Raw genomic sequence first — 72,089 nt, 5'->3', positions numbered from 1 at the left:
TAGAGATGTGGTGGGAGATGGAATAGAATTTTGTGGGAAGTGGATACAAATATTATATTACCGCCCTCTTGCAGACTCAGTCACTTGGCCATACCCCTTATTACATGGATAGGTGGGAACATGACCTTGGGTTAGACATCACTCCCTCAGAAATGAAACAGATATTTGCCAACATTACTAAGACTTCCATCTGCTGTAGAATGCTTGAGATGAATATTAAATGAATGCATAGCTGGTATCTCACTCCGGCCAGATGCCATAAACTATTTAGCAAAGTCAGCAACCAATGCTGGAGGTGCCATTCCCAGGTGGGAACAATGTTACACATATGGTGGCAATGCCCTGCCATTACCCCTTTCTGCACAAAAGTAATAAAAGAAACAGCTACTATTTTAGGCCCCAAAATTACTGAGAACCCCCTTTTGTGGCTATTTAACCTTACCACCTGTCAAACTATTTTTATCAACAGTGCAAAAACACTGATAGTAAGAAACTGGAAATCGCCTACAACTCCCTCCCTATTGCAGTGGTTGGACCAATGTCAAACTGTTTAGAGGAGTATCACTACATGAAAACTAAACATAAAGATGTGTTTATAGAAATCAAAATCTTATCACTAGTAGATATAAGGATAAAAATGAAAAATACATTACTACTTATGGATTATGCTACAAATTTGTCTCTCATTACAGAGCAAGGGGACAATATTTATACAAATTTGGTGTAAAGTTTTGCCCCAAACTTGTTACACTAATAGATATAGAGATAGAAATTAAATAAATACACAACATAATATAGATAACTTCCTTTTTACTTTTTGGAAAAATATATGTGCACCATGTTTAAGCCATGTAATACAAGTCCCAATCTCCACTTCGCGCCATATTTGACTCAACACTTTTCGCACCAATTATGACGCAAACTCCTAAACAACCCACACACTAGTGAATTTTTCCACCATTTTTGATTGGAATATGCATAATCACATGATTTATGACATCTGCCAATTGGATTCAAATATACATTATAAACTATCACTAACTAATCAAATTGCTCGATACTTGTGTCATTGATCACTCATCAGAACTTGTAAGTGCCATTTGTTACATTGTGTATTATACTTTGAAAGTATGTATAAGTGAAATTAGTATTAAAGATAAACATTGATGCTGACATTAGGACACACAGTGTAATATTTTAGAGAAGGATTTTAAAATTTGAATTGATGTTTGATTCAATATAATCTGATAGATAGCTCAAAGGGATAGCCCACCTAACTTTAAACTGTCATGATTCAGATACAGCAGAAATTAAAATCACCTCTTTACTGGCATGCTATTTTCAGTGTATTTCTTCCTTCTTTTGAATTTCTTTTTCAGTAAGAAATGTCATCTTATAAGCCAGCCCATTTTATAACACCTGTGTAGGGGTGGTTTAAAAATAGATTGCAATCAGGAGGGGTTACACAGGGGCAGAGAGAAAACTGGCCCAGCTCTTAAAGGACAGGAAACCCCAAAATATTCTTTCATGATTTGGATACAATTTTAAACAACTTTCAAATTTACATCTATAATCAAATTTGCTTCATTCTCTTGGTATCCTTTGTTGAAGGAACATCATTGTACTACTGGCAGCTAGCTGAACACATCTATTTAGTCAATCACAAGAGACAAATGTGTGCAGGCACCAATTAGCAGCAGCTCCCACTAGTCTAGGATATATGCGTATTCTTTTCCAACAAGGGATACCAAGAGGACAAAGCAAATTTGAAAATAGAAGTGAATTTTAAAGTGTTTTAAAATTACATGCTCTATCTGAATCATGCAACTTAAATTTTTACTTTCCTATCCCTTTAAAATATCCATTGATTGCAAATAAATACATATGATACTCTGATTACATGTTATATTTGCAATTATTCCTGCTCAGAATAATAATTTATTTACAATATATACATATAGTGGTATAAATAAACACAGAGATATGACAGACAGCATTGTTTAGAACAAAAAAGGAACTTAGGGACATGTAAATATGTTTGCAAAAGATTTCTGACATACCACACACACACACACATACACACACATATATATATATATATATATATATATATATATATATATATATATATATATATACACATACACAAGTATGGATATATGTACAAATTCTAGCATTAAAAATAATTTAAAAAAATAAATACAAAATTACTTCTAGAAATACAAATACACATTAATTTATGTGAAAATCAATATAAAAATAACTTTCTATAAGATATTGCTTGTTGAGGTATAAATCAATCTATTTCTTGGACATTAACAGTTGAAAAATAAAAGGTTAGCTTTAGAGATGTGCTTGTTCATGGACAGTAATAAAATGGTATAAATAAAGTTGAGAAAACCCCCCAAAAAATGCGACATCAATGACTGTTAGTTAACACCAGTCTGATGCTCTTCGCATAGTACTTGATGCGTATGTCTTTGATGTTTTTTTTTATAAATGAGATCGTATTTAGGTCCGCGGCAGCAATGTTTGGCGAGCATATTGACGCCGACGAATGCAACATAGTTGACACTTTAAAAAATAGGCCCCATAGCGTTTTCCTCGATGGCCAAAAAGCTAAATTTTAGTCTCATCTCACCTTCTTCCATATGTTTGGGGAGTCTCCCACATGCCTTTTGGCAAACAGGAAACATGGTTGCTTATTTTCTTCTTCTTTAAGTAATGGCTTTTTTTCTGGCCACTCTTAAAGTGGTCCTATGGACATATACTTCAATCTCCGCTGTGGAGCTTTGCAGCTCCTTCAGGGTTATCTTTGGTCTCTTTGTTGCCTTTCTGATTAATGCCCTCCTTGCCTGGTCTGTGAGTTTTGGTTGGCGGCAGCCCTCTCTTGGCAGGTTTGTTGTGGTGCCACATTCTTTCCATTTATTTATAATTAATTTAATGGTGCTCCGTGGGATGTTCAAAGTTTCGGATATTTTTTTTGTAACCCAACCCTGATCTGTATGTCTCCATAACTCTGTCCCTGACCTGTTTGGAGAGCTCATTGGCCTTCATGGTGCCGCTTGGTGGTGTCCCTTGCTCAGTGGTGTTGCAGACACTGGGGCCTTTCAGAACATGTGTATATATACTGAGATCATGTGACAGATCATGTGAAACTTAGATTGCACACAGATGGACTTTATTTAACTAATTATGTGACTTCTTAAGGTAATTGGTTGCACCAGATCTTATTTAGGGGCTTCATACCAAAGGGGGGTGAAAACATATGCACATACCACTTTTCAGTTTATTATTTTTTAGAATTTTTTAAAACAAGTTATTTTCTTCATTTCACTTCACCAATTTGTACTATTTTGTGAATGTCCATTACATGAAATCCAAATGAAAATCCAAGGGAGTAAATAATTTTGCCAGGCATTGTATAGCTGATTATATATATATATATATATATATATATATGAATATCTATTTATAAGTACAGAGAACATATTGTGCTATGTATTTATTTAGTTAACTGCAAAGGGCTCCAATGCACTTATATATATGTCTATATATTTATTCATATGTATGTATGTGTTTATATGTGTATATACAGGGAGTGCAGAATTATTAGGCAAATGAGTATTTTGACCACATCATCCTCTTTATGCATGTTGTCTTACTCCAAGCTGTATAGGCTAGAAAGCCTACTACCAATTAAGCATATTAGGTGATGTGCATCTCTGTAATGAGAAGGGGTGTGGTCTAATGACATCAACACCCTATATCAGGTGTGCATAATTATTAGGCAACTTCCTTTCCTTTGGCAAAATGGGTCAAAAGAAGGACTTGACAGGCTCAGAAAAGTCAAAAATAGTGAGATATCTTGCAGAGGAATGCAGCACTCTTAAAATTGCAAAGCTTCTGAAGTGTGATCATCGAACAATCAAGCGTTTCATTCAAAATAGTCAACAGGGTCGCAAGAAGCATGTGGAAAAACCAAGGCGCAAAATAACTGCCCATGAACTGAGAAAAGTCAAGCGTGCAGCTGCCAAGATGCCACTTGCCACCAGTTTGGCCATATTTCAGAGCTGCAACATCACTGGAGTCCCCAAAAGCACAAGGTGTGCAATACTCAGAGACACGGCCAAGGTAAGAAAGGCTGAAAGACGACCACCACTGAACAAGACACACAAGCTGAAACGTCAAGACTGGGCCAAGAAATATCTCAAGACTGATTTTTCTAAGGTTTTATGGACTGATGAAATGAGAGTGAGTCTTGATGGGCCAGATGGATGGGCCCGTGGCTGGATTGGTAAAGGGCAGAGAGCTCCAGTCCGACTCAGATGCCAGCAAGGTGGAGGTGGAGTACTGGTTTGGGCTGGTATCATCAAAGATGAGCTTGTGGGGCCTTTTCGGGTTGAGGATGGAGTCAAGCTCAACTCCCAGTCCTACTGCCAGTTTCTGGAAGACACCTTCTTCAAGCAGTGGTACAGGAAGAAGTCTGCATCCTTCAAGAAAAACATGATTTTCATGCAGGACAATGCTCCATCACACGCGTCCAAGTACTCCACAGCGTGGCTGGCAAGAAAGGGTATAAAAGAAGAAAATCTAATGACATGGCCTCCTTGTTCACCTGATCTGAACCCCATTGAGAACCTGTGGTCCATCATCAAATGTGAGATTTACAAGGAGGGAAAACAGTACACCTCTCTGAACAGTGTCTGGGAGGCTGTGGTTGCTGCTGCACGCAATGTTGATGGTGAACAGATCAAAACACTGACAGAATCCATGGATGGCAGGCTTTTGAGTGTCCTTGCAAAGAAAGGTGGCTATATTGGTCACTGATTTGTTTTTGTTTTGTTTTTGAATGTCAGAAATGTATATTTGTGAATGTTGAGATGTTATATTGGTTTCACTGGTAAAAATAAATAATTGAAATGGGTATATATTTGTTTTTTGTTAAGTTGCCTAATAATTATGCACAGTAATAGTCACCTGCACACACAGATATCCCCCTAAAATAGCTAAAACTAAAAACAAACTAAAAACTACTTCCAAAACTATTCAGCTTTGATATTAATGAGTTTTTTGGGTTCATTGAGAACATGGTTGTTGTTCAATAATAAAATTAATCCTCAAAAATACAACTTGCCTAATAATTCTGCACTCCCTGTATGTCTGTATATACCTTGAATGCCGCCTGTGTCTTTGTGACTGCAGTGGTCATGCTGCTGTAAGTCTTCATGAGGAGACAGAGGACAACAGCAGTCTGTGTCTGACAGGGAATGACTCAGTTACCAACCCTCCTGGTTCCGTTGGACTAAATTGGTCCCATGGTTAAGCCGGCCCGGCAGCATTCATTTGTTTAGTTAGAAAGGATTTCTGTACTTTTTGTTTTTTAAAGGGCTATTTAAATGCCATAAATAAACACAACACAGTCTCTTTGGGATTTACACTCTCACTAAAAAGTAATGATCAGCAGCCAGGGTGCTATGATATATAACTCTGCGACGTACCCTGTACGTCGCTTGTCATTATGGGTTTTGTTTTTTAATAATAGTGCTGGTTCCCACCGCAAGCAGCCAAACAGCACTATTAGACCCTTCTTTCTCCCTTCTGGTCACCACTATTAAAAACACAATCCCCATAGAAAGACCCTGTACGTCGCTGGTCCTTAAGGGGTTAATATACAATAAATAGTACACCAGGGAGTGTGTGTGCCAAAGAGACTGTGTTGTGTTTATTTATGGCTATTGATGAAGCTATAAAGATATATTTCTTTATGAGAGGCACCCCTAGGATGCCAGTTAAAAACAACAGCATTTCCTGTTGAATATTTTCCTTAATGGGTAGAAAAAAGCATTTGTCTAATACTTTCAGGTTGCTTCCATATACTCCTCAATCGCTTTCTGGTTGAATCAATAGGTTACAGTGAAGCAGCGTGTCCAAGAAAGCTTATCAGTTCTAGAGGGAGCATCAGATTCCACTTTCATAGGCAATAAAGCAAAGCTGATTAAATTATAGAGCACAATTGGTACACAACAGGGAGAAAGAATTATATTTTCACACTGCTGAACTGATAAAGTGTTTGGATGGCGGAAAAAAATAGCTCAGTAAAGAGGCAGCAGGTTGTACGGTTGTTATCTAGTTTTCTTTTATTTAAAGGGATATTTCAACGAAATCCTTATATACTCTGGTCCATTAGACTAGAGTATGTAATTTTTCCAATACTGTTACTAGCTAATGTACTTAACCTCAAAAAAGAGGGAGATTTATCAAGCTGCATATGCAGCTTTTGTTGTGTTGCAAGTCTGCAACCACAAATTTAAGAAGCAACAATTGCTTCTTATATTCTCGGCCAGCTCAGACGTGGGGAGATAAATCACCTTTCACTCACTGATTCTGGGTGATTGGCGTGCCCTGTACTTGTGTAATTGGTTGTGCACAAGCAGGGGGTGGGATTGCACAAGAGAGTTCTTGGGCAATGTTAAATTTTGCCATGCAATGCTTGATACATTTCCCCAAAGGGGATAAACACATAAGTAAAGTCATGTTTAGAAGTAGCAAGTATTGCAGCTACTGAACAGAAAATTGCAGATGATTGGCACGCAACCGGCCTTCCTGATTTGCTCAGCAGCCAGTGAGTCTTTACCTATGTTTTTAACCCTCTGTGGAGTGGTCTTCTCTGGAAATCCCTGGAATAGTCTGAGGTTAGTTGTAGTTTTATCTAATGAGAGAAAGGAATATGTCAAAAATTATGCATTGAAGTAAAAAACGATGGGTTATATTACACGTGGAGCGCAAAATATCGCTTTCGCAAAAGCGATATTTGCGCTCCATTGATTAATGCCAGCGCACGAAAATGTGTGCTGGTATTACAAGTTAGCCACAATGCGAACGCAAGCTCATGTTCTCATTGCTGGGAAGCATTGCGCTCACAAGAACGCGCTTCCATAGGCTCCAATGGGAGCCTCGTTAACATGCTGTGAGACACGGCATGAGAACTAGTGCAGTGAAGGGGGTAAGTCAAGCAGCAATGGCAGAAAATTGTAAATATATATGTATATGAATATACACATATATATAAATTGATGTGTTTATATGTGTAAATACTCACATTAACACATAAATATATATGTCTATAAGCATATACATATATATTTACAGGGAATACACAGTTCCCTTAGACTGCAATGTAAAGGCACTATTCAGTGCAGTTTTTTTCTAACACCCTACATCCGCCAAATTTAGCCCCACAAACTGCTAAAGGCAGCTATTTTATAAAAACAAATAAAGAAGCTACTATCTTTATTTTTAATTAAGTATATTACACTGTATTTTGGGGGCATTTGGTGGACATTTATAAAATTAACTAGAGATCTGATCTCCGGTAAATTTTATAAGCGCTTATTGCTACCACATGCTCGTAGCAATATATATCTCCATCTCTATTTATATCTATATCTATCTATCTAGATATATATCTAGATATTATTATATATAATAATAGCTATAATTTTTAAGTGACCAATTAGTACAGCTGGTACATATCAACCAATCACAATTTCAAATTTAAATTTCAGGAAAAGCAGGCACAATAAATAATAAAAGTGTATTTTAATTAATTTTCACTATACATGATTAAAGGGACACTGAACCCAAAATGTTTCTTTTGTAATTCAGAAAGAGCATGCAATTTTAAGCAACTTTCTAATTTACTCCTATTATCAATTTGTCTTCGTTCTCTTGCTATCTTTATTTGAAAAAGAAGGCATCTAAGCTTTTTTGGGGTTCAGTACTCTGGACAGCACTTTTTTAATTGGTGGATGAATTTATCCACCAATCAGCAAGGACAACCCAGTTTGTTCACCAAAAATGGGCCGGCATCTAAACTTACATTCTTGCATTTCAAATAAAGATACCAAGAGAATGGAGAAAATGTTATAATAGGAGTAAATTAGAAAGTTGCTTAAAATTTCATGCTCAATCTGAATCACGAAAGAAGATTTTTGGTTACAGTGTCCCTTTAAACACTTTTGAGGAATTACATTTTGAGTCAAATTTCCCTTTAAATATAATGGGAAAACTCTAACTGTAGTTGTAAACCAATAATAAAGCTCTCTAGGGCCCCTGTTATCATGAACTGGCTCAGCAGTAAGTGAACACCTTAATAAATATGTTTGACATGACATAGCTACAATTTCAATAATCCTCTTAGTACATATACCCATTTTTATATATATGAAATATCTATGAAGTTGAAAAAGAAATATATTAGAAGCAGCTATCACAGAATTATTTTAAACTCTGATCTATAATGTGGAAGCGGAAACCATCCCTTTTAAAGAAAGTTAAATGAATTCAGTTCAGCACAATTATATGTTAGCTTTAGACACTTGCTGTGATACAGTTCTGAAATGCTAAAAGGAGCAAAGTAAATGTTAGGAGCTTGGCACATAGTGGGTGTAAATGCTATCAGCAGGACGTTCATAACCAAGTGTAAGAATAACCAGTCATCACAACATTAAAGGAACACGAACAATTGCTGCTTTTATAAACTGTGAGTGCACATTGTTCCAATCTATATAAAGACACACACTTATCTGACTCACAAGAGCACAATATACACTAAAGTTCACGTATACAAAGAGAAGCAGCTTGTAGTTTCAATGTGACTTTTTTTTAAATTTACCTTTATAATTAAAGGACCACTAAACACAAATTGCAAACGACATGATTTTAAACCTTAATATCTAATAATAATTTTGCAATGAAAACTGCAGCTTTATTTTGTCAAATGAGTTTATTTTTTATGTTTGTTCATTTCACTGATTTCCCTGTCCCCCAGAACAAAAGAATCCTTGCTAACCAATCACAAACTAATATTCAGACATAGCAAAAACTCTGTTTGCACATGTGCAGTTGAGAGAAACTGGGGAAGCCTGCCCTTATCTCTTCCCTTAAAGGGTCACTGAACCCAAAATTTTTCTTTCATTATTCAGATAGAGCATGCAATTTTAAGCAACTTTCTAATTTACTCCTATTAACAATTTTTCTTCATTCTCTTGATGTCTTCATTTGAAAAGCAAGAACGTAAGTTTAGAAGCCGGCCCATTTTTGGTTCATAACCTGGGTTGTCCTTGCTGATTGGACAGCACCAATAAACAAGTAATATCCAGGGTTCTGATCTAAAAATTGTCTGGCTCCTTAGCTTAGATGCCTTCTTTTTCAAATAAAGAAAGCAAGAGAATGAGGAAAAAATGAAAATAGGAGTAAATTAGAAAGTTGCTTAAAATTGCATGCTCTATCTTTTTCTGCATCAAATACAATATTAATACCTAAACAGGGGAAAGATCTCAGCATGAAAGAGTCCTATAGACCCATAGCTCTGCTGAACATAGATTATAAGATTCTAACCTCCATTTTAGCAAACAGATTACAATCTATTCTACCTACTATTATACATACGGATCAAGCAGTTCCTCCACAAACGGAATTCATCAGCAAAGATAAGAGAGGTCTTGCTGATTGTAGATTATTTTAAAACACGGGAGAGTACAGGGTGGGGGGAGGGGCAGGACATCCCTGACCAGGCAGTCATTTCAATAGATGCGGAAAAAGCATTTGACTCATTATGATCATATAACTGAGACCCTATCTAAATTTGGTTTTGAAGGTAAATTATGTCAATTTATAAGGAATATTTACAATAAACCCCACACGAGACTGCTAGTTAATAGTACCCTTTCTCCAGAGATCATTCTGGAGAGGGGAACACAACAGGGATGTCCTCTCTCTCCCTTGCTTTTTGATATTTCAATAGAACCCCTAGCAATCATGGTGAGGCACCAGTTAGAAGGTATAAGACTTCGAAAGAAGGAGCTCAAAATTGCATTATATGCAGATGATATTCTTTTTTATATATCAAACATTAAAGATAATTTGCCAAAGTTATTATCAATCATTAACCAATTTGGATCTTTTTCAGATTACAAAGTCAATACTTCAAAATCAGAACTTCTTTGGTTAAGGAAAAATAAAGATCCACCATCAAATATACCTTTTAAGATAGTTTGTGATACATTCAAATATTTGGGTGTCCTAGTACCATCTAACATAGAGAAGTTATATGATCTAAATATTCCCCCAATACTCTTGGATATCAAACAGAGATTAATACAGGGAGTGCAGAATTATTAGGCAAATGAGTATTTTGACCACATCATCCTCTTTATGCATGTTGTCTTACTCCAAGCTGTATAGGCTCGAAAGCCTACTACCAATTAAGCATATTAGGTGATGTGCATCTCTGTAATGAGAAGGGGTGTGGTCTAATTACATCAACACCCTATATCAGGTGTGCATAATTATTAGGCAGCTTTCTTTCCTTTGGCAAAATGGGTCAAAAGAAGGACTTGACAGGCTCAGAAAAGTCAAAAATAGTGAGATATCTTGCAGAGGGATGCAGCACTCTTAAAATTGCAAAGCTTCTGAAGCGTGATCATCGAACAATCAAGCGTTTCATTCAAAATAGTCAACAGGGTCGCAAGAAGCGTGTGGAAAAACCAAGGCGCAAAATAACTGCCCATGAACTGAGAAAAGTCAAGCGTGCAGCTACCAAGATGCCACTTGCCACCAGTTTGGCCATATTTCAGAGCTGCAACATCACTGGAGTGCCAAAAAGCACAAGGTGTGCAATACTCAGAGATATGGCCAAGGTAAGAAAGGCTGAAAGACGACCACCACTGAACAAGACACACAAGCTGAAACGTCAAGACTGGGCCAAGAAATATCTCAAGACTGATTTTTCTAAGGTTTTATGGACTGATGAAATGAGAGTGAGTCTTGATGGGCCAGATGGATGGGCCCGTGGCTGGATTGGTAAAGGGCAGGGAGCTCCAGTCCGACTCAGACGCGGATGGAGTCAAGCTCAACTCCCAGTCCTACTGCCAGTTTCTGGAAGACACCTTCTTCAAGCAGTGGTACAGGAAGAAGTCTGCATCCTTCAAGAAAAACATGATTTTCATGCAGGACAATGCTCCATCACACGCGTCCAAGTACTCCACAGCGTGGCTGGCAAGAAAGGGTATAAAAGAAGAAAATCTAATGACATGGCCTCCTTGTTCACCTGATCTGAACCCCATTGAGAACCTGTGGTCCATCATCAAATGTGAGATTTACAAGGAGGGAAAACAGTACACCTCTCTGAACAGTGTCTGGGAGGCTGTGGTTGCTGCTGCACGCAATGTTGATGGTGAACAGATCAAAACACTGACAGAATCCATGGATGGCAGGCTTTTGAGTGTCCTTGCAAAGAAAGGTGGCTATATTGGTCACTGATTTGTTTTTGTTTTGTTTTTGAATGTCAGAAATGTATATTTGTGAATGTTGAGATGTTATATTGGTTTCACTGGTAAAAATAAATAATTGAAATGGGTATATATTTGTTTTTTGTTAAGTTGCCTAATAATTATGCACAGTAATAGTCACCTGCACACACAGATATCCCCCTAAAATAGCTATAACTAAAAACAAACTAAAAACTACTTCCAAAAATATTCAGCTTTGATATTAATGAGTTTTTTGGGTTCATTGAGAACATGGTTGTTGTTCAATAATAAAATTAATCCTCAAAAATACAACTTGCCTAATAATTCTGCACTGCCTGTAAACTGGCAAAGTCTTCCATTATCCATATCAGGTAGGATTTTGCGTTACCAGATGTGCGTTTTTACAACTGTACTTTGCTAGCACGTATAGTGGCAGATTGGATCTTCTCTAAAGACTACGTTACAAACAATGAATTAGAGAATAATATATGTTACCCATTTCTGCCGGTAGCCATAACACATTGCAAACCTAAATTAATACCTCAGGAGTTGATAACATTTAAAACAATATATAATCCTATTCAGAGCTGGTGGAAAATGGGTAAGTTCTTGTCTCTGGATTGTAATGCATCAAAGTTTGTTCAATTTTTAGGCAATCACAAATTTTTGGCTGGTTTAGAGTCAGCAACGTTTCAAAGATGGCATAGTGTAGGACTGGACAGGGCTATTCAGTTTATTGATAGAGAGAATCAATCTGTAAAAACTTATGAATCACTCAGGCAAGAATTTGATCTCTCCAACAAGGAATTTTTTGCTTACCTGCAGGCCAGACATTTTGTAGTGGAACTATTGAGGGAGGCGAACAGTTCGTGGTCCTGGGGGAGATTGGAGGGGTGGTTAACTATGGTGGAAAATGGACGGATGTCTATCTCTCCATGTTGCCAGCTTCTAGTTTCCCTCAAGGGCATATCGAATCTTGAGAAACTCTCGGCAGAATGGAATAATTTGATACCAGAAAGTAATATTGATGTACAGTTGGTGCAGGGCTCCATCACAAGAATAGCTCAGACTACACTATCTTCTACTTGGAGGGAATCATTGGTTAAACTTTTATATAGGGTGTACTTTACCCCGGAAAAAGGTCTCAGATGCGGGAATATAGATTTTAATAAATGTCCAAAATGTTCAAAACCTGCTGCTGACCTTGTCCATATGATATGGAGCTATCCTAGAATAGGTCAATTCTGTATGAAAGTGGAACATTGGCTAAAGAATACTGTTAAGATTCTCCCTTTGGATCTATCCCTGAGCTATATTGTATTTTTGAGGAAAGGGAAGGAAAAACCATACCCTCAACATAAATTAATTAATATGACAGTGATCGCAGCAAGATACTTAATATTTAAAAAATGGAAAACGACTGCAATTCCAAAGGTTATGGAGGTTAAAAACTGTTAAAAAAAACAATGTATATTAGAGCAGATAGATACTAATATGAACGATGAAGGGGATATTAGAAAGTTTTTTACAAAGTGGTCATTATTTATTAAGATTTTTTCTGCAGTTGAAATAGATTATATGATCTGGGGGTATGGTAGTTTTTTTTGTTTTGTTTTGTTTTTTCCTTTCTTTCTTCTTTTTTTCTTTTCCCTTTTCTCTTCTAGAAGGGGGTGGAGGGTGGAGGGGGGGAAGCTTGTCAAAAGCTAACTGATAAAATGACATGCCCCATATTTGGTCCTGTGATGTTGAAGCGATTATAATTAGAGGGGTAGTATAGGAAATAAAATGATTCAGCAGTGTAAAACAGATAACCAAGTCCATATCTGATAACTATTTAACTTGGCTGAGCTATGGGTTAGATCATGCTAATATTATTACTGTGTTATCAATAGTTAATGGCTAGATTTAGAGTTCTGCGGCCAAAGGGGTGCGTTAGCTACGCATGCTTTTTTTCTCCCGCACCTTTTAAATACCGCTGGTATTTAGAGTTCACAGAAGGGCTGCGTTAGGCTCCAAAAAGGGAGCGTAGAGCATATTTACCGCCACTGCAACTCTCAATACCAGCGGTGCTTACGGATGCGGCCAGCTTCAAAAACGTGCTCGTGCATGATTCCCCCATAGAAAACAATGGGGCAGTTTGAGCTGAAAAAAAACCCCCAACAACTGCAAAAAAGCAGCGTTCAGCTCTTAACGCAGCACCATTGTTTCCTAAGGGGAAACACTTCCTAAGTCTGCACCTAACACCCTAACATGTACCCTGAGTCTAAACACCCCTAATCTTACACTTATTAACCCCTAATCTGCCGCCCCCGCTATTGCTGACACCTGCATATTTTTTTAACCCCTAATCTGCCGCTCCGTACACCGCCGCAACCTACGTTATCCCTATGTACCCCTAATCTGCTGCCCCTAACACCGCCGACCCCTATATTTATTAAGCCCTAATCTGCCGCCCCCAACGTCGCCGCCAGCTACCTACAATTATTAACCCCTAATCTGCCAACCGGACCTCACCGCTACTATAATAAATGTATTAACCCCTAATCCGCCTCACTCCCGCCTCAATAACCCTATAATAAATAGTATTAACCCCAATCTGCCCTCCCTAACATCGCCGACACCTAACTTCAAGTATTAACCCCTAATATGCCGACCGGACCTCACCGCTACTCTAATAAATGTATTAACCCCTAAAGCTAAGTCTAACCTTAACACTAACTTACCCCTAAGTTAAATATAATTTAAATCTAACAAAATAAATTAACTCTTATTAAATAAATTATTCCTATTTAAAGCTAAATACTTACCTGTAAAATAAACCCTAATATAGCTACAATATATTATAAATAATAATTATATTGTAGCTATTTTAGGATTAATATTTATTTTACAGGCAACTTTGTATTTATTTTAATCAGGTACAATAGCTATTAAATAGTTATTTACTATTTAATAGCTACCTAGTTAAAATACTGTAATTACAAAATTACCTGTAAAATAAATCCTGACCTAAGTTACAATTAAACCTAACACTACACTATCAATAAATTAATTAAATAAAACACCTACAATTATCTACAATTAAATCTAACACTACACTATCAATAAATTAATTAAATACAATACCTACAAATAAATACAATTAAATAAACTAACTAAAGTACAAAAAATAAAAAAGGACTAAGTTATAAAAAATAAAAAAATATTTACAAACATTAGAAAAATATTACAACAATTTTAAACTAATTACATATATGCCTGAGGAAACGGTCCTTTACGGACTGAGAAACGCGTAGCAAATAAATACTTGTTTTTATACAGACCCGGTTTCTGTGCTTTTCAATATACTGCTGCATGCAGTGTTTTTATTCAGTTAGATTTCAAACAGTTTATTCCTTACACTGACATTGTCAGCTTGAACTTCTCCCGTGGCGATCTAGCTCACTGCACGATACACAGCTGATTTCATCCACCCACCCACAGGTCTCCCGGGTGAGACCCCCAGCGTACTGACTGCTGGTCTTGAATGTCAGCCTGCCTGCACGCACCTAGTTGATTCTAGGTGCCACTCCACTTGTGAGTAGTTTTCTTGCAACTTATTGTTTGATATTTGTCCTAAACCGATTCACACTATGTTGGCGCCCCTTGTTTTTTCATCCTCTTAGATTCCCTGATCCATCACACTGTGGACACAAGTGGAGCAAGCCTTAAGTTTTCTAACTTTTTGTTCTCACTATATCCTTTACTTTGAAGTGGACTTTTTACCTTTGAACATTATATCACATATTTTTTCAGGATTTGGACTTTTTTATTACATATATATATATGACTCAACTTTTTATATATCTTTGCTTATGTTTTATTCTTTTTATGTAACAATCTATTTGTTTATGTTCTTATTGTACTACATTCGTTTTAACCGCCACTGATTGCAACAAGGTTACATACTTGTTCTTTTATAACAAATCCTACTCACTTTCCAATCATATACACCTTTGCCCTGATACACTTTTTCACAGACAATACATCATATTATACACTACAGGGATTTTCATTACACACCACTTTTTCTTAACAGCGCGTCCTCTTAGTTTTTCCTTCTAGGAATTACTTGAACCCCTAATAAAATAACAAAGCCCCCCAAAATAAAAAAATGCCCTACCCTATTCTAAATTAAAAAAGTTCAAAGCTCTTTTACCTTAACAGCCCTTAAAAGGGCCTTTTGCGGGGCATGCCCCAAAGAAAACTGCTCTTTTGCCTGTAAAAGAAAAATACAACCCCCCCCAACATTAAAACCCACCACCCACATACCCCTAATCTAACCCAAACCCCCCTTAAAAAAAACTAACACTACCCCCCTGAAGATCATCCTACCTTGAGTCGTCTTCACTCAGCCGAGCCACCGATGGAACTGAAGAGGAGATCCGGAGCGGCAGAAGTGATCCTCCAAGCGGCGCTGAAGAAGTCTTCCATCCGGGCGATGTCATCTTCCAAGCTGGGTCTTCAATCTTCTTTCTTCAGGATCCATCTTCATTCCGCCGACGCGGAACATCCTTCTTCCCCGACGGACTACCGACGAATGAAGGCTCCTTTAAGGGACGTCATCCAAGATGATGTCACTCGAATTCCGATTGGCTGATAGGATTCTATCAGCCAATCGGAATTAAGGTAGGAAAATTCTGATTGGCTGATGGAATCAGCCAATCAGATTCAAGTTCAATCCGATTGGCTGATCCAATCAGCCAATCAGATTGAGCTCACATTCTATTGGCTGTTCCGATCAGCCAATAGAATGCAAGCTCAATCTGATTGGCTGATTGGATCAGCCAATCGGATTGAACTTGAATCTGATTGGCTGATTCAATCAGCCAATCAGAATTTTCCTACCTTAATTCAGATTGGCTGATAGAATCCTATCAGCCAATCTGAGTTCGAGGGACGCCATCTTGGATGACGTCCCTTAAAGGAGCCTTCATTCATCGGTAGTCCATCGGGGAAGAAGGATGTTCCGCGTCGGCGGAATGAAGATGGATCCTGAAGAAAGAAGATTGAAGACCCCGCTTGGAAGATGACATCGCCCGGATGGAAGACTTCTTCAGCGCCGCTTGGCGGATCACTTCATCGGATGGAAGACTTCTTCAGCGCCCCTTGGAGGATCCCTTCTGCCGCTCCGGATCTCCTCTTCAGTTCCATCGGTGTCTCGGCTGAGTGAAGACGACTCAAGGTAGGATGATCTTCAGGGGGGTAGTGTTAGGTTTTTTTAAGGGGGGTTTGGGTTAGATTAGGGGTATGTGGGTGGTGGGTTTTAATGTTGGGGGGGTTGTATTTTTCTTTTACAGGCAAAAGAGCAGTTTTCTTTGGGGCATGCCCCGCAAAAGGCCCTTTTAAGGGCTGGTAAGGTAAAAGAGCTTTGAACTTTTTTAATTTAGAATAGGGTAGAGCATTTTTTTATTTTGGGGGGCTTTGTTATTTTATTAGGGGGGTTAGAGTAGTTGTAATTAGTTTAAAATTGTTGTAATATTTTTCTAATGTTTGTAAATATTTTTTTATTTTTTGTAACTTAGTTCTTTTTTATTTTTTGTACTTTAGTTAGTTTATTTAATTGTATTTATTTGTAGGTATTGTATTTAATTAATTTATTGATAGTGTAGTGTTAGGTTTAATTGTAACTTAGGTTAGGATTTATTTTACAGGTAATTTTGTAATTATTTTAACTAGGTAGCTATTAAATAGTAAATAACTATTTAATAGCTATTGTACCTGATTAAAATAAATACAAAGTTGTCTGTAAAATAAATATTAATACTAAAATAGCTACAATATAATTATTATTTATATTGTAGCTATATTAGGGTTTATTTTACAGGTAAGTATTTAGCTTTAAATAGGAATAATTTATTTAATAAGAGTTAATTTATTTCGTTAGATTTAAATTATATTTAACTTAGGGGTAAGTTAGTGTTAAGGTTAGACTTAGCTTTAGGGGTTAATAAATTTATTAGAGTAGCGGTGAGGTCCGGTCGGCATATTAGGGGTTAATACTTGAAGTTAGGTGTCGGCGATGTTAGGGAGGGCAGATTAGGGGTTAATACTATTTATTATAGGGTTATTGAGGCGGGAGTGAGGCGGATTAGGGGTTAATACATTTATTATAGTAGCGGTGAGGTCCGGTCGGCAGATTAGGGGTTAATAATTGTAGGTAGCTGGCGGCGACGTTGGGGGCGGCAGATTAGGGGTTAATAAATATAATATAGGGGTCGGCGGTGTTAGGGGCAGCAGATTAGGGGTTGATAGGGATAACGTAGGTTGCGGCGGTGTGCGGTCGGCAGATTAGGGGTTAAAAAATTATAATAGAGTGGCGGCGATGTGGGGGGACCTCGGTTTAGGGGTACATAGGTAGTTTATGGGTGTTAGTGTACTTTAGAGCACAGTAGTTAAGAGCTTTATGAACCGGCGTTAGCCCAGAAAGCTCTTAACTCCTGGCTTTTTTCTGCGGCTGGAGTTTTGTTGTTAGATTTCTAACGATCACTTCAGCCAAGACTCTAAATACCGGCGTTAGAAAGATCCCAATGAAAAGATAGGATACGCAATTGGCGTAGGGGGATCTGCGGTATGGAAAAGTCGCGGCTGGAAAGTGAGCGTTAGACCCTTACCTACAAAACTCTAAATACCAGCGGTAGCCCAAAACCAGTTAGGAGCCTCTAACGCTGGTTTTGACGGCTAACGCCAAACTCTAAATCTAGGCGTTAGTTATTGTTAATTTAGTCTGTATCAACAAGACAGTCAAGTTTTGATTTAAATTATGTTGATGTTTAATATGGGCCTTGCATGGCGTAAACAATTTGTTGGAATTTATTATGCTGAACAATAAAAATCAAAATTGTAAAAAAAAATAAAAAAATAAATAAAAATTGCATGCTCTATCTGAATCATGAAAGAAAAAAATTGGGTTCAGTGTCCCTTTAAGGTGGTCTAGCACTGATTCAACTTAGTTACTATTGCAAAGAATGCTTCTCCTATCATAATTGTTGATACAACACTGATAAAACACCCTTTAAAAACATGTGGTGCACATTTATTTTACAGCAAAATAAATATAGCAATAATGTTGCACTTGCAATAATGAAATATTTTATACATTGTTGAAATGTCAAGTTTAATGGTTCTTTAAGTTGGCTTCATTCTCTTGGTATACTTTGTTGGGAAGAATACCTAGAAGGGCTCAGGAGCAAGCTGTTTATTGGTGGCTATGGACATAAGTCTCTTGTCATTGGCTCAACATATGTCTTCAGCTAGCTACCAGTAATTTGCTGACCTTAGCAATGTGCTTTAACTTCTTTGCAGGTATAAAAAGCATATTTATCCAATTATCAAGCTGTGACTGCTGATTTGGAACCCTTGAGATGCAGGATCACAAGAGCAAGCCTGAAACAGGTGCCTGTGAGCAGTGTTCCTTCTAAGGCCTGTTTTGTGAGTGGCCCAGCAGTGAAACAGTTAATTTGGGAACCGCATCCTGCAATTAGCAAACACTGCAAACTGCAAGGTATGGTTCTTTTATTAAAGGGATCAAAACGTTCATGATTCAGATAGAGCATGCCATTTTAAGCAACTGTCTAATTTACTCCTATTATCAATTTTTCTTCATTCTTTTGATAGTTTTATTTGAATGTAAGCTTAGAAGCAGGCCCATTTTTTGTTCAGCACCTGGGTGGCACTTGCTGATTGGTGGCTACATTGGAGCCCTTTGCAGTCAAGTAGATGAAAACATGTAAAAACATATTTACGCAATAGTAATATAATATATAATATATATATATATATATATATATAATATATATATATATATAATATATATATATATATATAGGTACAAATATATATTTGTGCAAAAAACATCATATATATATATATATATATTTATATAGAAATATGTATTTATGAATAAAAATAATATATTCTGCTATGTGCAGAACATTGGAATGTGAAATATTCATATTTTCATGTCAGGCTAGCAAACTTGAGAATATGCGATCGAATTTGCACGCGAGTTTGGTGTTAGGTTTCTTGCACTTTTCATGCTCTATTGACTTCCATGGGGGAATAGGTTATCGCACGCATGATATTCTAAGTTCGGCTTTTTACGTACGTCGGGGTTAGCGCCGAAAGAAAACAGTTTACTTTAATACAAGCAAAAACACAATGCGTGCAAAAAGCTTATTTCTAGCGCAGTTAACACTCGAGCGGGAGTGTTAAATGGCGCTCCATTTGTAATCTAGCCCACAATTTGCCTAAAACAGTTAACTGTAATTGAGCCAAGTAAATTGATTTACCACAAATGAGCTCTCTAACTTAATGGTCATTCATGACTCCAATTCCCTTCTGATTTTATTAACAAAATGTTGATAATTTTGCATCTGTCTAGATACAAATGTTATCAAATTGTGATAATTTACTCTGCCTAGTTCTATTCCGCTAGTTTATAATCTCTGTAAGCAACAGTTGCTGTTGGCATGAGAATAATCATTTTCTGCATTGTGGAAACTGCGCTCCTTTTCTCTTTATTATGAATATTTTGGGTTTTGGAATGTATCCACAAAGCAAGCTCCAGTATTATATGTTAAACAAGCAAATAAGGTAACAATTGTGATACAGTAATGTACAACTTATACATGTGCTTACATTTAGCCACCAATCAGCAGGCGCTACCCAGGTGCTGAACCAAAAATGGGCCGGCTTCTAAGCTTTACTTTCCTGCTTTTAAAATAAAGATACCAAGAGAACAAAGAAAATTTGATAATAGGAGTAAATTAGAAAGTTGCTTCAAATTGCATGCTCTGTCTGAATCATGAATTTGGGGTTAATATCACGTTAAAGAAAGCCCACCAGGGCTGAAAATAAGATACAAGAAAAAAAAATGTGCAAATATGACAAAAACAGTCACCTAGATTACAAGTTTTGTGTTGGTGTTTTAACGCTGAACAAAAATTGCCATTTCAGTGTTAAAACATCAACACAGCTATGACGAGTCTTGTCGCTATCACTTTACCGCTAGCCTTTTAGCCTGTAACGCAACATCAGTCCCGCACTAAAAAAAATGACTTTTTTTTTATGGGATTCCCATAGCGCTGCCATTGCGAGTTTTGTGGTGAGGCTAAAAAGCTTGCGTTACACCCTATAATGACAAGTTCCATACCGCCATCTGAGAGCAGTAGTTATGAGTTTTACGCAACAAAACTGTTACACAAAACTCATAACTAAACTGTTACAAAGTACACTAACACCCATAAACTACCTATTAACCCCTAAACCGAGGCCCTCCCGCATTGCAAAAACTATATTAAAGTTATTAACCCCTAATTTGCCGCTCCCAACATCGCTGCCACTAATACAAAATTATTAACCCCTATTCCGCCACTCCCCGACATTGTCGCCAGTATACTAAAATTATTAACCCCTATTCCCCCGCGCCCAAACATTGCCCACACTATAATAAAGTTATTATCCCCTAAACCTCTGGCCTCCCACATCACTACCACTAAATAAACCTATTAACCAGTAAACCGCCAGCCCCCCACATCGCCAAAAAACATAATTTATGTAAGAACTTACCTTATAAATTAATTTCTTTCATATTTGCAAAAGTCCATGAGCTAGTGACGTAATCCTACCAGGAGGGGTAAAGTTTCCCAAACCTCAAAATGTCTATAAATACACCCCTCAAAACACCCACAATTCAGTTTAACGAATAGCCAAGTAGTGGGGTGATAAAGAAAGGAGTAAAAAGCATCAACAAAGGAATTTGGAAATAATTGTGCTTTATACAAAAAAATCATAATCACCATAAAAAAGAGGGTGGGCCTCATGGACTCTTGCCAATATGAAAGAAGTTAATTTATCAGGTAAGTTCTTACATAAATTATGTTTTCTTTCATGTAATTGGCAAGAGTCCATGAGCTAGTGACGTATAGGATAGCAATACCCAAGATGTGGAACTCCACGTAAGAGTCACTAGAGAGGGAGGGATAATAAAAATAAAAACAGCCATTTTCCGCTGAAAAAAATATAATAAAAAAAATAATCCACAACCCAAAATATTAGTTAATTCTCATAAACGTGAGGAAAAAAATTAAATCAAAAGCAGAAAAATCTAAGTGAAACAGCTGCCTGAAGAACTTCCGAAGAAGCAAATACATCAAAATGGTAGAATTTAGTAAATGTATGCAAAGAAGACCAAGTAGCAGCTTTGCAAATCTGATCAACTGAAGCTTCATTCTTAAAAGCCCAGGAAGTGGAAACTGATCTAGTAGAATGAGCTGTAATTCTCTGAGGAGGGGCTTGACCCAACTCCAAATAGGCTTGATGAATCAAAAGTTTTAACCACGAGGCCAAGGAAACGGCAGAAGCCTTCTGACCTTTCCTGGAACCAGAAAAGATAACAAATAGACTAGAAGTCTTCCTGAAATCTTTAGTAGCTTCAACATAATATTTCAAAGCTCTCACCACATCCAAAGAATGTAAAGATCTTTCCAAAGAATTCTTAGGATTAGGACACAAAGAAGGGACAACAATTTCTCTATTAATGTTGTTAGAATTTACAACCTTAGGTAGGAATTTAAATGAAGTCCGCAAAACTGCCTTATCCTGATGAAAAATCAGAAAAGGATATTCACAAGAGAGAGCGGATAATTCAGAAACTCTTCTAGCAGAAGAGATGGCCAAAAGAAACAACACTTTCCAAGAAAGTAGTTTAATGTCCAAAGAATACATAGGCTCAAACGGAGGAGCATGTAAAGCCTTCAAAACCAAATTAAGACTCCAAGGAGGAGAGACTGATTTAATGACAGGCTTGATATGAACCAAAGCCGGTACAAAACAATGAATATCAGGAAGTTTAGCAATCCTCCAAACTCAATAATAAATCTTTCTAGAAACAGATTTACGAGCCTGCAACATAGTATTAATCACTGAGTCAGAGAAACCTCTATGACTAAGCACTAAGCGTTCAATTGCCATACCTTCAAATTTAATGATTTGAGATCCTGATGGAAAAACGGACCTTGATATAGAAGGTCTGGCCTTAATGGAAGTGGCCAAGGTTGGCAACTGGACATCCAAACAAGATCCGCATACCAAAACCTGTGAGGCCATGCTGGAGCCACCAGCAGCACAAACAATTGCTCCATGATGATTTTGGAGATCACTCTTGGAAGAAGAACTAGAGGCGGGAAAATATAAGCAGGTTGATAACACCAAGGAAGTGTCAATGCATCCACTGCTTCCGCCTGAGGATCCCTGGACAGGTATCTGGGAAGTTTTTTGTTTAGATGAGATGCCATCAGATCTATTTCTGGAAGCTACCACATCTGAACAATTTGAGAAAACACATCTGGGTGGAGAGACCATTCTCCTGGATGTAAAGTCTGACGACTGAGGTAATCCGCTTCCGAATTGTCTATACCTGGGATAAGAACCACAGAAATTGGACAGGAGCTGGATTCCGCCCAAATAAGTATCCAAGATACTTTTTCATAGCTTGAGGACTGTGAGTCCCACCCTGATGATTGACATATGCCACAGTTGTGATATTGTCTGTCTGAAAACAAATGAACGGTTCTCTCTTCAACAGAGGCCAAAACTGAAGAGCCCTGAGAATCGCACGGAGTTCCAAAATATTGATTGGTAATCTCGCCTCTTGAGATTCCCAAACCCCTTGTGCTGTCAGAGATCCCCAAAGAGCTCCCCAACCTGAAAGACTCGCATCTGTCTGTTGTGATCACAGTCCAGGTTGGATGAATGAAAGAGACCCCTAAAATTATACAATGGTGATCTAACCACCAAGTCAGAGAAAGTCGAACATTGGGATTTAAGGATATTAGCTGTGATATCCTTATATAATCCCTGCACCATTGGTTCAGCATACAAAGCTGGAGAGGTCTCATATGAAAATGAGCAAAGGGGATCGCGTCTGATGCTGCAGACATGAGACCTAAAACTTCCATGCACATAGCTACTGAAGGGAATGACTGAGACTGAAGGTTCCGACAGGCTGCAACCAATTTCAAACGTCTCTTTTCTGTTAGAGACAAAGTCATGGACACTGAATCTATCTGGAAACCTAAAAAGGTTACCTTTGTCTGAGGAATCAAATAACTTTTTGGTAAATTGATCCTCCAACCATGTCTTCGAAGAAACAACACTAGTTGATTCATGTGAGATTTTGCAGAACGTAAAGACTGAGCAAGTACAAAGATATCGTCCAAATAAGGAAATACTGCAATACCCCACTCTCTGATTACAAAGAGTAGGGCACCTAGAACCTTTGAAAAGATTCTTGGAGCTGTCGCTAGGCCAAAAGGAAGAGCAACAAATTGGTAATGCTTGTCTAGAAAAGAGAATCTCAGTAACTGAAAGTGATCTGGATGAATCGGAATATGAAGATATGCATCCTGTAAGTCTATTGTGGACATATAATGCCCTTGCAGAACAAAAGGCAGAATAGTTCTTATAGTCACCATTTTGAAAGTTGGTACTCTTACAAATCGATTCAAAATCTTTATATCTTTTCTTTCTTTGGAACAATGAATTGATTTTAATAAAACCCCAGACCCTGTACCTGAAACGGAACTGGCATGATTACCCCTGATAACTCCAGGTCTGAAACACACTTCAGGAAAGCCTGAGCCTTTACTGGTTTGCTGGAATGCGTGAGAGAAAAAATCTTCTCACAGGCGGTCTTACTCTGAATCCTATTCTGTACCCCTGAGAGACAATACTCTGAATCCAATGATTTTGGACCAAATTGATCCAAACATTTTTTAAAAATTTTAATCTGCCCCCTACCAGCTGAGCTGGAATGAGGACCGCACCTTCATGCGGACTTGGGGGCTGGTTTTGATCTCTTAAATGGCTTGGATTTATTCCAATTAGAAGAAGGCTTCCAATTGGAAGCAGATTCCTTGGGGGAAGGATTAAGTTTCTGTTCCTTATTTTGTCGAAAGGAACGAAAACGTTGAAATTATTGAATCCAACTGAGAACCAAATAATTTATTACCTTGGAAAGAAAGAGATAGCAATCTGGACTTAGAAGTCATATCAGCATTCCAAGATTTGAGTCACAAAGCTCTTCTAGCTAAAATAGCTAAAGACATAGATTTAACATCCATTTTGATAATATAAAAAATGGCATCACAAATGACATTATTAGCATGTTGAATCAACTTAACAATGCTAGACAAATTAGGATCCGCTACTTCTTGCGCTAAAGTTTCCAACCAAAAAGTTGAAGCAGCTGCAACACCAGCCAAAGAAATTGCAGGCCTAAGAAGATGACCTGAATATAAATAAGCTTTTCTTAGATAAGATTCAAGTTTCCTATCTAAAGGATCTTTAAAAGAAGTACTATCTTCCGTAGGAATAGTAGTACATTTAGCAAGAGTAGAGAAAGCCCCATCAACTTTGGGGATCTTTTCCCAAAACTCCAATCTAACTTCTGGCAAAAGATACAATTGTTTAAACCTTGAAGAAGGAATAAAAGAAGTACCAGGCCTATTCCATTCTTTAGAAATTATATCAGAAATAGCATCAGGAACTGGAAAAAGCTCTGGAATAACCACAGGAGGTTTATAAACAGAATTTAAACGCTTACTAGTTTTAATATCAAGAGGACTAGTTTCCTCCATATCTAATGTAATCAACACTTCTTTTAACAGAACGAATATACTCCATTTTAAATAAATAAGAGCATTTATCAGTGTCAATATCTGAGGCAGGATTTTCTGAATCAGATAGATCCTCGTCAGAGAAGGATAATTCAGTATGTTGCTGGTCATTTGAAATTTCATCAACCTTTTGAGAAGTTTTAAAAGGCCTTTTACGTTTATTAGAAGGCGGAATGGCAGACAAAGCATTCTGAATAGAATCAAAAATAAATTATTTTACATTTACAGGTATATTTTGTGCATTAGATGTTGAGGGAACAGCAAAAGGTAATGAACTACTACTGATGGATACATTCTCTGCATGTAAAAGTTTATCATGACAACCATTACAAACCACAGCTGGAGGTATAACCTCCACAAGTTTACAACAAATGCACTTAGCTTTGGTAGAACTGTTATCAGGCCGCAGGGTTCCAACAGTGATTTATGAGACAGGATCAGATCGAGACATCTTGCAAATGTAAGAGAAAAAAACAACATATAAAGCAAAATTATCAATTTCCTTATATGGCAGTTTCAAGAATGGGAAAAAATGCAAACAGCATAGCCCTCTGACATAGAAAAAAAGCAGGAGGCAAATAGAACTGGGGTCTTAAATAATGAAAATATTTGGCGCCAAGTTTGACGCACAACAAACAGAAAAATATTTGTTGGCGCCAAAAACGTCCGGAAACGACACACTCGCGTCACAGAAGACGCAACCTTGTGAAAGGATTCGGCAATGACTAAGATGGCGGAAACGACAAATTTGCGTCAACGAACGTAACTTTGTGCCAAAAAAATCTTCCGCCAAGAATGACGCAATAAACTATGGCATTTTGCGCCCTCACAAGCCTAATTCTGCCTGCGAATTTAAAAGACAGTCAATTAGAAAAAGAGACTATACCCCAGGTAATAAATACATTTTTCATAAAAAAGCATTTCCCAGATATGAAGCTGACAGTCTGCAAAAGGAAATATACTGAAAACCTGAATCATGGCAAATATAAGTACAATACATATATTTAGAACTTTATATAAATACATAAAGTGCCAAACCATAGCTGAGAGTGTCTTAAGTAATGAAAACATACTTACCAGAAGACACCCATCCACATATAGCAGATAGCCAAACCAGTACTGAAACAGTTATTAGTAGAGGTAATGGAATATGAGAGTATATCGTCGATCTGAAAAGGGAGGCAGGAGATGAATCTCTACGACCAATAACAGAGAACCTATGAAATAGATCCCCCGTGAGGAAAACCATTGCATTCAATAGGTGATACTCCCTTCACATCCCTCTGACATTCACTGTACTCTAAGAGGAAACGGGCTTCAAAATGCTGAGAAGCGCATATCAACGTAGAAATCTTAGCACAAACTTACTTCACCACCTCCATAGGAGGCAAAGTTTGTAAAACTGAATTGTGGGTGTGGTGAGGGGTGTATTTATAGGCATTTTGAGGTTTGGGAAACTTTGCCCCTCCTGGTAGGATTGTATATCCCATACGTCACTAGCTCATGGATTCTTGCCAATTACATGAAAGAAACTAAATTAAACTATTAACCCCTAAACCTAACAACCCCCTTAACTTTAAGTTAAAATGACAAGATTCCTATATTAAAATAAATAAAAACTTACCTGGAAATTAAAAAAAACAACTAAGTTTAAATTATAAATTAAACTAACATTACTATTATACTAAAATTTAAATAACTACAAATTAAATTAATAAAATTACACATTAAAAAAAACTAACACTACTAAAAAATTAAATCTACAATTAAAAAAAATTAAAAATACTAATTTACAAAAAATAAAAAAATACTAAATTACAAAAAATAACAAATGAAATTATCCAAAATAAAAACAATTACACCTAATCTAATAACCCTATTAAAATAAAAAAAGCCCCCCCAAAATAAAAAAAAACCCAGCCTACAATAAACTACCAATAGCCCTTAAAAGGGCCTTTTGTAGGGCATTGCCCTAAATAAATCAACTTTTTTCCCTGTAAACCTAACTCTAACACTAACACTAACACTCTAACACTAACCCCTCTTTAGATACAGTTGCTGACACTGAAAACAACACAATTTGGTTTGTAAGTGCTTCTTAAAAAATGTTGCTATCAGATTCTGCATTCTAGTGAGAGTCATTAGTTAATGTGGAGGCAGGTTTGCTTCCAGGGAACTCCTGGTTCAGTGCATTTTTCTTAGATAATTCCGTGAGGCATATTTAACAAATGTCTGTCGGACCTGATCCCACAGTGCGGATCAGGTCCGGCAGACATCGCTGAGCTGCTGGTGCAACGACGCCCCCTGCAGACTCACGGCCAATGGGTCGCCAGCAGGGGGTGTCAATCAACCCGATCATACTCGATCGGGTTGATTTCCGGTGATTCCTGTCCGCCTCATCAGAGCAGGCGGACAGGGTTATGGAGCAGCGGTCTTTAGACCGCTGCTTCATAACTGGTGTTTCTGGCGAGCTTGCAGGCTCGCCAGAAACACGGGGCCTCAAGCTCCGTACGGAGCTTGATAGATAGGCCCCCATGGGTCTTCTCATCATGCTAATTTAAGATTTTTGAGCACTAAGAAAGAAATTGGGTCCTCTCAATTATCTTTGTGAATTGTTACTGATGGTCATATGAGCTGCATATTCTAGAACTGACATATAAGCAGCAGCATTTTAGGTGAATGTATGATTACAAAGAAAGCATCACAAGTTACCCACATAATTAGAAATGTGTATGGAATGGGATATTTGACTAACTATAAACATCAAAAACAGAATGGTACAATGAAAAATATAACCATTAAAGGGACACTAAACCCACATTTTTTCTTTTATGATTCAGATAGAGCAGCAATTTTAAGCAACTTTCTAATTTACTCCTATTATCAATTTTTTTCGCTCTCTTGCTATCTTTATTTAAAAAGCAGGAATGTGATGCATAGGTGCCGGCCCATTTTTGGTTGAGAACCTGGGTTATGCTTGCTTATTGGTGGGTAAATGTAAGACTCCAATAAGCAAGCGCTATCCATGGTGCTGAATCTAAAATGGGCTGGCTGCTAAGATTTACATTCCTGCTTTTAAAATAAACGGCTAGATTGCGAGTTTTGCGTTATGAGGGAAAAAGCCTAATAATGCTGCTTTTTCACTACTGCTGTATTACTAGTCTTGCAGGTACAGCTGTACCGCACACCTTTTTGGCCGTAACGCAATGTAACTACCGCACCTTTCAAAAATCCTTTTTCAATGGGACTTCCATAGCGCCGGTATTATGAGTTTTGCCTGGGAGGCCAAAAAGTGAGCGGTACATCCTATACCGTCAAGATTCGTACCGCCATCTAAAGTCAGTAGTTATGGGTTTGCGATTCAAAGCATAAAACTCATAACTAAAGTGTTACAAAGTACACTAACAACCATAGACTACCTATTAACCCCTAAACCGAGGCCCTCCTGCATTGCAAACACTAAACTAAAATTAATAACCCCTAATCTGCCGCTCCGGACATCGCCGCCACTATAATAAACATATTAACACCTAAACCGCTGCATTCCCGCATCGCAAACACTAGTTAAATATTATTAACACCTAATCTGCCACCCCAACGTCACCGCCGCCACTATACTAAAGTTATTAACCCCTAAACCTAACCCTAACACCCACTAACTTTAATAAATCTAAATAAAAATTACTATCATTAACTAAATAATTCCTATTTAAAACTAAATACTTACCTGTAAAATAAACCCTGAGCTAGCTACAATATAACTAATAGTTACATTGTAGCTTAGGTTTTATTTTTATTTCACAGGCAAGTTTGTATTTATTTTAACTAGGTAGACTAGTTAGTAAATAGTTATTAACTATTTACTACCAATAGCCCTTAAAAGGGCCTTTTGCGGGGCATTGTCCCAAAGAAATCAGCTCTTTTACCTGTAAAAAAAAATACAAACAATCCCCAACAGTAAAACCCACCACCCACACAACCAAACCCCCAAATAAAATCCTATCTAAAAAACCTAAGCTCCCCATTGCACTGAAAAGGGCATTTGGATGGGCATTTTGCCTTAAAAGGGCATATACTAAATATATATTGATATAAATATAACATTCAGATTACTATCATTAAGAATATGAGTGAGTAAAGATGCATTATTATATAAAGCACATCATTGCATTACAAACAGATGATACTGCGTGTTAGAGCTGAAACAAGGTTGTAGTAATATAGGGACATTATTGTTGCAGTCTCAAATTTATTCATTTAAATAAATCGTTTTTATCAAATTTGGAGTCTGGATTGCTGCTCCTCACATCAGTGGTGTATTAGCTGAGGTGAAAGCTAAACCCAGGGCCAAATAATCGAAAGCTCTATGCTTAGGTAAGATGATCTAAGACGTCTCATCAGTACAGAGAGGTCTCTCAAAAAGTTTAAGAAACTCAAATTTTACCTTGAGAGCTGTTTGTCTCACAATGCAGGGTTTTTGTATATAAAGGAGAGACAACTACATTACAATATAAGGTCTAAAAATATCCCAAAGATTTTGTGTGATTTCTCTCCATGGGCCGGATCCGATATGTAGCGTCGCCTGCAAAAGCCGGCGACGCCGAAATTTGCGCTGGTTTGGTATCACATATACGGCGTAATCTAGAAGTTACGCCCGTATATTTCTGCCTTCGCCCGTAGTTTTTTGGGCCATATGCAGGTATACCAAACCAGCGCAGTTTGGTATCCAATATACAGCATAAAGACTTACGTGGCGAAAATGGAGAAATCTTACTCCATTTTCACCTCGCCACAAAATGCAGCCGTAGTAAGCCTTACGCTGTCTATTGGAGCCCCGTAACTCCCTAAACTACCTTCTAAATAAAACCTAACACCTAACGCATGCGCAATGTCTATCTACCTGTCAACCGCGATCCCCCGCCGCAATCCCTAATAAAGTATTTAACCTCTAAATCGCCGCTCCCGGACCCCGCCGCCACCTACATTAAAAGTATAACCCCCTAATGTGATCCCCCTACACCGTCGCCAGCTATATTACATACCCCCTAAAGTGAGCCCCTACCCCGCCGCCATATACCTTACCTACCCCCTAAAGTGAGCTCCTACCCCGCCGCCATCTACCTTACCTACCCCCTAAAGTGAGCCCCTTACACCGCCGCCATCTACCTTACCTACCCTCTAAAGTGAGTCCCTTACACCGCCGCCATCTACCTTACCTACCCCCTAAAGTGAGCCCCTTACACCGCCGCCATCTACCTTACCTACCCCCTAAAGTGAGCCCCTTACACCGCCGCCATCTATTTTATAAATATTAACCCCTAATTTAATCCCCCTACACCGCCGCCAGCTATATTAACTATATTAATCCTAATTATATTAGGGTTAATATAGTTATTATATTATATATATTAACTATATTAACCCTAATTATATTAGGGTTAATATAGTTAATATCGTTCTTATATTTTATATATATATATTAAGTATAATAACCCTATCTAATTCTAACATCCCTAACTAAATTCTTATTAAAATAGATCTAATTAATATTAATATTATTAATTAAAATATTCCTATTTAAATCTAAATACTTACGTATAAATTCATTATATATTAATTAATAATAATTAATAATTACATTGTAGCTATTTTAGGGTTTATATTTATTTTACAGGTAACTTGGTATTTATTTTAACTAGGTACAATAGCTATTAAATAGTTAATAACTATTTAATAGCTACCTAGTTAAAATAATTACCAATTTACCTGTAAAATAAATCCTAACCTAAGTTACAAATACACCTACACTATCAATAAATTAAATAAACTACAAATAACTAAACTAAAATACAATAAACTAAACTAAACTAAATTACAAAAAACAAAAAAAATATTACAAGATTTTTAAGCTAATTACACATATTCTAAGCCCCCTAATAAAATAATAAAGCCCCCCAAAATAAAAAAATTTCCCTAACCTATTCTAAATTAAAAAAGTTCACAGCTCTTTTACCTTACCAGCCCTTAAAATGGGCCTTTTGCGGGGCATGCACCAAAGAAAACAGCTCTTTTGCCTGTAAAACCCCCCCACAATACCACCCCCCAACATTACAACCCACCACCCACATACCCCTATTCTAAACCCACCCAAACCCCCCTTAAAAAAACCTAACACTACCCCCCTGAAGATCTCCCTACCTTGTCTTCACCCAGCCGGGCAGAACTCTTCATCCAATCCGGGCGATGTCCAATCAAGCGGAAGAGAAGTCTTCTTCCATCCGGGCGATATCTTCAATCAAGCGGCAGTGAAGTCTTCTTCAATCCGGCGATGTCTTCAAGCAAAGCGGCATCTTCAATCTTCTTTCTTCGCTCCTCCGCGAGCATCCATCCGGCACGAAGACTGAACGAGGAATGAGGTACCTTTAAATGACGTCATCCAAGATGGCTTCCGTCGAATTCCGATTGGCTGATAGGATTCTATCAGCCAATCGGAATTAAGGTAGAAAAATCTGATTGGCTGATTGAATCAGCCAATCAGATTCAAGTTCAATCCGATTGGCTGCCAATCGGATTGAATCCTAGTTCAGTCTTCGTGCCGGATGGATGCTCCGTGGCGGAGGAGCGAAGAAAGAAGATTGAAGATGCCGCTTTGCTTGAAGACATCGCCGGATGGAAGAAGACTTCACTGCCGCTTGATTGGACATCGCCCGGATCGGATGAAGAGTTCTGCCCGGCTGGGTCAAGACAAGGTAGGGAGATCTTCAGGGGGTAGTGTAAGGTTTTTTTAAGGGGGGTTTGGGTGGGTTTAGAATAGGGGTATGTGGGTGGTGGGTTGTAATGTTGGGGGTGATATTGTGTTTTTTTTTACAGGCAAAAGAGCTGTTTTGTAATATTTTTTTTATTTTTTGTAATTTAGTGTTTTTTTGGAATTTAGTTTAGTTTATTTTATTGTATTTTAGTTTAGATATTTGTAGTTTATTTAATTTATTGATAGTGTAGGTGTATTTGTAACTTAGGTTAGGATTTATTTTACAGGTAAATTGGTAATTATTTTAACTAGGTAGTTATTAAATAGTTATTAACTATTTAATAGCTATTGTACCTAGTTAAAATAAATACCAAGTTACCTGTAAAATAAATATAAACCCTAAAATAGCTACAATGTGATTATTAATTACATAGTAGTTATCTTAGGGTTTATTTTATAGGTAAGAATTTAGATTTAAATAGGAATATTTTAATTAATAATATTAATATTAATTAGATCTATTTTAATAAGAATTTAGTTAGGGATGTTAGAGTTAGATAGGGTTATTATACTTAATATATATGTAATATAATAACGATATTAACTATATTAACCCTAATATAATTAGGGTTAATATAGTTAATATATATAATAACTATATTAACTATATTAACCCTAATATAATTAGGGTTAATATAGTTATATAGCTGGCGGCGGTGTAGGGGGATTAAATTAGGGGTTAATATTTATAAAATAGATGGTGGTGGTGTAAGGGGCTCATTTTAGGGGGTAGGTAAGGTAGATGGCGGCAGGGTAGGGGCTCACTTTAGGGGGTAGGTAAGGTAGATGGCGGCGGGGTAGGGGCTCACTTTAGGAAGTAGGTAAGGTAGATGGCGGCGGGGTAGGGGCTCACTTTAGGGGGTAGGTAAGGTAGATGGCGGCGGGGTAGGGGCTCACTTTAGGGGGTAGGTAAGGTAGATGGCGGCAGGGTAGGTGCTCACTTTAGGGGGTAGGTAAGGTAGATGGCGGCGGTGTAAGGGGCTCACTTTAGGGGGTAGGTAAGGTAGATGGCGGCGGGGTAGGGGCTCACATTAGGGGGTTATAGATTTAATATACCTGGCGGCGGGGTCCGGGAGCGGCAGTTTAGGGGTTAATAACTTTATTAGGTGGCGGCGGGGTCCGGGAGCGGCGGTTTAGGGGTTAATACATTTTTTATTGTTAGGATAGTGAGGGGGGATAGCGGTTAGAGGGTAAGACATGTCGGGCTATGTTTGGGAGGCGTGTTAGACAGTACGGGAAATTTTATAACTTAGTCAGGTTTTGTAGGCGCCGGCAGTTTCTAAAGTGCCCTAAGTCACTGGCGACTCCAGAAATTTGTACTTACGCAGATTTCTGGACATCGCTGGTTTGTCAGACTTACAGCACTTTAGCCTCTGACGGCGCCGTATATAGGATAGCTCGAGTTGCGAGCTGAAACTACGGGCAGCGGGGGTTCCCTCGCTTGCGCCGCAAACTACGATCTTTATTGGATCGCGCCCCAGGCCGGCAAGTTTTTTCATCATTGGGCCCTAGTGTGATCTGCTTCTGGTTGCTCAGTGAGCTGGGCCACTGTATAAGCTCAGTCTACTGCAATCAGCGCACAGAAGTACTGAAATCTTGTGAGTGAGCATTTCTAGTGCAAATCTATATTCTTTTTTTCCACCCTTGTGGTCAACACAATGCAGCACCTTCTGTATTGTATTTTCTTATACAGACCTTTTTTTAGAAGTGCTATACCGTTGGAAGTACAGCTCTTTTAAGATCCAAGTGTTCTGCAGAAACTGTGTTTGTGCTATATTTAAAGGGACAGTCTACACCAGAATTGTTAATACCTTTATTACCCATTCCCCAGTTTTGCACTGCCAACATGGTTATATTAATATACTTTTAACCTCTGTTATTACCTTGTATTTAAAGGGACACATTTAGTTAGGGATGTTAGAGTTAGATAGGGTTATTATACTTAATATATATATAATATAATAACGATATTAACTATATTAACCCTAATATAATTAGGGTTAATATAGTTAATATATATAATAACTATATTAACTATATTAACCCTAATATAATTAGGGTTAATATAGTTATATAGCTGGCGGCGGTGTAGGGGGATTAAATTAGGGGTTAATATTTATAAAATAGATGGTGGTGGTGTAAGGGGCTCATTTTAGGGGGTAGGTAAGGTAGATGGCGGCAGGGTAGGGGCTCACTTTAGGGGGTAGGTAAGGTAGATGGCGGCGGGGTAGGGGCTCACTTTAGGAAGTAGGTAAGGTAGATGGCGGCGGGGTAGGGGCTCACTTTAGGGGGTAGGTAAGGTAGATGGCGGCGGGGTAGGGGCTCACTTTAGGGGGTAGGTAAGGTAGATGGCGGCGGGGTAGGTGCTCACTTTAGGGGGTAGGTAAGGTAGATGGCGGCGGTGTAAGGGGCTCACTTTAGGGGGTAGGTAAGGTAGATGGCGGCGGGGTAGGGGCTCACATTAGGGGGTTATAGATTTAATATACCTGGTGGCGGGGTCCGGGAGCGGCAGTTTAGGGGTTAATAACTTTATTAGGTGGCGGCGGGGTCCGGGAGCGGCGGTTTAGGGGTTAATACATTTTTTATTGTTAGGATAGTGAGGGGGGATAGCGGTTAGAGGGTAAGACATGTCGGGCTATGTTTGGGAGGTGTGTTAGACAGTACGGGAGATTTAATAACTTTAGTCAGGTTTTGTAGGTGCCGGCAGTTTCTAAAGTGCCCTAAGTCACTGGCGACTCCAGAAATTTGTACTTACGCCGATTTCTGGACATCGCTGGTTTGTCAGACTTACAGCACTTTAGCCTCTGACGGCGCCGTATATAGGATAGCTCGAGTTGCGAGCTGAAACTACGGGCAGCGGGGGTTCCCTCGCTTGCGCCGCAAACTACGATCTTTATTGGATCGCGCCCCAGGCCGGCAAGTTTTTTGATCATTGGGCCCTAGTGTGATCTGCTTCTGGTTGCTCAGTGAGCTGGGCCACTGTATAAGCTCAGTCTACTGCAATCAGCGCACAGAAGTACTGAAATCTTGTGAGTGAGCATTTCTAGTGCAAATCTATATTCTTTTTTTCCACCCTTGTGGTCAACACAATGCAGCACCTTCTGTATTGTATTTTCTTATACAGACCTTTTTTTAGAAGTGCTATACCGTTGGAAGTACAGCTCTTTTAAGATCCAAGTGTTCTGCAGAAACTGTGTTTGTGCTATATTTAAAGGGACAGTCTACACCAGAATTGTTAATACCTTTATTACCCATTCCCCAGTTTTGCACTGCCAACATGGTTATATTAATATACTTTTAACCTCTGTTATTACCTTGTATTTAAAGGGACACTGAACCCAAATTTTTTCTTTTGTAATTCAGAAAGAGCATGCAATTTTAAGCAACTTTCTAATTTACTCCTATTATCAATTTTTCTTCCTTCTCTTGCTATCATTATTTGAAAAAGAAGGCATCTAAGCTTTTTTTTTGTTTCAGTACTCTGGACAGCACTTTTTTATTGGTGGATGAATTTATCCACCAAACAGCAAGGACAGTTCACCAAATATGGGCCGGCATCTAAACTTAGATTCTTGCATTTCAAATAAAGATACCAAGAGAATGAAGAAAATTTGATAATAGGAGTAAATTAGAAAGTTGCTTAAAATTGCATGCTCAATCTGAATCACAAAATAAAAGTTTTGGGTACAGTGTCCCTTTAAGCCTCGGTAGACTGCCTCCTTATTTCAGTTCTTTTAACACTTACATTTTAGCCAACCAGTGCCGATTCCTAGGTAACTCCCCAGGCGTGAGCAGAATGTTATCTATATGGCACACATGAACTAACACCCTCTAGTTGTGAAAAACTGCCTAAACGCATTCAGATAAGAGGCGGCCTTCAAGGGCTAAGAAATTAGCATATGAGCCTACCTAAATTTAGCTTTCAAATAAGAATACCAAGAGAACAAAGCAAAATGTATGATAAAAGAAAATTGGAAATTTTTTAAAATGATGCCCTATCTGAATCATGTTATTGTGATCCAAGTCTGTATATGAAACTAGAATAGAATGTATTACTTGTTATAAAATAAGGGTTTGTTGCATTATGATATTAAACATTTTGTTATAGTATTAATCTCATGAGAAAATGCACACCAAAGGACTTCCTTTAAAGGCATAACGATTGTGAATAGAATGTTAGGGGGAGAGCTGAATTGCAACATATGCCTTGTAGTCTCTGTCTCAGGAGCCTAAATGTAATTACCAATAAATATATATTGCACTGAACTGCAAAACAAACACAACAACCTTCGAATGGAAAGAGGAATCATTTAATGTCAACATCTGGCATCAGCGAAAATACAACTTTACTACCATTTCCTGACTGTAAACATTAGGCCGTAAGATAGAAATGCAATTGTACTTTAATCATATGAAGATGCTGTCTCAAAATCTAAAAGGATCCTGTTTGTGAAGTTCTCTTTGCTTTAAAACATATTGATTTTTCTAAGCATCGACTGCCATTTGGACTGACACTAATTTCTCTATTACAGAAAAGATTACAAATGAACCTTGACTTCAGTTTTGTGTCCATTCTGATATGATATCAAGTTAAAAACCATACAACGTGATAAGCTGAGGAGAAGGTTAAAAATTATTATTTCATTATTATAATTTAATTAACAAGCAATAAATGCATGTAATTGATATCTCTTCAGTTTTTGGACATATTTTTTTTATTGTCAAAAACATTTGCATATTCACAGCACACTGAATATTCAACAGAGTTATTATAGTGCTAGAAATTCTCATAGGCCAAATTAATGGGAGATTTCATAAACAGTAATAGATTCTCCCCACAGTTCTGTCCAATGCCCATAATATATTTTTTAAATGCTAGCTTCTGCTCACAGAATTTCTTATACCCTGACCCACCTAGTGTATGGAATCCATGTTCCCAAATTCAATTCTTCCAAGATGCACCTTGAATACAGCTTATAATCCATTATCTGTCTGTCAAATACATTTTCCAAGTAATTCAATTTTTGAATGAACTAGTTTTAGAAGAAAACTCTTATTGTCTTCTATGGTTTTATATATATTGTAAGCTCTAATTAAAAGAGTATTTAGCTCTTAGACCAGTGTCTATAAATGTGCATGGTTTGAAATGATATATTCCCTCTGTATCTAATTGCCCTGTGAATAAATGTAAATGTAAATATATATATATATATATATATATATATATATATATACACACACACACATATATATATATATATATATATATATATATATATATATATATATATATATATATACATACACACACACAGTATATATACCAAAATTGCTACAAGATCATATTCTGACAAGGTTTAAATTATAGGTATGAAAAATTAATTATATGAGAAAGGGGCATAGCAAAGGTAGAGGCAGAGGAGGGCATAAGTATAATTGGGCTGCTAACACTGGCATGAAAAAATTAAAAGGAAGAAACTAGTGACTGAACTGAGAGGACATAGGACTGGAGAGCTCCAATGAAATAGTTGTTAAAAGCTGATGGAATTACAGCCTTTTGCACTTTATCCACCCAGGACAGGATATAGGTGGTGACTGATGCATATAGACTTGTCTGGTGCTGTTTTGGACAGTACTGGTGAAGAAAAATAATTGTGATCTGTAATCACAGCCAGAGAGCAGCAGATGTCGATGAGTAAGCCAAGGTGTTCAGTGGACAGCAGAAGAGACGAGACATCAACACTCAGGCACTCCAAGAAGAGTCAATAAAAGAGCAACATGAAAAGACTGGTAAAGAGATAGTGGACTACACCGGGTGGGCTTTCCCTCCTTCTGCCTCCCTCCATCTTTGCACACATGGAGTCTGTTGTTGTCAGGAGTATGAAACTATGGTTGGGGGTGCAGATAAAGGTCTTGCCTCTGGGTGCCTCATGTCCTTGCAAGATTGTATTGTTATGTTCTGCCATCTTATTAAGGTAGTAATACATTTTCATGTATCTAGAGATGACTTGGATAAATTAATGGTGTGGCACTGTGTTAATATTATAATCCCTGAGCCTTCAAGTAAGCATATGTACTTGGTGCTTGTAACCACCTGATTAACAGCTTAAATCACCAAAAAAAGAAGAAAAGAAAAAGTATTTTTAAGTTCACAATAGCTCTTAATTATTGATTACAAATTATTACTTTAATACATTTACATTAAAAAGACTAAGGCCTAGATTACGAGTGGAGCTCAAAATTGAGCTTTCGCAAGCATGATATTTGCGCTCCACTCAGTAATACCGGAGCATGCAAATGTGTGCTGGTATTACAAGTTAAGCGCAATGCAAATGCGACCTCTAGTTCGCATTGCCTGGAAGCCTTGTGCTTACAAGAGCGCACTTCCATAGGCTCTAATGTGAGCCTCGTTCTCATGTCGTGAGACACGGCAAAGAACCTAGAGCAGCGTTGGGCAGCAAATTAAAAATATATATGTATATGAATGGGTATAGGTATATCTATGCTATATACAGATATATATAGAAATATATACTTACAATAAAAATAGCGTATTCCAGTATGTGGAGAAAATTGTAATGTTAAAGTGCCATAAAACAGGTTGAGATCTGTGCATATCCTAAAATGGCTAATTAAGTAAAAATAGTTTGAATAAAAAAAATTGTTTAAAAATTGTTGGGAAGTATTTTAAAATCATTTTCAAAAATAAGCAAAAATATTTAAATAGCCCTGCTGTCTGGACACTGTGCTCCACTTCTCTTATCAGTGTTTAGACACAGGCATTGTATTTCAACTGAGTTCACAGATTCTAGGCATGCTCCAGCAGATAATCCCTATTCATTTGTGCATTTTACCAAAACAACAATGGATATAGCTACAGCCATAAAAGGAATTGTGTGGGGGGAGTTAGAGCTGTACAATTCAGAAACTAAAAAGAAAGGGTTAATGGCAAGGCACTGCAGTATAAATTTGCAGGTAAAGTAATTAATGTACATATTATTATATTTTGTCTCTAACTCAACTTGTTTTATGTCCCTTTAAATATGCACAGTAAAACACATAAGTACATATGTACACACACACACATACAGTATATATACATATATATATGTGTGTGCATACATACACATATTTAGACATGTATATGTATGTACTTTATTTATACCTTATGACCCTTTGCAGTCAAACACCTTTTTATAAACCTACTACTTTTTAATCCTTATAACTTTTTTAAAAAAAAAAAAATATATTAATATAGTGTTTATATGAGTGTAACTCTAATTTTCAATGCCTTTATGTTTTTTTTAGTGCAACTTTTTTTAAAGCACTAACCTTTACGCAAGCTTGTCAGTCACTCTATCCCAATGAGTGTAAAATGCAATTGCGCTCTCATTTTCGTGTTTACTTTCAATTTTTAATATGAGTGCTCTTCCTGACGTGCGCAAGCACCCGATATTGCTTGCGTGCAACAGTTATCGCGCCACTTGTAATCTAGCCCATAATTAATTAGAACAACACTGTCACAGATTTTCTGTACAACATCACCCTATATACATCTTTAAAGTTCTCAAAAATATCAATGCAAAAAAATAGAAACTCAGATGTAATTTATGATGTGTTAGAATAGTTTATTAAAGGGACAGTAAAGTGAAAATTAAACTTTCATTATTCAGCCAATCGGATTGAACTTGATTCTGATTGACTGAATCCTATCAGCCAATCGGAATTCGAGAGACGCCATCTTGGATGACGTCATTTAAAGGAACCGTCATTCGGCGAGTAGGCGTCGGGAGAAGAGGATGTTCCGCGTCGGATGGAAGATGATGGCTCCCGAAGAAAGAAGATTGAAGATGCCGTTGATAGAAGACTTCAGCCGGATCATGGACCTCTTCAGCTCCCGCTTGGATGAAGACTTCAGCCGGATCATGGACCTCTTCAGCCCCCCGCTTGGATGAAGACTTCAGCCGGATCATGGACCTCTTCAGCCCCCCGCTTGTGCTTGGATCAGGACATCGGAGGAGCTCTTCTGGATCGATCGGTGAACCTGGTATGGTGAAGATAAGGTAGGAAGATCTTCAGGGGCTTAGTGTTAGGTTTATTTAAGGGGGGTTTGGGTTAGATTAGGGGTATGTGGGTGGTGGGTTGTAATGTTGGGGGGGGTATTGTATGTGTTTTTTTTACAGACAAAAGAGCTGAATTCTTTGGGGCATGCCCCGCAAAGGGCCCTGTTCAGGGCTGGTAAGGTAAAAGAGCTTTGAACTTTAGTAATTTAGAATAGGGTAGGGCATTTTTTTATTTTGGGGGTCTTTGTTATTTTATTAGGGGGCTTAGAGTAGGTGTAATTAGTTTAAAATTGTTGTAATATTTTTCTGATGTTTGTAAATATTTTTTTATTTTTTGTAACTTAGTTCTTTTTTATTTTTTGTACTTTAGTTAGTTTATTTCATTGTATTTATTTGTAGATATTGTATTTAATTAATGTATTGATAGTGTAGTGTTAGGTTTAATTGTAGGTAATTGTAGGTATTTTATTTAATTAATTTATTGATAGTGTAGTGTTAGGTTTAATTGTAACTTAGGTTAGGATTTATTTTACAGGTAATTTTGTAATTATTTTAACTATTTTAGCTATTAAATAGTTCTTAACTATTTAATAGCTATTGTACCTGGTTAAAATAAATACAAAGTTACCTGTAAAATAAATATAAATCCTAAAATAGCTATAATATAAATATAATTTATATTGTAGCTATATTAGGATTTATTTTACAGGTAAGTATTTAGCTTTAAATAGGAATAATTTATTTAATAAGAGTTAATTAATTTCGTTAGATGTAAATTATATTTAACTTAGGGGGGTGTTAGGGTTAGACTTAGCTTTAGGGGTTAATACATTTATTAGAATAGCGGTGAGCTCCAGTCGGCAGATTAGGGGTTAATGTTTGAAGTTAGGTGTCGGCGATGTTAGGGAGGGCAGATTAGGGGTTAATACTATTTATTATAGGGTTAGTGAGGCAGATTAGGGGTTAATAACTTTATTATAATAGCGGTGCGGTCCGGTCGGCAGATTAGGGGTAAATAAGTGTAGGCAGGTGGAGGCGACATTGTGGGGGGCAGATTTGGGGTTAATAAATATAATATAGGGGTCGGCGGTGTTAGGGGCAGCAGATTAGGGGTACATAAGGATAACGTAAGTAGAGGCGCTTCGCGGTCAGCAGATTAGGGGTTAATTATTGTAGATAGCTGGCGGCGACGTTGTGGGGGGCAGGTTAGGGGTTAATAAATATAATATAGGGGTCGGCGGTGTTAGGGGCAGCAGATTAGGGGTACATAAGTATAACGTAGGTGGTGGTCGGCAGATTAGGGGTTAAAAAAATTTAATAGAGTGGCGGCGATGTGGGGGGGCCTCGGTTTAGGGGTACATAGGTAGTTTATGGGTGTTAGTGTACTTTAGAGCACAGTAGTTAAGAGCTTTATAAACCGGCGTTAGCCCAGAAAGCTCTTAACTACTGACTTTTTTCTGCGGCTGGAGTTTTGTTGTTAGAATTCTAACGCTCACTTCAGCCACGACTCTAAATACCGGAGTTAGAAAGATCCCATTGAAAAGATAGGATACGCAATTGACGTAAGGGGATCTGCGGTATGGAAAAGTCGCGGCTGTCACAGAGTCTCACTTACTTAAGGTGCAATAGTCCTATTTCTGCTGAGGGGAGCTAAATAACCCCAGAGCAAGCCACATAGAAATGTAAGCAACGTGTGTTCCACACAGTGCAGGGTGATCACACGGCAGGACCGCTGGTAGGCTTGAATTTAATGTATTGTAGGAAGTGTTACTACCCATTACTAGAGGATCTCACTATCCCTCTAACCAAACTGTGCTCCAGCTCCTCCCACCAGCAGCAGCAGTGTTTACTGAAGCGTTTCTTTTCTCTGTCCAGGGGGAACTTAGTTCCACCTGCAAAAATAGTGCAGGAACTTCGTTCCTATGGGTTCCCGCTGGACTTGACCCCTGTGTATGTATGTGTACAGATGTATTTATATGTGTATATATGTATTTATATACACACTTGTAAAATGAGCGCTACCCGAAGCACACAAAAAAGTCTCCATCTAGCAAAGTTAACACTACAGCGGGAGCACAAAACAGCGCTCCACTCGTAATCTAGTCAGTAATCGCACATAATGGAGAAGCTTTGCTATATAGCCTTGGATGCAACACTAAACATTAAAGTATTATGAAATCATGAAAGAATGTAAACTTCCTTATGGGAAAAATCAGCACAGGAGTCTGAATTCAGTTTTGTGCTACAGAGATAAAGTTTACCCCGGTTACCATTGACCTTGAGACTCCTGGGGTGCATATAATGATATTTAATAGCATTATAAAAAGTGGCATAGATATACATAATAATCTGTACCCTAATATACTTTTGTCAGGAGGTTGTACTATTGTTTTTATGGATATGAGGAGAGACTACTGAAGAAGATGCAAATGATATTCCCATAGAACATAACCAGCACAAATAATAGCACCACTGAAGAGAAAATACAGCGCATGTGTTGGAGCCATCCATCTTACTAGCGAGATATCCTTCAAGAAATGATGTTTAGCAGCCACTGACTATATATTTGTGCAGAAAATAGTTTTAAAATATTTATTCAAGCAAACATTGTAACTAATATGTTCTGATGTTAGGTTACATTAATAAAATAATGTATATGCATATTTTATTTTTAAATTCATATATGCACAAATAATACATTTACATAATACATTATAAATCCAGAGATTGTTTAGGACCCAGGACATTTTAAAACAGATAGTATATATCTCTAGACTGCAAGTTAACACATACTGTAGTTAAATTATTTTTATTTATCAAAGAAAGGGCTGGCTCTATAATGAGTCCTTGTAAAACCTCAAGACCTAGGTTGCATTGTGACAGGAGCCGCACTGACTCCATACTGTCACAGCTGTGAGATCCCCCACTCCTAACCTGTCCTGGCTCAATGATAAAGAAATGCAGAAAAATGGTTTGGATTAGAAGGAACAATGTTCATCAAAATCTAAGTGCAAAGTTGTAAGTGATCTTCACTGGTAACTTTAAAGACCCACGGTTACACCACATACCACAGCTGGGTGTAGCAATTTAATCTAAGATAAAACGCTACTCTAAATAGTGTCTATTCTGAGTCAGATGCTGTGTAAACCTCATGCCCTAATCTATCTACAATATGCACTGACAGTGACAAATCATACACATAAGTAACCAACAGGTAGTAGTTATTTCTTTCATGTAATTGGCAAGAGTCCATGAGCTAATGACATATGGGATATACAATCCTACCAGGAGGGGCAAAGTTTCCCAAACCTCAAAATGCCTATAAATACACCCCTCACCACACCCACAATTCAGTTTTACAAACTTTGCCTCCTATGGAGGTGGTGAAGTAAGTTTGTGCTAAGATTTCTACATTGATATTCACTTCTCAGCATTGTTGAAGTCCGATTCCTCTCAGAGTACAGCGAATGTCAGAGGGACGTGAAGGGAGTATCACTTATTTGAATACGATGATTTCCCTAACGGGGGTCTATTTCATAGGTTCTCTGTTATCGGTCGTAGAGATTCATCTCCTACCTCCCTTTTCAGATCGACGATATACTCTCAATTTACCATTACCTCTACTAATAACTGTTTTAATACTGGTTTGGCTATCTGCTATATGTGGATGGGTGTCTTTTGGTAAGTATGTTTTCATTAATTAAGACACTCTCAGCTATGGTTTGGCACTTTATGCATTTATATAAAGTTCTAAATATATGTATTGTACTTATATTTGCCATGAGTCAGGTTCATGTATTTCCTTCTGCAGACTGTCAGTTTCATATTTGGGAATGTAAACATTTTTAAGAAATGTATTTCTTACCTGGGGTTTAGTCTTTTTTCAATTGACTACTTCTTGCAATTGCGGGTATTAGGCCAGCGGGTGCGTAAAATGCTAAACTTTATTGCGTCGTTTATGACACAACTTCGTCATTTCCGGCGTCATACGCGACACCGAGACCTTTCACACGGCGGCGTCATTAGTGATGCAAGTGTGTCATTTCCGGTAATTTATGGCGCCAAAAAAGAGTTTACGTTACGTTGTGCGTCATACTTGGCGCCAAACTTTTTTCATTATTTCAAGGCCTATGCTTTTTTATTTTTTTTCCCATTCCTGAAACTGTCATATAAGGAAATAGATAATTTTGCTTTATATGTTGTTTTTTCTCTTACATTGTGCAAGATGTCCCAATCTGATCCTGTCTCAGAAGTTTCTGCTGGAACATTGCTGCCTGACATTGGTTCTACCAAAGCTAAGTGCATTTGTTGTAAATTGTAGAAATTATTCCACCGAATGTCATTTGTAATAGTTGTCATGATAAACTTTTACATGCAGATAGTGTTTCCATCAGTAATAGTACATTGCCAGTTGCAGTTCCTTCAACTTCTAATGTGCATGATATACCTGTAAATTTTAAAGAATTTGTTTCTGATTCTATTATGAAGGCTCTGTCTGCATTTCCACCTTCTAATAAATGTAAAAGGTCTTTTAAAACTTCTCATTTAGCTGATGAAATTTCAAATGACCAACAACATAATAATTCATCCTCTTCTGATGAGGATCTATCTGAAACAGAAGATCCTTCCTCAGACATTGACACTGACAAATCTACTTATTTATTTAAAATAGAGTATATGCGTTCTTTATTAAAAGAAGTGTTAATTACTTTGGATTTTGAGGTAACCAGTCCTATTGACGTTCAGTCTAATAAACATTTAAATGCTGTTTTTAAACCTCCTGTGGTTTCCCCAGGAGTTTTTCCCATTCCTGAGGCTATTTCTGATATGATTTCTAGGGAATGGAATAAGCCAGGTACTTCTTTTATTCCTTCTTCAAGATTTAAAAAATTGTATCCTTTACCAGCAAAATCTATAGAGTTTTGGGAAAAAATCCCCAAAGTTGATGGGGCTATTTCTACTCTTGCTAAACGTACCACTATTCCTATGGAAGATAGTACTTCCTTTAAGGATCCTTTAGATAGGAAGCTTGAATCTTATCTAAGGAAGGCCTATTTATATTCAGGTCATCTTCTCAGACCTGCTATTTCTTTGGCTGATGTTGAGGCTGCATCAACTTTCTGGTTGGAAAATTTAGCGCAACACGAATTGGATTCTGACATATCTAGCGTTGTTCGCTTACTGCAACATGCTAATCATTTTATTTGTGATGCCATTTTTGATATTATCAAAATTGATGTTAGATCCATGTCTTTAGCTGTTTTAGCTAGAAGAGCTTTGTGGCTTAAATCTTGGAATGCTGATATGACATCTAAATCTAGATTACTATCTCTTTCTTTCCAAGGTAATACTTTATTTGGTTCTCAGTTGGATTCTATTATTTCAACTATCACTGGGGGAAAAGGAGTTTTTTCGTTCCTTTCATCAGAATAAGGAACAAAAACTCAATCCTTCCCCAAGGAATCTGCTTCCAATTGGAAGCCTTCCTCAAATTGGAATAAATCCAAGCCATTTAGGAAAACAAAGTCAGCCCCTAAATCCACATGAAGGTGCAGCCCTCATGCCAGCTCAGCTGGTAGGGGGCAGATGAAGGTTTTTCAAGGATTTTTGGATAAAATCTGTCCAAAATCATTGGATTCAGAGCATTGTCTCTCAAGGGTATCGAATAGGATTCAAAGTAAGACCTCCTGTGAGAAGATTTTTTCTCTCACGCATCCCTGTAAATCCAGTAAAAGCTCAGGCTTTTCTGAAGTGTGTTTCAGACCTGGAGTCTTCAGGGGTAATCATGCCAGTTCCTCCTCAGGAACAAGGTTTGGGGTTTTATTCAAACCTATTCATTGTACCAAAGAAAGAAAATTTATTCAGACCAGTTCTGGATCTAAAAATTTTGAATCGTTATGTAAGAGTACCAACTTTCAAGATGGTGACTATAAGGACCATTCTGCCTTTTGTTCAGTGAGGACATTATATGTCCACAATAGACTTGCAGGATGCATACCTTCATATTCCGATTCATCCAGAACACTTTCAGTTTCTGAGATTCTCTTTTCTAGACAATCATTACCAATTTGTTGCTCTTCCATTTGGCCTAGCAACAGCTCCAAGAATCTTTTCAAAGGTTCTGGGTGCCCTACTATCTGTAATCAGAGAACAGGGTATTGTGGTGTTTCCTTATTTGGACGATATCTTGGTACTAGCTCAGTCTTTACATACTGCAGAATCTCACACGAATCAATAAGTGTTGTTTCTTCGGAAACATGGTTGGAGGATCAATTTACCAAAAAGTTTCTTGATTCCTCAGACAAGGGTCAGCTTTTTAGGCTTCCAGATATATTCAGTGTCCTTGACTCTGTCTCTAACAGACAAGAGACGTTTAAAATTGGTCGCAGCATGCTGGCTCCTTCAGTCTGTCATTCCCTTCAGTGGCTATGTGCATGGAAGTTTTAGGTCTCATGACTGCAGCATCGGGCACGATCCCCTTTGCTCGTTTTCACATGAGACCTCTACAGCTTTGTATGCTGAATCAATGGTGCAGGGATTATACAAAGATATCACAATTAATATCCTTGAATCCCAATGTACGACACTCTCTGACATGGTGGATAGATCACCATCGTTTGGTTCAAGGGGCTTCTTTTGTTCGCCCAACCTAGACTGTGATCACAACAGATGCAAGTCTTTCAGGTTGGGGATCTCTGACAGCACAAGGGGTTTGGAAATCTCAAGAGGCGAGATTACCAAAAAATATTTTAGAACTCCGTGCAATTCTCAGGGCTCTTCAGTTCTGGCCTCTGCTAAAGAGAGAACCGTTCATTTGTTTTCAGACAGACAATATCACAACTGTGGCTTATGTCAATCATCAGGGTGGGACTCACAGTCCCCAAGCTATGAAAGAAGTATCTCGGATACTTGCCTGGGCGGAATCCAGCTCCTGTCTAATTTCTGCGGTGCATATCCCAGGTGTAGACATTTGGGAGGTGGATTATCTCAGCCGCCAGACTTTACATCCAGGGGAGTGGTCTCTCCATCCAGATGTGTTTTCTCAGATTGTTCAGATGTGGGGGCTTCCAGAGATAGATCTTATGGCCTCTCATCTAAACAAGAAACTTCCCAGATACCTGTCCAGGTCCAGGGATGTTCAGACGGAAGCAGTGGATGCGCTGACACTTCCTTGGTGTTATCAACCTGCTTACATCTTCCCGCCTCTAGTTCTTCTTCCAAGAGTGATCTAGCAAAAATCATCATGGAACGGTCTTTTGTGTTGCTGGTGGCTCCAGCATGGCCACACAGGTTTTGGTATGCGGATCTGGTTCGGATGTCCAGTTGCCTGCCTTGGCCACTTCCGTTACGGCCGGACCTACTATCTCAAGGTCCGTTTTTCCATCAGGATCTCAAATCTATAAATTTGAAGGTATGGAAATTGAACGCTTTGTTCTAAGTCATAGAGGTTTCTCTGACTCAGTGATTAATACTATGTTACAAGCTCGTAAATCTGTCTCTAGAAAGATTTATTATAGAGTTTGGAAGACTTACATTTCATGGTGTTCTTCTCATAAATTCTCCTGGCATTCTTTTAGAATTCCTAGAATTTTACAGTTCCTTCAGGATGGTTTGGATAAGGGTTTGTCTGCAAGTTCCTTGAAAGGACAAATCTCCGCTCTTTCTGTTTTATTTCAGAGAAAGATTGCTATACTTCCTGATATTCACTGTTTTGTACAGGCTTTAGTTCGTATTAAGCCTATCATTAAATCAATTTCTCCTCCTTGGAGTCTTAATTTGGTTCTGAAGGCTTTACAAGCTCCTCCATTTGAGCCTATGCATTCTTTGGACATTAAACTACTTTCTTGGAAATTGTTGTTCCTTTTGGCTATCTCTTCTGCTAGAAGAGTTTCTGAGCTATCTGCTCTTTCCTGTGAGTCTCCTTTTCTGATTTTTTTATCAGGATAAGGCAGTTTTGCAGACTTCTTTTCAATTTTTACCTAAGGTTGTGAACTCTAACAACATTAGTAGAGAAATTGTTGTCCCTTCCTTGTGTCCTAATCCTAAGAATTCTTTGGAGAGATCCTTACATTCTTTGGATGTGGTAAGAGCTTTGAAATATTATGTGGAAGCTACTAAAGATTTCAGGAAGACTTCCAGTCTATTTGTTTTATTTTCTGGTCCTAGGAAAGGTCAGAAGGCTTCTGCTATTTCCTTGGCTTCTTGGTTGAAACTTTTGATTCATCAAGCTTATTTGGAGTCGGGTCAGGCCCCGCCTCAGAGAATTACAGCTCATTCTACTAGATCAGTCTCCACTTCGTGGGCTTTTAAGAATGAAGCTTCAGTTAATCAGATTTGCAAAGCGGCTACTTGGTCTACTTTGCATACATTTACTAAATTCTACCGTTTTGATGTATTTGCTTCTTCGGAAGCAGTTTTTGGTAGAAAAGTTCTTCAGGCAGCTGTTTCAGTTTGATTCTTCTGCTTTTTGATTTAAGTTTTTTCTTTCAAAAATGAAAATAAACTTATTTTTTTGGGTTGTGGATTAATTTTTTCAGCGAAATATGGCTGTATTTATTTTTATTCCCTCACTCTCTAGTGACTCTTGAGTGGAAGACTCCACATCTTGGGTATTGATATCCCATATGTCACTAGCTCATGGACTCTTGCCAATTACATGAAAGAAAACATAATTTATGTAAGAACTTACCTGATAAATTAATTTCTTTCATATTGGCAAGAGTCCATGAGGCCCACCCTTTTTATGGTGGTTATGATTTTTTGTATAAAGCACAATTATTTCCAAATTTCCTTTGTTGATGCTTTCTACTCCTTTCTTTATCACCACACTGCTTGGCTATTCGTTAAACTGAATTGTGGGTGTGGTGAGGGGTGTATTTATAGGCATTTTGAGGTTTGGGAAACTTTGCCCCTCCTGGTAGGATTGTATATCCCATATGTCACTAGCTCATGGACTCTTGCCAATAGGAAAGAAATGAATTTATCAGGTAAGTTCTTACATAAATTATGTTTTTATAGGGTCCAATTCGACAGAAATGGAATCCCAGCTTCACTGCCCCAGAGACATCTAATCTGGACCTTATAGGGCCATATTACAAGTGGTGCATTAAAGTTTTCTTGCTCGTGCATTAACTTCATTCAAAGTAAAAAATGATTGAGGTCACATTAGCGAGTGTATTACAAGTTGGAGGTAAAAAGTTAGTGCACAAGCAAAAGAATGAGGCACGCTAACTTCAGGACTTTGTATAGCGTGACCGCGCTAACGCCTTCTCCGCATAGACTTCTATGGTGTGCACTGGAGAAAAAACTATTAGTTATCGTTTCTGTGCTAACCTGACACTGTGCTAGACTTACTGCTTCAAACCCAAAGGTGTTAGGAAGACTTTACATTCCTATGTTCCTCACATAGAAGAAAATGTTTGTTTTATTTTTAAATAGATATATATATATATTCATTTTTTTTTTATAAAACGAACATTTTATAGTAATTATATATATATATATATATGTCTAAATATGTGTATGTGTATATATATATATATATATATATATATATATATATACTGTATATATATATATATATATATATATATATATACAGGGAGTGCAGAATTATTAGGCAAGTTGTATTTTTGAGGACTAATTTTATTATTGAACAACAACCATGTTCTCAATGAACCCAAAAAACTCATTAATATCAAAGCTGAATAGTTTTGGAAGTAGTTTTTAGTTTGTTTTTAGTTATAGCTATTTTAGGGGGATATCTGTGTGTGCAGGTGACTTTTACTGTGCATAATTATTAGGCAACTTAACAAAAAACAAATATATACCCATTTCAATTATTTATTTTTACCAGTGAAACCAATATAACATCTCAACATTCACAAATATACATTTCTGACATTCAAAAACAAAACAAAAACAAATCAGTGACCAATATAGCCACCTTTCTTTGCAAGGACACTCAAAAGCCTGCCATCCATGGATTCTGTCAGTGTTTTGATCTGTTCACCATCAACATTGCGTGCAGCAGCAACCACAGCCTCCCAGACACTGTTCAGAGAGGTGTACTGTTTTCCCTCCTTGTAAATCTCACATTTGATGATGGACCACAGGTTCTCAATGGGGTTCAGATCAGGTGAACAAGGAGGCCATGTCATTAGATTTTCTTCTTTTATACCCTTTCCTGCCAGCCACGCTGTGGAGTACTTGGACGCGTGTGATGGAGCATTGTCCTGCATGAAAATCATGTTTTTCTTGAAGGATGCAGACTTCTTCCTGTACCACTGCTTGAAGAAGGTGTCTTCCAGAAACTGGCAGTAGGACTGGGAGTTGAGCTTGACTCCATCCTCAACCCGAAAAGGCCCCACAAGCTCATCTTTGATGATACCAGCCCAAACCAGTACTCCACCTCCACCTTGCTGGCATCTGAGTCGGACTGGAGCTCTCTGCCCTTTACCAATCCAGCCACGGGCCCATCCATCTGGCCCATCAAGACTCACTCTCATTTCATCAGTCCATAAAACCTTAGAAAAATCAGTCTTGAGATATTTCTTGGCCCAGTCTTGACGTTTCAGTTTGTGTGTCTTGTTCAGTGGTGGTCGTCTTTCAGCCTTTCTTACCTTGGCCATGTCTCTGAGTATTGCACACCTTGTGCTTTTGGGCACTCCAGTGATGTTGTAGCTCTGAAATATGGCCAAACTGGTGGCAAGTGGCATCTTGGCAGCTGCACGCTTGACTTTTCTCAGTTTATGGGCAGTTATTTTGCGCCTTGGTTTTTCCACACGCTTCTTGCGACCCTGTTGACTATTTTGAATGAAACGCTTGATTGTTCAATGATCACGCTTCAGAAGTTTTGCAATTTTAAGAGTGCTGCATCCCTCTGCAAGATATCTCACTATTTTTTACTTTTCTGAGCCTGTCAAGTCCTTCTTTTGACCCATTTTGCCAAAGGAAAGGAAGTTGCCTAATAATTATGCACACCTGATATAGGGTGTTGATGTCATTAGACCACACCCCTTCTCATTACAGAGATGCACATCACCTAATATGCTTAATTGGTAGTAGGCTTTCGAGCCTATACAGCTTGGAGTAAGACAACATGCATAAAGAGGATGATGTGGTCAAAATACTCATTTGCCTAATAATTCTGCACTCCCTGTATATATATATATATATATATATATATAGCTATACACACACATACACATATTTAGACATATATATATATATATATATATACACTAGTACTAAAGCACGTGTACACGGGCCATTTTTTGCAGTACAGCGGTCCCACCCCTTGCTCTCTCCCCCATCTCTTTTGCTCTCTCTCCCCCCTCTCTTTTGCTTTCTCTCGACCCTCTCCTTTGTGCTCTCTCCCCCCTCTTTGGCTCTCCCCCCCCCCCCTCTTTGGCTCTCTCCCCCCTCTTTTGCTCTCTCTCTCCCCTCTTTGGCTCTCTCCCCCTTTCTTTTGCTCTCTCTGCCCCCTCTTTTGTTCTCTCTCCCCCCTCTTTGGATCTCTCCCCCCTTTCTTTTGCTCTCTCTCCCACCTCTTTTGCTCTCTTTCCCCCCTCTTTGTCTCTCTCCCCTCTTTTGCTCTCTCTCCTCTTTGGCTCTCTTTCCTCTTTTGCTCTCTCTCTCCCCCCTCTTTGGATCTCTCTCTCCCCTCTTTGTCTCTCTCCCCCCTCTATTTGGCTCTCTCCCCCCTCTTTGGCTCTCTCTCACCCCTCTTTGGCCCTCTCCCCCCCTCTTTGGCTTTCTCCCCCCTCTATTTGGCTCTCTCCCCCCTCTTTAGCCCTTCTCCCTCCCTCTTTGGCCCTTCTCCCCCCCTCTTTGGCCCTTCTCCCCCCCCTCTTTGGCTCTCCCCCACTCTCTGGCTCTGTCTTTCAAACCCTTTGACTCTCTGGCCATGCCCCCATTGCGGCACCCCACCCGGACATGCCTATCACGGCGGCAGCCCCTAGTCGCATCCGGTCATGCCCTTCGCCATGCCTGGCTACGCCCCCCACCGCGACGCTCCCGTCGGCCACGCCCCCTGACAGTCGCAGTCTCTACTGTGCATGACTGCATCTGACAAACATACTTGGCCATTTATTATATAGGATACTGTCTCGCTAAATATTCTAGCGCAGTTTGGGCTTTCACTTAAGTGCAAACTATAACTTAAGTACAGTCACAATCTCCATTGAAAGTATAAGTTGTGATAGAGCGACGTTGGTTGTGCATACACTTCTCCGGTAAATGGGATTTATCATGTACTTGTAATATCAAGTTGCACACTAATGTTAGTGCGGTTCAGTGATATTGCGTATCGTGTCCCGTGTTATAATTAGCATGTCACTTGTAATCTGGCTTATAGAGTCTTATATCAGAAAAGAGGTGATGGACACACCAGACCTATAAGCCAGATAATGTAGCTTCCAGTTATTGATCAGGGGTGCCTTTGTCAACCAATCTATCACGAGCGAAAGATCTAAAAAAGTAGCTACCTTCCAAAATTACCCTACTGATGGTTCATAATAATTTTGGATAAAGCCATAGCTCCTACTTTAAAAGTAGATTTCTTTCTTAAAGTAAATTTGCATAATCAACAAATGCATGATAAAAAGACAATGCAATAGTACTTAGTCTGAACTTCAAATGGGTAGTAGATTTTTTTCTGACAAATTTCAAAGCTATGTCTTTTTCCACTCCTCCAGTATCATGTGACAGCTATCAGCCAATCACAAATGCATATACCTATATTCAGTAAATTATTGCACATGCTCAGTAGGAGCTGGTGACGCAAAAAGTGTAAATACAAAAAGACTGTGCACATTTTGTTAATGGAAGTAAATTGCAAAGTTGTTCAAACTGTATGCTCTATCTGAATAATAAAAGTTTAATTTTGACTTCAGTGTCCCTTTAACTTGTACACCATGAAGACAGTGTCAATCCAATAAGCCAAAGAAACACTGTAGGCCTTTAATGCCATTATGGACAACAAAATACCACTTGAGAGCCACAACAAGGTTGTGCAGAAGAATCTTCTATTACTAGATCAGGAGAGAAGGAAAAATAATATTGTGACGATCAATCAAGTAATATTTTGACAAGCGGAAAAAACAGTGGAACTCCTAAAAAAACGACTTATTCTTATAAAATAGTCTTGTTTTAGAGTTGTGTGGCTTACTTTACTATACTCCTACTAACTGTAGATAAAGCAACCACCAAAATTACTTTTAAACCATGGCAGTTGGATGAACACAGTGTCATATCCCTCAATGTATTGTGGAAATTTAGGAAGTGCTGCCCCACCGCACCACATTATGTTGTTCCTAATATGTCAGGTCACCACTGCAACCAAATCATCACCTAACAGACATCTCTAAATGTGTTCCTTCATATAAAGGGTATTAGGGTGCTCTTATCCCTTTTAAAGCCCACAGCACCATAAAAGTCACCAAGTAAACAGATGATTGCAATTCATATGGGGATCTTCTACTTCCTAGTGGGCCATGAGACCATTAATTGAAGTAGGATAATTCTGTCCTATAACAGTTGTTTTCTGGCCTTGGTGTATGCTGTCTTTAGCGGCTTCCCATACACAAATGTTAGACATATAAAAGTAAAGTCATGTGTACATTATTTAGTATTAAACACCTCTAACTTCATTTTGAATCAAATTATAAAGTAACAGATTTTTTTTACTTTACAGCTTGATTCATTATTGGTTGACTACTATATGTTAGTGACTCTGCTGTGACCTGGACTAAATAATGTTACTGCATCACTTCCTGTGCCCCTGACCTTAGGAGCAGATTAGACAAGATATGGAGCTAGTGGCCCTGAAGCCTGAAAGGACAAGGATTGTAGCATTGATTTTTTCCGCAGTTATCTTCTCTCCAAACTGCATAACATTCCCTCCTTTCAGTAGCTCAGAGACAATGACTATGCAGCTTCTACTGTAAGTTCTTACCAGCCAAGCTTACTGCAGAATATAACTTAGTTCCTCTTCTGCTGTTGTTCACTTTCCTCTCTGTGTTCCTGTTAAACATAAATCTTTCTTTAAAGTGAACAGTTTGTTAAAAAGCTATTTCATTCAGACTTTCTATAAAGCTAAAACACTTCAACTTACAAGGTCCACAGCTGAGATTCATTCAAGTGTGTCTCTTCTGTTTATAACAAACAAATAAATTAGCAGAGCAGGATATATGGGCACTGCAATATAACACTCATATTTATGTCCATTAATGCAGTTAATTATTGATTTTCAATGTTATTGCCTGCATCCTTGGAGGATATGACCCCTTGGAAAAAATAATAATAATATATATATATATTTATTTCAAATATCGAAACCCCTCTAGGTAAAATGAGGGGGAGATAACAGCTCTATTAGATTCTGCCTTCTTGTCATCAAAGGTTCTTTGGACTACGGCAAGGTTGCTAACCTTCCAGGCGAAGGTTTCTTACCTGACACCTATAATACTTTCTTTGCACTGGCTGCCTTGGGCATGGTGTCCTAATTTCCTTGATGGAATTATCTAAAGCCACTTTTTACTCTGAAAGCAAGGTGTCTTCCTAAGAGGCGTATACTGCATTTTTGCATGGGAAGGAGATGCATACGTTAAAATTGCACAATAAAAATTGTAATTTAAGAACCTTACAAAATTAATAATTGAACCATTCACAAAAAAATACTCAGGAAATAATTGTATTGTTAAGGTGCATAAAAAATCAAAACAAAATTACACAGGAATAAAACTTATAAAATATGCACAGCATAAATCGTTATTGAAGTACACTAGGGGCGCGATCCGATATAGATCGTAGTTTGCGGCGCAAGCGAGGGAACCCCTGCCGCCCGTAGTTTCAGCTCGCAACTCGAACTATCCCATAAACGGCGCCGTCAGAGGCTAAAGTGCCGTAAGTCTGACAAACCAGCGATGTCCAGAAATCTGCGTAAGAACAAATTTCTGGAGTCGCCAGTGACTTACGGCACTTTAGAAACTGCCGGCGCCTACAAAACCTGACTAAGTTATAAAATTTCCCGTACTGTCTAACACGCCTCCCAAACATAGCCCGACACGTCTAACCCTCTATCCGCTATCCCCCCTCACTATCCTAACAATAAAAAATGTATTAACCCCTAAACCGCCACTCCTGGACCCCGCTGCCAGCTATATTAAATCTATAACCCCCTAATGTGAACCCATACCCCGCCGCCATCTACCTTACCTACCCCCTAAAGTGAGCCCCTTACACCGCCGCCATCTACCTTACCTACCCCCTAAAGTGAGCCCCTTACACCGCCGCCATCTACCTTACCTACCCCCTAAAGTGAGCTCCTACCCTGCCGCCATCTATTTTAAAATTATTAACCCCTAATTTAATCCCCCTACACCGCCGCCACCTATATTAAACACATTAACCCCTAATCTAATCCCCCTACACCGCCGCCACCTATATTAAACACATTAACCCCTAATCTAATCCCCCTACACCGCCGCCACCTATATTAAACACATTAACCCCTAATCTAATCCCCCTACACCGCCGCCAGCTATATTAAATACATTAACCCCTAATCTAATCCCCCTACACCACCGCCAGCTATATTAAATATATTAACCCCTAATCTAATCCCCCTATACCGCCGCCAGCTATATTAAATACATTAACCCCTAATCTAATCCCCCTACACCGCCGCCAGCTATATTAACTATATTAACCCTAATTATATTAGGGTTAATATAGTTAATATAGTTATTATATTATATATATTAACTATATTAACCCTAATTATATTAGGGTTAATATAGTTAATATCGTTATTATATTATATATATATATTAAGTATAATAACCCTATCTAACTCTAACATCCCTAACTAAATTCTTATTAAAATAAATCTAATTAATATTAATATTATTAATTAAAATATTCCTATTTAAATCTAAATACTTACCTATAAAATAAACCCTAAGATAGCTACAATGTAATTAATAATTACATTTTAGCTATTTTAGGGTTTATATTTATGTTACAGGTAACTTGGTATTTATTTTAACTAGGTACAATAGCTATTAAATAGTTAATAACTATTTAATAGCTACCTAGTTAAAATAATTACAAATTTACCTCTAAAATAAATCCTAACCTAAGTTACAAATACACCTAACACTACACTATCAATAAATTAAATAAACTACAAATATGTAAACTAAAATACAATTAAATAAACTAAACTAAATTACAAAAAAACCCACTAAATTACAAAAAATAAAAAAAGATTACAAGATTTTTAAGCTAATTACACCTATACTAAGCCCCCTAATAAAATAATATAGCCCCCCAAAATAAAAAAATTTCCCTACCCTATTCAAAATTAAAAAAGTTAACAGCTTTTTTACCTTACCAGCCCTTAAAAGGGCCTTTTGCAGGGCATGCCCCAAAGAAAACAGCTCTTTTGCCTGTAAAAAAAAACACAATACCACCCCCCAACATTACAACCCACCACCCACATACCCCTATTCTAAACCCACCCAAACCCCCCTTAAAAAAACCTAACACTACCCCCTGAAGATCTCCCTACCTTGTATTCACCCAGCCTGGCAGAACTCTTCATCCGATCCGGGTGATATCTTCAATCAAGCGGCAGAGAAGTCTTCTTCCATCCGGGCAATGTCTTCAAGCAAGCGGCAGAGAAGTCTTCTTCCATCTGGGCGATGTCTTCAAGCAAGAGGCAGAGAAGTCTTCTTCCATCCGGGCGATGTCTTCAAGCAAGCGGCAGAGAAGTCTTCTTCCATCCGGCGATGTCTTCAAGCAAAGCGGCATCTTCAATCTTCTTTCTTCGCTCCTCCGCCGAGAAGCATCCATCCGGCACGACAACTGAACGAGGAATGAGGTACCTTTAAATGACGTCATCCAAGATGGCGTCCGTCGAATTCCGATTGGCTGATAGGATTCTATCAGCCAATCGGAATTAAGGTAGAAAAATCTGATTGGCTGATTGAATCAGCCAATCAGATTCAAGTTCAATCTGATTGGCTGATTGAATCAGCCAATCAGATTCAAGTTCATGATTGGCTGATTCAATCAGCCAATCAGATTTTTCTACCTTAATTCCGATTGGCTGATAGAATCCTATCAGCCAATCGGAATTCGACGGACGCCATCTTGGATGACGTCATTTAAAGGTACCTCATTCCTCGTTCAGTCGTCGTGCCGGATGGATGCTCCGCGGCAGAGGAGCGAAGAAAGAAGATTGAAGATGCCGCTTTGCTTGAAGACATCGCCGGATGGAAGAAGACTTCTCTGCTGCTTGCTTGAAGACATCGCCCGGATGGAAGACTTCTCTGCCGCTTGATTGAAGACATCGCCCGGATCGGATGAAGAGTTCTGCCCGGCTGGGTGAATACAAAGTAGGGAGATCTTCAGGGGGGTAGTGTTAGGTTTTCTTAAGGGGGGTTTGGGTGGGTTTAGAATAGGGGTATGTGGGTGGTGGCCTGTAATGTTGGGGGGTGGTATTGTGTTTTTTTTTACAGGCAAAAGAGCTGTTTTCTTTGGGGCATGCCCTGCAAAAGGCCCTTTTAAGGGCTGGTAAGGTAAAAGAGCTGTTAACTTTTTTAATTTAGAATAGGGCAGGGAAATTTTTTTATTTTGGGGGGCTTTATTATTTTATTAGGGGGCTTAGAATAGGTGTAATTAGCTTAAAAATCTTGTAATCTTTTTTTATTTTTTGTAATTTAGTGTTTGTTTTTGTAATTTAGTTTAGTTTATTTAATTGTATTTTAGTTTACATATTTGTAGTTTATTTAATTTATTGATAGTGTAGTGTTAGGTGTATTTGTAACTTAGATTAGGATTTATTTTACAGGTAAATTGGTAATTATTTTAACTAGGTAGCTATTAAATAGTTATTAACTATTTAATAGCTATTGTACCTAGTTAAAATAAATACCAAGTTACCTGTAAAATAAATATAAACCCTAAAATAGCTACAATGTAATTATTAATTACATTGTAGCTATCTTAGGGTTTATTTTATAGGTAAGTATTTAGATTTAAATAGGAATATTTTAATAAATAATATTAATATTAATTAGATTTATTTTAATAAGAATTTAGTTAGGGATGTTAGAGTTAGATAGGGTTATTATACTTAATATATATATAATATAATAACTATATTAACTATATTAACCCTAATATAATTTTCGCCACGTAAGTCCTTACGCTGTATATTGGATACCAAACTGCGCGGGTTTGGTATACCTGCCTATGGGCCAAAAAACTACGGGCGAAGGCAGAAATATACGAGCGTAACTTCTAGGTTACGCCGTATATAGGATACCAAACCCGCGCAAAATTTGGCGTCGCCGGCTTTTGCGGGCGACGCTGCATATTGGATCGGGCCCAAGCTGTGCAAAAAACACATAGAAACTCATACTTACAAAATACAAAGCATAATTGTTTTTTCTCACAAATTAAAACGTGGTGATCTTTTACCAAAATACTCAAAACACTAATTAATCTGAAAGGAAACCCTAAGCATACAGAAATAACAGTGAATTTAAAGGGACATGAAACCCAATTTTTGTTCTTTCATGATTGAGATAGAGGATACAATTTTAAACAACTTTCCAACTTACTTCTATTCTTTAATTTGCTTCCTTCTCTTGTTATCCTTTGCTGAAAGGTTTATCTAGGTAAGCTCAGGAGCAGCAAAGAACCTAGGTTCTAGCTGCTGATTGGTGGCTATATATATATATAATGATTGTTATTGGCTCACCCATGTGTTGAGTTAGAAACCAGTAGTGCATCGCTGCTCCTTTAACAAATGATACCAAGAGAATGACACAAATTAGATAATAGAAGTCAATTAGAAAGTTGTTTAAAATTGCATTCTCTATCTGAATAATGAAAGAACATTTTTGGGTTTCATGTCCCTTTAAGGTACAGTGCACATAGCAGAGAGCTCTCATTGTTTCTATGAGAGAGAGCTCGCCACTCGAAGGGACAGTCCCTTTTTACTAGAATTCCCCGATTTTTTAGAATGGACCCCTAAAACTTAGTAAATCTATGTCAATATGGATCTGGTTTTGACTTCTAAACCTCTAATAAAACTGTTTTATTGAAATGTGTTACAGGCAATCATCTTTTACCAGTGCTACAAAAAAAACACATTTGTACTGTGATCATAGATTGTCTCCATGAGTTCATATACATGAGTGTCTACATGGGAAGCAGTCAGAGGCGTAACTAGAAACCACAGGGCCCAGGTGCAAGAATCAAAGAAGCCCCCCACCCCCAAAAAAGGTGAATTTGATACATATTTTTTTCAGATTACTTGTCTGCAAAAGGAGGTACCCTGTGTCCACAGTCTGTGAGATAGTCTAACCCCCTATTACTGTATATAGTGACACTGTTTAACCCACCAGTACTGTATATATAGTGAGTTAGTGACACAGTCTGTAATCTGCCGGTGAGATGGCTTGCCTGACCCTACCTGCCCTAGTACTTTATAAAGTGACCACAGTAGTTTGTGACATGGTCCAGCCCCCCCGTACTGTATATAGTGGTACTGTATAGTGACACTGTTTACCCCCCCCCCCCATGCTGTGGTAACAAGGTCTGTAATTTGCTGGTTCCACAAACATACACACATACATACATACATGCATAAATACACACACAGTCACATACATACATACATACATACACACATACATAAATACACACACAGTCACATACATACATACATACACACACACATACATAAATACACACACAGTCACATACATACATACACACACACATACATACATACACACACAGTCACATACATACATACACACACACATACATAAATACACACACAGTCACATACATACATACACACACACATACATAAATACACACACAGTCACATACATACACACACACATACATAAATACACACACAGTCACATACATACATACACACACACATACATAAATACACACACAGTCACATACATACATACATAGACACACACATACATGCATAAATACACACACAGTCACATACATACAAACACACACACACATAAACACCAATGGGTAAAACAGAAACACTAACCCTGTAGCCATAGACAGAGACACTAGTGAAGCATCACATCACACTCACATGATATCAGTGCAGGCAGTGGCAGGTCAATGTTTTTTATTGAAAAAAAAATATATATATATATTTTTTTAAGCTGGGCTCCCACCGTAGTTCCGCCCCTGGAAGCCTTGTATCTTTCTTCAAATAATAAATTACATGACCCTCTAGATAAGGGGATGTAAATCTTATATATATCTCAATACATTTAAAAATTGAATATAAAAAAAAAAGTTTTACCTTAAACAAAACATTTTTTTCATATCTTGTATCTTTGTTTTGTGACCTACATAACTCCCATGTCTTTCTCTCACAGATAAGGAGCGCAGGCTTTAAAAGTAACTTTTATATTGTTAAGTCAGGTTACCATAGCAACAAACTTGTTAAGGTGTGATTTTTTAAGAAATCCGACATCAGGTGGAAGTGTTTACACAACGTTAACTTACACATATATGAAAAGAGTGACTACAAGCACTGCACAAAATATTTAAATGGAAACCTGCTACTAAAATAAAGCTGTAAACTACTTAAAGCCGTCAGCAAATTACGTAACTTATGCTCCATTATTTAACGACTAAGTGGAAATGAGCTCTTTATTGGCACTATATTATTGTATTTTTTAACCCATGTTATGAGGAAGTTGAGATTTTATCAACACATGACATTAATTTTTATTCACTGTAATTCAGTGTCAGGCTATAGTATTGCAAAGCTACCACTGCCACCACATGGATGGCTATTGAACAACAAGCGAATAAAATCCTTTTTAGTTCTTTGTTGTACTGTATGTAAAATACTTTAGCAGATGTTCCTGTGCTTTCCAAAACAAGCTCTTTTTAAACTTGCAGAGTGTCCAGCAAGGTTCCATTTTTTGTAGATGAGCTAATAATATGAATATTTTGCAAAAAGTTTTCTTTTTGTAAAACATTTTCAATAATATAAATAAAATGATGTCTCTCTAAGAGTATAGTTCTTTTAAAAGAAAAAAAAACTCTATTTCAAGACATTCCTTTTTATTGGGAACAAATGCCCTTGTCGCACTGATATTATATTAGTTATTAACGGGTACTGAGAGCAACCCCTGTCTCTTCCTCCCTCCCCCAATCTTATTTTATTTATTTTCATTCTTATTCTCCCTCCCTCTTTCCCTTCTGTCTAGATCTTGTTTTCTCCTCAATCTCTTACATCCCTTACATATCTTACAGCGGTCTCTGTAGGTATCTTGCCTTGACCTCCTTCTCATTGATGAGGCTCTATTATCATGCAGTTAATGTCATTTTATATTACCAATGTTCAGTGTTCACTTCAGTGACCAAAGTCTGCAAAATCTTATTTACACCTAAAGGAACAGACATAATAATCCCAGGTAACTGAATTTACTACATAAATATGTAGTTATTACCATTTTCTTATCTTTTGTTTCTTTTTCTTGTTTTAATGGTTCTTGAAAAACATTTCTTACACTGTTACAAGCAGCCATCTCTGTTGACACTTGTTGTATTGTGTGTTATAAATATGACAAAAAAAATCAGGAGGTGTCACAAATAGTCACTAAGGGGCCGAATTATCAAAGTGCGAGCGGACATGATCTGATCTGCTGTAGTGATCATGTCTGCCACACATCGATAAATGCCGACAGCATACGCTGTCGGCATTTATCATTGCACAAGCATTTTACAAGAAATTCTTGTGCAAAACTGCCCCCTACAGATTTGCGGCCAATCCGCCGCTAGCAGAGGGTGTCAATCAACCCGATCGTATCCGATCGGGCTGATTGCTGTCCGCCACCTCAGAGGTAGCAGACGAGTTAAGGAGCAGCAGTCTTTGCTTGTTAACTCCTGTTTCTGAAACAGATGCATTGGGGCCTATTGACGGCTTGATAAATCGGCCCATAAATCACTAAGGGCTTAATTATCTAAAATTTGTCAACATGGTAAGAAATATTACAGACCTCACAGAATTATCTATGAAAGGGGCTGAACCAGCAGTTCCTGGTGAATTGAGAGCTGACTTCCCTAGAAAGTAATGAATCTCACTAGAATGCAGACTCTCGCAGGGGGAGCATTTGTAAATGGGAACGCACCGCACTGACAGCTGAACTTTTTTAAACACATAGGGGCATATTTATCAAGCTCCTGAAGGGTCACCGTAAACAGAAGTTATGAAGCAGCGCTCTAAAGACCGCTGCTCCATAACTTGTCTGCCTGCTCTGAGGCCGCGGACAGAAATCAACCCGATCGAATACGATCGGGTTGATTGACACCCCCTTCATAAGAACTGCTGGTGCAATGATAAATGCTGAAAGCGTATGCACATTGATAAATATGCCCCATATATTCAAACTGACACTGTTTTTAGTGAAATGTGCCTTACAATTGTTTCTTTTCTATCAAACATCTTTTTCCCTCACTAATAATGCAAAGCGTATTTTAAAACAAACTTTCCCGAGCAGAGAGCTTTAGATTCATTATGCCTTAAATGGATTAATATGTCATTGTACAATCTTACCTTACTCCATCTAAATGAATGTATTTTAAGCAGATTTCCATACTATGCACACACACTTTATCTTGTCAGGCTTATGGTTGTTTTGTGGGCAACATAAAAACTATTGGTGATAGTTTTACATTTTATTGAACTTTTATTGTACATATAATTGACTTATATAATAGTAATTTTCTCGAGTGCATAATAGTTTTTTTTTACTTATGCAAAAAAAGTCTTAAAATGTATTAGACCATATAACTTTAACACTAGCTGTACTCCAAGCCTATTTGTTTAACCCCCTGCAAAGGATTAAACACATGGTTAAAGTGTCTCTGAGGAGCCACAGAGAACTGCTGATCACTAGCGGTCAAAGCTGGTAAGCCAATCAGCAGCACCAGTGGACAAATGAAGCAGAACTAATGGTAAAGCAAGCATGACAGGTGAGAAAAGAAGCAGAATGTGAGTCATATAGCTGCTAAATCAGGAGACACAGCAGGGAAGGCCAGATGGAAACCTGACAAGCCAGAAAGGAAGTTGGGCAGGAGAGGAAAACTGCACAGGCAAAAATGGACGCTGGAGAGGTAGGAAGGAAAGCTGGGAAACAAAGAAGTGCAAATGAGAGACACAAGGAAAGGAGATTAAGAAACAGAGGGAAAGGCAGGGTTTTGACATTTGATAGGAGAGAGATAAATTATACATAAAAGTGTGGGGGGGGGGGGGTAAAATGTGTAACAATAAACAATTTAGTAACTGTGAGAGGGAAACTGGTTCCTTATTTAGTACTTATATTCACTTGTAATTAAAGGGACAGTCTACAACAGAATTGTTATTGTTTTAAAAGATAGATAATCCCTTTATTACCCATTCCCCAGTTTTGCATAACCAACAGTTATATTAATATACTTTTTACCTCTGTGATTACCTTGTATCTAAGCCTCTGCAAATTGCTCCTTTTTTCAGTTCTTTTGACAGACTTGCAGTCTAGCCAATCAGTGCCTGCTCCCAGATAACTTCTCGTGCACGAGCACAGTGTTATCTATATGAAATACGTGAACTAACACCCTCTAGTGGTGAAAAACTGTTAAAATGCAATCTGAAAGAGGTGGGCTTCAAGGTCTAAGAAATTAGCATATGAACCTCCTAGATTAAGCTTTCAACTAAGAATACCAAGAGAACAAAGCAAAATTGGTGATAAAAGTAAATTGGAAAATTGTTTAAAATTACATGCTCTATCTGAATCATGAAAGTTTATTTTGGCCTAGACTGTCCCTTTAAACATCATGACGTTGAAGGCAGCAGATTTGTTGACACATTTTGAGCAAATGGTGGTCTGGTTGGGATATTTGTATCATATTCAGGATGATGACCAATGTGTTGAAATCAAGAAAAGAAAATATCAATAAGTACAAAACAAGATACTAATTTGGTTATTCTATAAATATGATGGCTTAATATGATTCTGACTTACCTAAATACATTTATGAATACATCAGATGCTAAGAGATTTACAGGCGTCCACCAATAAGTTGCTGGCAGGGATAAAGCCAACTTGTGTCCAGATTGTATTAGCACATAAAATGCCGGCTGAATAAAATGCCAATTTTGTTTTGCAGGGGACAAGATGCTGGATGACTAACGCTTCTGCCATTGAATAAGCGGCAGGACGCGTACTAAGTTACCTTGTCTAGTTTTGCTAACATTTGTCTTACATATACAAGCCTGTTAAATGGCAAATGAAAAACAAACACACCTATCTTACCATGACATTACTGGCAGAAAACATAACCTTATTGTAATAAATATGCTAGATATATATACAGATGCTATAACAAAGGAAATATCAGACATGTGCTGCTCTATGTGCCTTTTGCATGTATGATATGTAATCAGCAAAACTTTCTTTATTTCTTTTTTCTTCACATATGTGTCCCAGATAGCACAGTAAAATAATCTATACTTTATAAACTCTGTAAATTATATGTAGGTTGACTGAAACAGATTTGTATAATTATTTAAAGGTCACACTTTAATCTTGTGAATTCAACCCACACATCAATGAAGGCAATGTGTGAAGGTACTGAAACAAGTAAATCTTGTTTTTTTTTTCTTTAAAACATTGCATATAAACTAGTTTTCTTGTATGACCACTGACATAATATTAAACTGTTGCAGCCATTAATTTACTTAATTGTAAATATCTACAAAGTAATGCATTTCAAAAAGATTTTAGTTTTTTTTAAGAAACCCCCCCATAAGAAATGAGTTTAAAATATTAGGCTGCTTTTCTACAGATTAAATTATAACATTAATTACCATTTTTTCTGCAACCAGTTAATAAACATGATAAGTACCAGTAAAAAATACAAACAAATAACAAATCAAGCATAAGGAAGTGTGTCTGTTTAACAAATTTAAAGGGATATAAATCCCAATTTTTTTTATATGTTAAATAGAACAAATAATTTTAAACAACGTTTCATTTTACTTCTATTATTCAATGTACTTCACTCTCTTGGTATCCTTTGTTGAAGAAACAGCAATGCACTACTGGGAGCTAGCTTAATACACTGGGTGAGCCAATGGCAGGAGGCATATATGTGCAGTCACCAATCAACAGCTAGCCTACCTAGGTATCCTATTCAACAAAGGATGCCAAAAAAAAGCTCATTAGAAAAGTAAATGGTAAAGTTGTTTAAAATCGCATGCTCTATTTGAATCATGTAAGTTTTTTTTGTTAAATAATTTTTATTGAGGTGATAGAGAAGTACAATCATTTGATATATTACATTTTTCGAGCGTATCATGTAGTACAATCTACAGATAGTGAGATATCACATAAATATTGCAACAGATGATATTCTATGAGAATTATTGTAGGATGATAAAGTACACTTGAATATAAAAATATCTCAAAATATGATAGTCTAGGAGGCCTACTTATCATTGCTGCATTCAACGGCACCAATACGCTCGTCTGACATTGCCTAACATTGCGGCCGCGGACCTGAATACGCTCTCCATATTTAACAAAAAAGCTGTCAAAAAGCAGCGCACCAAGTACGGGGTGATGAGCAGCAGACTGTTGTTAACTAACAGTTATCGATCTCGCTGCTATTCGGCTTTTTCACAGCTTTATTTGTATACTGTCACTAAACACCGCCACTATACTAAACTGTTTAACCCCTATCCCGCTGCTCCCCGACCCCGCCGCAACTAAATAAAGTTATTAACCCCTATCCCGCTGCTCCCGGAGCCCACCGCCACCTACATTATGTTATAAACCCCTAATCTGCTGCCCCCTACACCGCAGCCACCTACATTATGTTATTAACCCCTATCCCGCCGCTCCCGGAGCCCACCGCAACTAAATACAGTTATTAACCCCTAAAAAGCCAGCCCCCCACATCGCCATAAACTAAATTAACCTATTAACCCCTAAACCTAACAACCCACTAACTTTATATTAAATATTAACTCATCCCTATCTAATAATAAATTTAAACTTACCTTTAAAATTAAATTAAACTATATTAAACTAATAATTAATCTACCCTAACTATTAAGACTAAATCGGCCAAGCGGCCAAAGTCTTCATCCAAGCCTGCAGAAGTCTTCACCCAGACGGCATCTTCTATCTTCATCCATCTGGCACGGAGCGGCTCCATCTTCCAGACATCCGACGCAGAGCATCCTCTTCTTACGACGTCTTCTTCCCGAATGAAGGTTCCTTTAAATGACCTCATCCAAGATGGCGTCCCTTAGATTCCGATTGGCTGATAGAATTCTATCAGCCAATCGGAATAAGGTTGAAAAAATCCTATTGGCTGTTGCAATCAGCCAATAGGATTGAGCTTGCATTCTGAGCTTGCATTCTATTGGCTATTCCAATCAGCCAATAGAATGCGAGCTCAATCCTATTGGCTGATTGGATCAGCCAATAGGATGAAAGCTCAATCCTATTGGCTGATTGCAATAGCCAATAGGATTTTTTCAACCTTAATTCCGATTGGCTGATAGAATTCTATCAGCCAATCGGAATCTAAGGGATGCCATCTTGGATGAGGTAATTTAAAGGAACCTTCATTCGAGAAGAAGACGTCGTAAGAAGAGGATGCTCCACATCGGATGTCTGGAAGATGGAGCCGCTTCACGCCGGATGGATGAACATAGAAGATGCCGTCTGGGTGAAGACTTCTACGGACTTGGATGAAGACTTCGACCGATTGGATGAAGACTTCTGCCGACTTCTTGGAGGATGGATGTCGCATCTTTAAAACTGTAAGTCAATCTTCAGGGGTTAGTGTTAGAATTTTTTAAGGGTTTATTGGGTGTGTTTTAGTTTTAGATTAGGGTTTGGGCTGCAATAGAGATAAATGCCCTTTTAAGGGCAATGCCCATCCAAATGCCCTTTTCAGGGCAATGGGGAGCTTAGGTTTTTTTAGTTAGGTTTTTATTTGGAGGGGTTGGTTGTGTGGGTGGTGGGTTTTACTGTTGGGGTATTTGTATTTTTTATTTACAGGTAAAAGAGCTGATTTATTTGGGGCTATTTGTAGATTATTGTAGGTTAGGGTTTTTTTTATTTTGGGGGCTTTTTTTATTTTCATAGGGCTCTTAGATTAGGTGTAATTTGTTTAAATCTTTGATGATTTATTTTTTATTTTGTGTAACTTAGTGTTTGTTATTTTTTGTAACTTAGTTGTTAGTTTTTTGTAACTTTGCAATTTTTAATTGTAGAATTAAATTATTTGAGTAGGGTTAGGTTTTGAAATATATATATATTTAATTTAATTTGTAGCTTATTGTAATTTTAGTATAACAGTTAGGGTAGATTAATTATTAGTTTAATGTAGCTTAATGTAATTTTAGTATAATAGTTAGGGTAGATTAATTAATAGTTTAATATAGTTTAATGTAATTTTAGTATAATAGGTAGGGTAGATTAATTATTAGTTTAATATAGTTTAATGTAATTTAAGTATAATAGTTAGGGTAGATTAATTATTAGTTTAATATAGTTTAAATTAATTTTAAAGGTAAGTTTACATTTATTATAAGATAGGGATGAGTTATATATTTAATATAAAGTTAGCAGGTTTTTAGGTTTAGGGGTTAATAAGTTAATTTTGTTTATGGCGATGTGGGGGGCTGGCGGTTTAGGGGTCAATGCATTTATTTTGTTGCGGTGGGCTCCGGGAGCGGCGGGATAGGGGTTAATAACTTTATGTAGGCGGCGGCGGTGCTGGGAGTGGAAGATTAGGGGTTTAATAAGTATAATGTAGGTGGCAGCAGTGCAGGGGGCGGCAGATTAGGGGTGTTTAGATGGGGTACATGTTAGGGTGTTAGGTGTAAACATAACTTTTATTCTCCCATAGAAATCAATGGGATATCGGACATCGCTGCTTTCAGACTCCCATTGATTCCTATGGCATCCGCGGTCTCCAGGGTGACGGATTGAAAACCAGGTACGCTGGGCCAGAATAGTGGTGAGCGTACCTGTTAGATATTTGTTAACTAGCAAAAGTAGTCAGATAGTGCCGAATTTGCATTCGGAACATCTGTAGTGACGTAAGCATCGATCTGTGTCGGACTGAGACCGGCGGATCGTATGTTATGTCACAAATGTCTACTTTCGCCAGTCTGTAGGCTTTGATAACTAAGGGGAATCAAGCTCTCCACAATTACGCTGCGGAATTCCAGCGTATTTGCTGTTGACGGCTTGATAAATAGGCCTCTATATGAAAACTTTAAGTAAACAATGTCACACCTCAGTTTTTTTTAAAAAACATATAGATAATTCTATATCCCCTCCAAGATAATTGGACAGCTAGTAAGATGCTATCCCCATGTAGTATATATGGGTCTCTCGTGGGCCTCTAGAATGTTAATGTCAGCTATGGGGATTTTCAGTGGGATTTTCTAAGTTTTCAGTATCGGGGGGTGGATCAGGGGTGGCGGTACAATACTACAAGAGCTAAGACAAAATGATCAGAGATATCTATATATGTATCTCTTAATGGAGGAAATAGCATAGGTTATAGGATATCTGAAAGATCTTGATAAGGTACATATATTCATATGTGTCTGCCCTGATCTCTGCTATAACCATATGGTAGCTTTTAGATGACTTTGACTATATCTATTTTAGTGGGGTTAAGTGTAAAGGTAGTCACTGGGGGTAAATATTTGATAAATAAACAAAATATAAATATAACGCACCAAACATGAATCAGTCTGTATCTAGCCTCATATATGTAATCTGCAGAACTAATCTTTGTTGTATGGATGTTAAGCAGAATGTAAGGCTGCCACATGAGTATGGGCCCTATACCCTGTGGCAAAAAGCTTAAGTTCTAGCAGTTAATTTAGTATATTATATGACTAACACATTTGTAAATAAAATACAAATTGTACAGGGTATGTTTGGTTACAATGGGACTCTTATTTGTAAGTATTTTTAGTAATTATTTATCGTGATATTATTCACTGTCCATCCTGGTGAGCTTAATGCATTGACGATTTCCTCTTTATATGGCAAGGGGAATCTGGGACTATAGCCAAATTTGTAGATAATTTGAACTCCAATGACATAGGCCTCAGCTTTACGTACGAATACCATTCTAGCCATATAAATGATCTGGATCTCACTTTGGTGGGTACAAAGGATAAAAGGGTAATAACCAAAGTATACAGGAAACCGATCAGTGGTAATTCCTTACTACATGGGGATAGCTGCCATTCCAAGCACACTGCAGCAGCAGTAGCAAAAGGTGAATTTACTCGCCTAAAAAGGAACTGCTCAGAGGCTGATGACTATCATCAACAAGCTGCAAAATTAGAATCAAGGCTCAAGGATAGAAGATATGCACGTAGAATAATAATGAAAGCTAGAAGCCCGTTTGAAATTAAACAAAGGGGGTCATTATTGGGAGCCATACCAAAACAAACAAAATAATTAAAAGGAGTGAATTTTGTCACTAATTATAGTGTACAGTTTCCCCAAATTGCAGACATAGTGAAAAAACATTTTCCAATCTTGGCCGCTGATGACAAACTTATAGATGTAGTCAAAAAAGGGATAAGATGTAGCTCTAGAAAGTGTTCAACTCTGGGGTCACTACTGTCCCCTACAGAGCTAAAGACAAGTATACGACCCAAAGGTACATGGATGCCAAGTAGGGGTATGTACAATTGCGGTCATAGAAAATGTAGACCCTGTGAATCTCTAGAAAAAACTAAAACGTTTACGTTCGATATCACGGGAGAAGTATTCCAAATTGAAACATGTATGAATTGCATGACTACACGTGTGATATACATGCTAAGATGTCAAACTTGTGTGGTTCAGTACATTGGTCTCACCTCACGGGAGATAAAATCACGAATCCGTGAACACATATCCACAATCACAAGGGGTAAGTCACAAACACCCTTGGTACGACACTTTGTGGAAAATCTCAATGGTGGAATACAGACATGGTGTGCAATTGAGGAAGTAAAAGTCCCCAAAAGGGGGGAGGGAGATATAGACAGGCTACTTGCCAAAAGGGAGGCATTCTGGATGTTCAAGTTGAGAACTAGACATCCAGAAGGCCTAAATTCCAGATATGATATTATAAATTATTGGGAATAGGTCCCCACCTGGGTTTATGTATTTGTAATCTTTAGAAACTATCCTAATAATTCTTACATAGGAATACTTGTTTCCCTTAGAGGCCAAAGTTTGCAGTGTAAGGATATAAAACTTATATACACCTGTACTTATAAATTTACAGAATTTATTTATAATAGATAGTGGGAAACATAGTAAATGAGGTCAACAATTTACCACAACATATTTGTCTAAGATATTGCCTATGTAGCAACTTATCAGTAGTTTAACAGGGGTGGTATATTTAATTCCCAAACTACTTGTGTATATATATAATATATGTGATACATAGAAGTAATAGTGTATCGCATTAAATTCAAAATGACTTCCCTACTGTTCATGCGTAGTACGTTTTCACTATGTGTTGATAGAAACATATAATGTGTAGAACATTTGTACTGAGCCAATGAATACATCTGTTATATTTACCAGTCATATCGTTTGCTTCAAACCCACACATTAGTGTTTTCTAACATATGACAGAGACATTTAACCAAGCAAGGGTTAAAATACAATCGAGTGTTTCACAGCTGCTTCACAATAGAGGGAGGATTTAGCGTGAATTATAACCTCTGAGCATGTTTTAAGAGGGAACATAAGATCTAGGAAGGAATAGACACACCAGGCTATGAATACGGCAAACTGCCAAAACGCGTAAGCCTGTGTGCTGCGCTTTCCTCTCATCATAATTTTTTAGGTGGCATGCTGTCACGTTTTTAAATTTTTGCAATAAAAATGTGTTATTTTATTTTTCAGCGTGTGGGATTGTCTTTTTGATGTAACACATTTGTAAATCTATTACCAAGTGGGTTCAGAACAATACTGAATTCCTTCAGGGTTTCACAACATAATTCTACAACTAGAACACTCTATCACCCCTAACATATATATTAACATATTAACATTTAACCTTTAGTGTGCAGAAGAAAAAAATATAAAACTGATATTCAGCTGACAATAAAGCGAGTGTAAATAAAACAACCACAAGTATTGGCTTACAGCAGTATTGGGTTTTCTTATTATCTCAAATTAACTAGCAATTTCTCCTTCTACATATTGGGATATTAAAACCAAAAAGTGGACCTAGATCATACATTAAACAGTAAGTTATAAAGGAGTAGGCTGAGACTGTATAAAGTGTTTAACTGGACTACCAAAAAAGTAGTTAAAACTATAAGAAGTATATGGTATAGTAGATCTCACAATTCAAACATATAAAATTTCAAAATACATGCTAAATAAAAACTTAGGTTTATGACCTTCATAGAGTCTGATAGCTTTGTGGGTATTAACTTACCACAGAAATGTTTTAGTATGATAGACTGGAGGGGCCAGTCTTTAAGCATAGAGGAACTTTAGCCTATCCCTCTCTTAGCTTGCCATCCTGAAGGGTCATCAGCGTCAGCTAATTGTAATTATGTAGTACAAGCACAACTATTAAACATATGAATTCTACGGTATGTCTTAAAGTCAATAGTCATATTGCTGTCTAAAATAGTAGTAATATACCCAAAATTATCTACAGTATTGGGGGCTAAAGACCAAAACTTAAGTGATGAATCCTAGTAATAATAAACAGAGTTAACATATATAGTAAACAACTGTATTTGGACTGACCCGTATAAACCTATTCAAGTGCATGGAAGCTCTAAACAAATTCTCTAGCCTGCAGCTATCATATATTATAGCGATCCGTAGAAGTTTTATTTTTATGAATGTTTTGGACAATCAACTGATTCCCAAGTAGCCTGGGGTTGAGGACCCAATTTCGTGTTCTATTGTGGTTAGTGAAACCGTTTAAGGTCGCTTCCACTAATGCGTGATCAGACCAAGTACAAGTATGGATGTTTGCTGTAGTGAATAATGGGATTAGGATTTGGTTTATGAGGATGTGATCAATCCTAGAATAGGATTTATGTACT

The sequence above is a fragment of the Bombina bombina genome, chromosome 4 (assembly GCF_027579735.1).
Source record: "Bombina bombina isolate aBomBom1 chromosome 4, aBomBom1.pri, whole genome shotgun sequence".
Classification (NCBI taxonomy): Eukaryota; Metazoa; Chordata; class Amphibia; order Anura; family Bombinatoridae; genus Bombina; species Bombina bombina.
This window is presented reverse-complemented; position numbering follows the sequence as displayed.